The 72089-nt window shown below is 38.8% G+C and overlaps 1 pseudogene; it reads right to left on the minus strand.

Annotated features, from left to right (window-relative positions):
* Positions 1-14573: 14573 nt before the first annotated feature.
* LOC128636519 (zinc finger MYM-type protein 1-like) lies at positions 14574-36333 on the minus strand (annotated as a pseudogene).
* Between the last annotated feature and the right edge of the window lie 35756 nt (positions 36334-72089).

Here is a 72089-nt window from a genome sequence, read left to right on the forward strand (position 1 = left end):
TATTACTTACTGAGTAGCCAGTGAGAATCAATCAACAGAAAAAAACATTAAGAGACCAAACAAAAACTTTTGCTTATCTCCCAAATTGCTGCTTAAAAGAAATTAGACTAAATGCAGAAATACTCCTGTTACTGATAGATATACAGTACAAAGTACTAATAGAGTTTGTCCAAAGTCTGGTGGACAAGTCCCCAAGTCAGGAAACTTGTCCCTACCCGGCTTTGTACATAGGGCCCATAGTGTCAACATTGCCACCACACTGTTGTTCCTTACTAGTAAGCCTGTTCCTTAATTCAGCTTTATTAATCTTTAAGCACTATATTATAATATGTAACTTAGAAGGTAACAAATGCTGGAACTAGATGAACTAACTTTTTATGGCAATGTTTTCCCTATCAGCCAGGATAAAGGGCTTGATCCCAATCCTTTAGAGAAATTTCTCAGATGATTTATGGGGATTTTCTAAAAATATCCAAAGGGAGTGATGTACACACACGCACACCACACCCTTAAAGGGGGCGCTTCCTAGTGTATACAAAAAACAATATAATACAATAGAATTATACAAAAAACAGTCTAATGTAATATTGCATATATTGGGGTGTAATATGCAGCACAAGAACAAAGCATGAGAATGACAGTATAACCAGAGTCCATAAAAACCGATAGAACAAATTTCTCAAAGATGAAGCAGCACTCTGTCAAAGGACAGCCATCCTGGTAATCAGATTCTAGAAAAAGAGAGGAACAGAGGCGCCACCATGGCCTAATATCGCTAGAGTATATATATATTTATATTAGTGAGTGCAGGTGGATGTATATACTCACAAACGTGAAGCACCCAACGGTGCTAGCAGGGCAGACTGGAACTTTGCAGTGGTCCAGCTCACTGGTGATCTTCAGCAGAGATCCAATCAGGGTTCCTTGCAGAGGCCTATATTCAGGTGACTGGATGGGCAAGAGAGGCAAACCAACATGGACCAATAACGTTGGAACAAAAGGAAGATGTAACCATAAGCTTATACTTACAGACTATAAAGCACCTCCAGGTGCAATATCAGCAGGCTGGGACCTCACAGTTGCCCAGTAGACTTTTAGCAATAGGCAGACCATAGCAACCAGCAGATAAAAAGGTGCAGTATTCACACCAATTGGTAAAACGAAATACACCACGACAGCAAGTGTATAAGAAAAATTAAAATACTTTAATATCAAAGCGACGCGTTTCTCAGCCTCCTGTGGGCTGTTTCATCAGGCTATAATACACAAATAAAAATACACTTGCTATGTAACAAAAAATCCAAAACCTTTCTGATGGGGCAACCAATTAAGGCTCACACCTGTGTGTGTAAGCAATTAATTGGTTGGTATGGTAACAACAATAAGCTTAAAACAAAACAGGTGAAAACCTGCTTATAGGTAATTTACAAAAACTTTGTTGGCATAGCAGCCAGACATCAACACAAATTAATACAATTTTGTCTAGTAAAACAGTCTCAGTAAGTACAAGTCACAATAAAAACATGCAAACATAATGACAGTAGTAGTCATGCACATCACACAGTATATTGAAATGTATTATACCCATGATGTATTATTAATGATATGTGTGCATTAACATCCAAAATACTTTTCTTCATAAATAATATAAGATAAATGTCATTACCTTGTTGAGATCATCTGTATAATCTCTAGTGTGCTGTCTAGTGTCATCAGTTATATGTCTAGAACGGCCTCTTTATCTCTCTTAGCAACCCTTATGGACGCCATTGAATACCACCCAACATACATAACTTCTTACACTTGTCAGTCCGATCATTTATTACATTCACATCACTTATCACTTTTATATTCACACGATATCCCTTCTCTCACTCACTTTATGACAAGTCTCCACTATACCACATCTGCACGTCACCACATAACTGTTCACATATATGTAGCTCATCTTATCTTTATTTTATATTCTCTGCTATTCACATAGTAGTCCCTGCATGTAACATAACTTAACATTAAAGAAGGAATAGTTTCCTCAATGCGAATGATTCGTCGAATATGCATTATGCCATAGCACTTTCCACATATATTTTTAGAAATCAGTACCTTCACACTATAGATTTATACATAGATGATCCCATTACCCTTAGACATTAGTTCCATGTATACAAAATAAAGTGTAAACACATTCATTGAATCAGCCTATTTCTCTGATCACTATCGCCATTTAACTGGAGCACAGACATTCTCTACCATTGATTGGCTCACATTCACACTCCCTCCAATGTACCATGGATCATTGGAGGAGTTCTGGTCTTTACAGATTGGTGCGTTGGATACACTCCCCCCAGTGCACGGAGTAACATTGGAGGAAGTTTTCGCTCTTGTTGGTGACGTTTATTTACACAGTGGAGAGAGTTCCGTGTTTCACTTGGCGTGTTTTACAAACAATATAATGTCTACACATCTAGATTGTGCAATATTATCATAAACCAAGAACATTGGGCAATATGAGATTAGGACCAAGTTCGCCAAATAGGTTAAAGAACAAATAAGTTCCATTGCTAAGAATCGTAGTTTAATAAGTATAAGTATGTATTCAATGGCGTCCATAACAGTTGCTAAGAGAGATAAAGAGGTCGTTCTAAACATATAACTGATGACACTAGACAGCACACTAGAGATTATACCGATGATCTCAACAAGGTAATGACATTTATCTTATACTATTTATGAAAAAAAGTATATTTGGATGTTAATGCACACATATCATTAATAATACACCATGGGTATAATACATTTCAATATAGTGTGTGATGTGCATGACTACTACTGTCATTATGTTTGATGTAAGTTGCATGTTTTTATTGTGACTTGTACTTACTGAGACTGTTTTACTAGACAAAATTGTATTAATTTGTGTTGATGTCTGGCTGCTATGCCAACAAAGTTTTTGTAAATTACCTATAAGCAGGTTTTCACCTGTTTTGTTTTAAGCTTACTGTTGTTACCATACCAACCAATTAATTGCTTACACACACTGGTGTGAGCCTTAATTTGTTGCCCCATCAGAAAGGTTTTGGATTTGGATTTTTTGTTATATAGCAAGTGTATTTTTATTTGTGTATTATAGCCTGATGAAACAGCCCACTGGAGGCTGAGAAACACGTCGCTTTGATATTAAAGTATTTTAATTTTTACTTATACACTTGCTGTCATGGTGTATTTCTATTTACCAATTGGTGTGAATACTGCACCTTTTTATCTGCTGGTTGCTGTGGTCTGCCTATTGCTAATAGTCTACTGGGCGACTGTGAGGTCCCAGCCTGCTGATATTGCACCTGGAGGTGCTTTATAGTCTGTAAGTATAAGCTTATGGTTACATCTTCTTTTTGTTCCAACGTTATTGGGCCATGTTGGTTTGCCTCTCTTGCCCATCCAGGCACCTGAATATAGGCCTCTACAAGGAACCCTGATTGGATCTCTGCTTAGGATCACCAGTGAGCTGGACCACTGCGAAGTTCCAGTCTGCCCTGCTAGCACCGTTGGGTGCTTCACGTTTGTGAGTATATACATCCACCTGCACTCACTAATATATATATACTCTAGCGATATTAGGCCATGGTGGCGCCACTGTTTCTCTCTTTTTTTATGGTGATTTTCTGTTTAAAACCAATAGACTTGTTATTATAAAGTATTTCAAGATGTTTGAACATTTTTTCTACTTTCTGATACATCTTGTGCTCAGCCTTGGCACATGTGTAAAATAAACCTCAGGGAGTTAAGTGTCTCTAGGGGCTCTCAGACATACAGACTACTAATAAAACCTTTGGGAGCTCAGAATGTGTAGGGACATGCCCTTGGGCTTAACCAAAAGCTTCTTAAAACGTCTGCTATTGGAAAAGACCAAAGAAGCATTTTATGCACGTTTCCTGGAAGCAGGTAAATGTTTACAATTTTATATCAAAGATGAGTCCTTATCTAGGAATATCCCATATATTTCTATTTATTTGGGTCTCCATAATACTACTATGTCATGCAAATAATAAAATTACTATATTTTTTATTTGTTGAAAGTGACAAGCATTTCTCTCATTTCAGGCTTTATCCTAAAATAATTTTTTCCTTCAATCTGAAATATTGGTTTTACATGTTCATCTTATCTTCAAAATATCAACTAAATTTGAATGTACGGTGTCATACACCACCCATATAGATTCAGCACTTTTGCATATCAATTTTCTGCCCTCCGTCATGAATTTTCTCTGTGGTTTCTTCAGTGGCAGCTGTGATTGGATAACCCGAGCAAAATTTATCTTCACAGGATATTTTTCAGATTTTAACTCCTCACAACACATTTTAACCGTGGGTTAGGATGGAGCAGAGTATTCTAATGTATTAACAAAGGATTTCTGTTGCAGTTAAGTTTTTTCATCGATTATTTGATCACTGCACAATACTGACTTTTCATTATTTTCTACAGATTTCTCAACAGCACGCACAAACTGTCCTATAAATAAGTGATGGTATGTTAGGTATCTGTACACTTGAAACAATACTTTTACAGTTTAATGTAAATTTACAGTTTCCCTATTAGGATTAGGACTTATATCACATAAAAAAACAGGCAATCCCCTGTAAGAATAAAGGCGAACAAAGACCACAAAATATATCTGTTTCTGAAAATAATGTCAATGTTAGTCAAAAAAACGACATAAATAATTAGAACCAGCAGAACTATTGCAGATCTAACAAATGTATCTGGTTAATACTCCAGCACCACTAGTATTGTCAAATATTACTCTGAATCTGTAGAAGGGCCCTTGTGTTTCCAAGCTCCCTCTATTTAAATTAAGCTCTAAAGGTGTACACCTATAAGGGAGCTTAGGGGAAGAAATGTTATAGTGTCGCTCACCTCTGAATCCTTACTTTGTAATGTAAAAAATTGTTATAGAGCAGAATAATATTATTTCAGAAACCTGAGACCCATAATAGGTCACATTTCGGTATGTGTAACAGTATATGCAGTCAGAAAGAGAAGTGCTCTACTAGGAATGAACAGCTCTGTAGCATAATCTATGCGAGTTAACGGTACCACCTAGGAGCAGCCTCTTTTAGCCCAATTGGGCTGTTCACAGAAGAGAAGTTTCTTTAAGTATATCAGTCTGATCTCACCAAGTAAGGTCAGTCAAGCCTCAAAACACCAGGCAGTCCTCATCTGAACAAGGAGCAGGGCAACCCTAAATGATTGTTTCAACCTTCAATGGGCCTCATCAGTGAGGTGCAGCATATGTTGAAAAACACCTGCAAAAATGGCATGAAATTCAATGTAAATTACATAACAGTGTCTGTTACACATATGGATTTCTGTATTTACCTATTTGGAAGCAAAGACAAACTTTAGAAAATCTGGTGTACATGTCTCATGTAATTTTTAAGACCATATGCTAACATACTTCATGAGATAAAATACAGTGTAAATTCCATCAAGTTTTACAGTAAAATTCTAAGCACACCAACTTTATTCTCTTAGAATCTAGGTACATCAAAGAACATGAATGAAGAAAACCAGACAATGGTTACATTTTTAATACTTAAAGGGATATCAGATATTCCTGAGCTACAGACTCCAGTCTTCGTCACAATTCTTTTTATTTATCTTCTCACACTTGGTAATAACATGACTGTTCTTGTTCTCATCTGCATGGATCCTCACTTGCATAATCCCATGTATTTCTTTTTAGGGAATTTATCTCTCATGGATATGATCTCTGTCACTGTTACTCTACATAAGGTCCTTGGGAACTTCATATCTGGAGATAAGACTATGTCATTCTCTGCTTGCATGACACAAATGTATATATATTCAGCATTTACTGGTGCTGATATGTTTATGCTAACAGCAATGAGTTATGATCGATATGTGGCTATTTGTAACCCCTTACTGTATCCAGTCATTATGAGCAACATTGTTTGTGCTTTGTTGGCTGCCTTATCCTGGCTTTTGGGTTTCATAGATAATTTAATTGTTCTCTTATTTATGTTACGTGTTTCCTGTTATAGATCCAATATAATTGATCACTTTTATTGCGACCCTATGCCTCTTGTGGAACTTTCTTGCAGTGGGACTTCTTCATTACAAAGGCTGGTTATCATAGAAGGAATACCTGTGACCATCATTCCTTTTTCTCTAACCTTTACTTCATACATTTACATCATCTCCACCATCTTGAGGATCCGCTCCAGCACTGGAAAACGCAAAACCTTCTACACATGTTCGTCACATCTCACTGTTTTTACACTTTTGTACGTAACAATTATCTTTGTGTATTTGACTCCAACTTCTTCAGACAGGATGGTATTTAAAAAAATATCCGCTCTTTGTAACACAATGGCTGTACCTTTGTTAAACCCACTTATTTATAGCTTGAAAAACAAAGATATGAAGTCTGCCTTTACACGACAGCTACGCCGTTTTAACGCTGTTATACAAAGATTAGGTTTTTGAAGTTCATTTATTTAGGTACATTTTATAGGAAAGTAACCCTTCACATGTAAATATTCTTTTTAGTAGACAACCCACAGTATTGATCTGCGCCCATTTTGGTATATTTCATGCCACCGTTTCACCGCCAAATGCGATCAAATAAAAAAAAATTGTCAACCCTTTTCACAAACTTTAAGTTTCTCACTGAAATTATTTACAAACAGCTTGTGCATTTATGGCACAAATGGTTGTAAATGCTTCTCTGGGATCCCCTTTGCTCAAAAATAGCAGACATATATGGCTTTGGCATTGCTTTTTGTAAATAGGAGGCTGCTAAATGCTGCTGTGCACCACACTTGTATTATGCCCAGCAGTGAAGGGGTTAATTAGGTAGCTTGTAGTTTTAATTGTAGCTTTAGTGTAGAGATCAGCCTCCCACCTGACCCCTCTCAAATAGCTCTCTTCCCTCCCCCAACCCACAATTGTCACCCCCACATTAAGTACTGGCAGAAAGTCTGCCAGTACTAAAATAAAATTATATATATATATATATATATATATATATATATATATATATATATATAGTCTGCAGTGAAGGATCCCCCTTAGCCCCCAACCTCCCTGATCCCCCCAAACAGCTCTTTAACCCTCCCCCACTACCTATTTGCCACCATCTTGGGTACTGCCATCTGTCTGCCGGTACCCAGTTTGCTAAAAATTTTGCTTTTTTTATAAAAAAAATAATAATAAAAAAAAACATTTTTTTCTGTAGTATAGCTGCCCCCCCAATACCCTCCTCTCCCTCCCAGATCCCTATCCCAACACTTATTCCCCCTCACCCTCCTTCCCATTTACTAAATATTTGCCATAGTGTAGCGGTCCCACCCGCTCCCACCCCCTCACGCTCGCTGGCCATCTCTGCATCGGTTGCTTACCAGAGGGTTTTGCAGGATGACTCAATATCGAGGCATCACTGCAATACTCTGAAAGCAGCTGGATACGATCACAATTGCTTCCAGTGCTTAAAAGCCCTGAGGATGTGCCAGGCACATCCTCAGTCGTTAAGGGGTTAAAGAATTTTGTTCATAAAAAAAATGTTAACAATGCTTTCAAAATGGGGTCTCAAACCCCTGTCTTTGGTAGTTGATTGCAATATTTATGCCAATCACCTGCTTAATGCATTTACTGTATGGGGGACAGTGGCCACAAAGTTACCCCTTCCACTAAAGACAGTGTATAACACACAAACTCACAATACCCCTTACATGAAAGAGGAGGTTTCCCATAATCAAATGAGTGGTCTCATATCCCTTTGAAATAGTGGTCACCTCTATACTTAGTGCATTTTACAGTCCTCTGAACTATAAAAGGGACACTTGAACCCCAAAATATGCACTACCACATGAAGCGACCCCTCTTTTTAAATTGAAATTCTTTATTGTAATTATCTGTCTTAAAACACTTCTATTATTGACAAAAAGTTATCAATCAATGTAGTATATGTCTTCCAACTAACAGGGAAACTCTTATTAAGTGAAATGTATTTATCTATAAAATTATTATGAAAGTATGATGTTACAACAAATTCATTTCACATTTAGCATAAATGTTAATGGAAACGATATAATTCCTACTTCATAAATATGCTCTTTTCATAGAAATGAAAGACAATTGTGAGTTGTGGAGATAACAAAAATTAACAGCCAGACAAACCTCAGTGATAGAACTCATAAAAAGTAAGCACTCCTTCAACTGGCTTGAGCATATTTATTAGATTGGTTCTGTTTTAGCCATTCAGGAGTCAAGTTAAAGTGATGGTAAATCCAATAGTTTAAAATACGCTAGGATTTATCATCACAAAGAATAAACTGCAGTTTAATTCATCACATATTTAAAAAAGGCGTGCTAAACTCACTCTGGCTATGCTGCTGCAGCTCGTTAGAGTCGGCAGCTATGGCCATTCCAACCACGGCACAGCACTCTTTACCAATGAGGTGATCTCAACCAGATGTAAACCAATAGCCCTGTTAGGATGTCAGTTGCCACGCACGGCTATTGGTTTAGAGATGGAAACGTCATCTCATTGAAGAAAAGAGCTGTGCTGTGGGCAGCCAGATGAATGAAACTACCATTTATTTTTAGTGTTGGTAAATCCTAGCATTTTCAATGCTCGGGTTTACCATCACTTTAATGACCAACAGTGGATCACTATGGTCGATGGTATTAAGGCAAAGGACTGTAGTGTTAGGACCAGTCAATATTGGAACTTCTTATAAGTTGGTGACTGGCTAAGCAGACTATGGCCATATTGTGTGACTAAGATCCCAATTTTATTTAAAAGAATAAATGTTTTTGCAGGCAATTTTTTGCAGCATTTAAAAATGTGTTGTGTATTTGCAAATGGATGTGCGCCAATACCCCCAGTTTTGTGTAACTACTTGGTCACATTGGCAGCACTCCCAAAGATGTGTATATAAACTTTTTGTAAGGTGTGCTAAACCAAACTTTCGGCTAGATTATGAGTTTTTCGTTTTGAGCTGTGCGGTGCTAACGAGCAGTTTATGCTCACCGCTCACTTACAGACAGTGCTGGTATTACGGGTTTTTACAAACCCGACGTTAACCGCAAAAAAGTGAGCGTAGAGCAAAATTTTGCTCCACATCTCAGCTCAATACCAGCGCTGCTGACGTTAGCGGTGAGCTGGTAAAACGTGCTCATGCACGATTTCCCCATAGGAATCAATGGGGGAGAGCCGGCTGAAAAAAAACCTAACACCTGCAAAAAAGCAGTGTTTAGCTCCTAACGCAGCCCCATTGATTCCTATGGGGAAATAAAACGTATGTCTACACCTAACACCCTAACATGAACCTCGAGTCTAAACACCCCTAATATTACACTTATTAACCCCTAATCTGCCGCCCCGACATAGCCGACACCTACGTGATATTATTAACCCCTAATCTGCCGCTCCGGACACCGCCGTCACCTATATTATATGTATGAACCCTTAATCTGCTGCCCCCAACATCGCCAACACCTACATTATATTTATTAACCCCTAATCTGCCGCCCCCAATGTCGCCAAAACCTAACTAGATTTATTAACCCCTAATCGGCCGCCCCAACGTCGCCACCACTATAATAAAGTTATTAACCCCTAAACCTAAGTCTAACCCTAACCCTAACCCCCCCAACTTAAATATAATTTAAATAAATCTAAATAAAATTACTACAATTAACTAAATAATTCCTATTTAAAACTAAATACTTACCTATAAAATAAACCATAAGCTAGCTACAATATAACTAATAGTTACATTGTAGCTAGCTTAGGGTTTATTTTTATTTTACAGGCAACTTTGCATTTATTTTAACTAGTTAAAATAAATACAAAGTTGCCTGTAAAATAAAAATAAACCCTAAGCTAGCTACAATGTAACTATTAGTTATATTGTAGCTAGCTTAGGGTTTATTTTATAGGTAAGTATTTAGTTTTAAATAGGAATTATTTAGTTAATTGTAGTAATTATTTTTTTATTTATTTAAATTATATTTAAGTTAGGTGGGGTTAGGGTTAGGGTTAGACTTATGTTTAGGGGTTAATAGATTTATAATAGTGGAAGCGACGTTGGGGCCGGCAGATTAGGGGTTAATAATAATTAAATAGTGTTTGCGATGCGGGAGTGCGGCGGTTTAGGGGTTAATATATTTATTATAGTGGTGGCGATGTCCAGTTTGGCAGATTAGGGGTTAAAAAATTTTTTTTAGTGTTTTGCGATGTAGGAGGGCCTTGGTTTAGGGGTTTATAGGTAGTTTATGGGTGTTAGTGTACTTTTTAGCACTTTAGTTAAGAGTTTTATGCTACGGCGCTGTACTACTGACTTTTAAATGCGGTACCATGCTTGACAGGAAAGGGTCTACCGCTCACTTTTGGTCAGACTTGTAATACCGGTGCTATGCAAGTTCCATTGAAAATATAGGATACGCAATTGACGTAAGTGGATTTGCGGTATTTCCGAGTCTGGCCAAAAAAGTGAGCGGTACACCTGTAACTGCAAGACTCGTAATACCAGCGGGCGTTAAAAAGCAGCGTTAGGACCGGCCAACGCTGCTTTTTAAGCCTAACGCAAGACTCGTAATCTAGCCGTTTGTATTTGTATATATATATATATATATATATATATATATATATATATATATATATATATATATATATATACTTATATATAAATATATATATATACATACACATATTTAAACATATATATGTATGTATATACTGTATGTGTGTGTATATATATATATATATATATATATATACTGTATATATATATATATATGTACTGTGTGTGTATATATATATATATATATATATATATATATATATATATATCAAAATAACAAGGGTATTGCATTGAGCAATTATACTTTTTTTATTGGACTAACTTTACATTTATAAGATGACAAGCTTTCGGAAGAATGTCTTCCTTTTTCAAATCTGAAGCAATACTGACCAATTTGATGGAATTTACAGATTATATACGAAAACACAGGCTAAAAAGACAGAAAGTGTTACAGAGGTCTGAATGTAGGGGGAGGAGGGGGTGGCGTAAAATCATGATGGGGGTTTAGGAGACAGACAGCGTCCAGTGAAGGATAACAGACAGGGGAAATATATGGTTATACACAAAGCATGTACTGACATAAAGCTATATATATCAAGATATAATCATTATGAAAAAAGATGTGAAATAAGGTATACAGGGGAATATAAGATAGTCAAAAAAGGAGGAAAAAAAGGGGAATAATAATAATGACAAAAGTGTGGACATAGGCTTACCTGCGTACCTATGCATAGAAAGTGTGGAATATACAAAGTAATTGGCTACAGTATATGAAAGTACATTACAAAAAAATTTGATAATGGGTTAAGAAACCAGAGTCCACATTTAGTCCAGAATTTAGCAAGTTGAAGTGCATTATCATTTTCATTTCAAAGGTTTTTCTTTCCATCGTGTTTTTGAAGTTGCCTCTGAGAATCTTGATTTTGAGGTTTTGAATGGAGTGGTCAGGTTGGGTGAAATGGTGACCAACAGGGGTACAGTATTTTGTTTCACAGTGGTTTTTGATTGAGTGTCTATGTTCTTAACCCATTATCAAAATTTTTTGTAATGTACTTTCATATACTGTAGTCAATTACATTGTATATTCCGCACTCTCTATAGGTAAGCCTATGTCCACATTTTTGTCATTATTATTATTCCCCTTTTTTTTCTTTCTTCTTTTTTGACTATCTTATATTCCCCTGTATACCTTATTTCACATCTTTATTCATATTGATTCTATGTTTATATATAGAGCTTTATGTCAGTACATGCTTTGTGTATAACCATATATTTCCCCTGTCTGTTATCCTTCACTGGACACTGTCTGTCTCCTAAACCCCCTTTCAATTTTACGACACTCCCTCCTCCCCCTGCATTCAGACCTCTGTAACACTTTCTGTCTTTTTAGCCTGTGTTTTCATATATAATCTGTAAATTCCATCAAATAGGTCACTATTGCTTCAGACTTAAAAAAGGAAGACACTTATCCGAAAGCTTGTCATCTTATAAATGTATAGTTAGTCCAATAAAAAAGTATCATTGCTCAATGAAATACTCTTGTTATTTTGATATCTAAATCTCTGGACTTACACGACTACTCCAATCAACATATATGTATATATTTACTGTAACTAGTATTCTTACAATATTTTATTTATCCTAGTCACTACCAGTGCAGAGTCCATGGGGTAGATTTATCAAGCAGCGGATACTGCAATCTACCCCTATAGTTTCAGGCTCCTCTGAAACTGAAGTTAAGAAGCAGTGGTCTTAAGACCGCTGCTCCTTAACTTGTCCTCCACCTCTGAGGCAGCGGATAGCAATCATTCAGATCGGAATGTGCAGGGGGCTGCATTGAACAAGAATTTCATAAGAAATGCTTGTGCAATGATAAATGCCGACAGTGTATGCTGTCGGCATTCATTGATGTGCGGCAGACATGATGGGCTACAACGGAACATGTATGCCCACACAATGATAAATCAGCCCCCATGTCTGATTCTTCATGTCTAATGAGTGGAAGTGGGACAACCACTGTTGCATCTTTTTCAATGAGTCAAATATTATTTTCAAGGCCAATTTCTGTTCCTTTAGCTCAAGAATCAAGAGGAGCAGTGGCATTTGCAGCAGCAGCAGGGTCACATTCAGCATTTGCAGTAGCATGCATTCTCTTGTCCACCAGGAGTAGGAGATATGCAGGGCCCACCACTACCACGACTAGTTGCAGCAGCAGCTTCAGTAGCAGTAAGGGTCATCTAAGCCCACCCATAAAATAAAAGGAGACAGTAAAGGGAACTGAAGGTGAAGGTGCTGAAATTTACATTCTTTTGAACAAAGCCTAGTAATAGGATTGGGAGGGGGCCCGAGGTTACCAAGCAGCCTCTGTGTACATGTCAACTCTTTTAGACAGTCTATTCCCAAAACCACCTGCACCAGTGTTCACCCAAGTGCCACCATCAGTTCTACCACTGACGTTTCCACCACTCTCCTGATTCCCTCATGTAAAAAGGCTGTCTCTGAGCAACCACAGCAGCAGCAGGGCAGAAGCTGCAGGAGATGTATATGATCTCATTGTGCCAAGAAGTCAGGGAGAAGAGGAGAGTGTTGAGCAGTTTTCCCCAGTCTCTGTTTTGGACAATGAGGATATTACTGTGACTACCAGCATGTCTGCTATAGCCTGTACTCTGGATCAGAAGGAACTTAATTACGAGTCTGAGGAGATGGTGGAGGAGGAAGAGATTCCACCACAGCAACTGTGCGCGATAGGCTGCAGCACAACTTCCTCCTGATTTTAAGACCAACATTCTCCTCCTGTATTCTCCCCCTCTTCATCACCACCATACAGTGGCATCATTAGGGTTGGTGTCACCCAGTGTTGCATCTCACGATGTCACCCCCCATTATTATATTTTTATTTTATTTTTTCACTGATGTTACTCGTAAATCATAACTTCTATATAACGCTGAATGTAATGGCAATAGAAGTGACATTACCAATTACCAAAATTTAAATTACACCTTTAGGGGTCAATTTATCAAGCTCCATAACTTCCACCTGCTCTGAGGCGGCAGACAGAAATCAACCCAATCGAATATGATCGGGTTGATTGACAACCCTGCTAATCTGCAGATGGCGGTATTGCACCAGCAGTTCACAAGAACTGCTGGTGCAATGATAAATGCCAACAGCATATGCAGTCGGCATTTATCGATGTGCGGCGGACATGATAAGCTACATCGTACCATGTCCGTCCTCACTATAATAAATATACCCTTTAAAGTATATAATATGAAAACAATAGCATTAAAGTTTTTTTTTTGTTTTCAAAAATAAGTTTATTTTGACATTAAAGTTTATTGGAATAATGAAAACATTAAATAATGAAAAATTAAATAATACCATAAAAATAAACAGGAACAAATACACAAGTATTTAGTGAACATCTCGACAAATCAGAAATTTGCTTTCCTGACCTTCAAAGCCGTGAAATTGTGAATCACTTCATCAAAATCAATACCTTTCACTAACTCACTTTTGATGGATAATATTGCACAATCAGAAAGCCTTGACTGTCCCATGGTAGATCGCAGATAATTCTTTATAAGTTTTAGCTTTGAAAAAAACTCCTCTCACCTGAAGCCACAGACACACAAATCGTCAGAAATAATTTTAGGCTCAGTAAAAGGGTTGGAAGAGATTCTATGAAGTCCCATTTAGCTATGAATGTCAAAACTTCCAATGTTGCCCAATCTTTGACTTTGTCAATCCGTGCTGCTTTTAGGTGCTTTCTCGTCCTTGGTATTTCTATAAACAGCTCACTGTTGGATACCTCATCATAGATAGTGGTCAGTTTTGGAATGAACACCTTTAACTCTTCTTTAGTGGCAGATATGAGACTCTTCGCTTGAACAGCCTCAAACATGCCTGCTACTTCCATGATGACTCTTGATCTGTTTTGAAGTTCAGAAAGAAAGCAATCAATTCACTCAAGCATCACCCTCTTATATTCTTCTTGCAGACTTGTGACTCTAGTATCATTTGCCTGCTCCCCTGCCATCCTTTTCTTAAATCTAGCTCTTCTCTCTACTGCAATTCCATATTCTTCAGATTTTAAAAGAGTCTCTTCAATTGCATGTTCCCCTAGGTGACTGCGCTCCTCATACAGAAAAGTCTTAGCATATCTAGCTTTGTCACCATCTTGTTGAGAGTTAAGCCCTTAGACAGCAGGTACTGTTGTGTATCATTAACTTCCTGAAGTACAATACACCAGAAGTACAGGTAGCACAGAAAAGTGAAATTACAGAGAGCAGGCAAAAGTGCTGCTCCACTTGTGTCCAAATATTCATCTGGATTACAAAGAGCTTCAATCGCCTCCACAAACTTGCAGCATGATGAGCACTCCAGCGTGTTGTTGATAGCCTTTTCACTGAGACTCCAGTATAGTCTATTAACACATCCCATCGATGGGGTTGATTTATGAAGCAGCGGATGCTGCTTGCGACCCACTCCGCTTCAGTTCCACCTGAAACGGAAGTTAAGAAGCAGTGGTACTAAGACCGCTGCTCCTTAACTCGTCCACCACCTCTGAGGTGGTGTACAGCAATCAGCCCGATCGAATACAATCAGGTTGAATGACACCCCCTGCTAGCGGCCGATTAGCCACGAATCTGCAGGGGGCGGTATTGCACAGCAGTTCACAAGAACTGCTGGTGCAATGATAAATGCCAAAAGCGTATGCTGTCGGCATTTATCGATGTGCGGCGGACATGATACGCTGCATCGTAACATGTCCATTCGCACAATAATACATTGACCCTGATGGGTGGAAGCAGCAAAGAAAGAAAAAATTGACTGAAGAGTTCCAAAAACTATCACACATGATGCATTTTCAGCAAAAGAGTGCTGACTGCACAAGTTAAGTGAATGGTCCACACATACATTAAAAATAGCTTTCTTATTCATTCCCTTAAGAATTGATTGTAACCTCCATGTTTTCCAGCCATAGTGGCGGCATTATCATAACCCTTAGTGCTGAACATCATTATGTCCAGTCCATCACTTTCCATTTTTTTTTAAGAATGTCAGAACTGAGGTCAACAGCTTTTTTCCACTTTAAAGGGACAGTCTAGGCCAAAATAAACTTTCATGATTCAGATAGGGCATGTGATTTTAAACAATTTTCCAATTTACTTTTATCACCAATTTTGCTTTGCTCTCTTGGTATTCTTAGTTGAAAGTTTAACCTAGGAGTTTCATATGCTAATTTCTTAGACCTTGAAGGCCACCTCTTTTCAGAATGTATTTTAACAGTTTTTCACCACTAGAGGGTGTTAGTTCATGTTTTTCATATAGATAACACTGTGCTCGTGCATGTGAAGTTATCTGGGAGCCGGCACTGATTGGCTAAACTGCAAGTCTGTCAAAAGAACTGAAATAAAGGGGCAGTTTGCAGAGGCTTAGATACAAGATAATCACAGAGGCTACAAGTATATAAATATAACTGTGTTGGTTATGCAAAACTGGGGAATGGGTAATAAAGGGATTATCTATCTTTTAAAACAATAAAAATTCTGGTGTAGACTGTCCCTTTAAAAGGAAAAATCCTAGAAATACTTATTTTACTTCAACTTCCCTATTGCTAATTTGTTCATATCTGATCACTTCTGACATCTGGTTAGTATGTGATATGTCAGGTGTGCTGTCAAATATGATCACAAAGTGCTTTGCAGACTTTGGGGGGTAGTTATCAAGCCGTCTACTTATCTGGCTTCGCCGGCCCAATACGTCCGCCTAAGCTCGCCTACCTTCGCCGCCGCGGACCTTGAATACGTTCGCCTAAGTTATCAAATAAAGCTGTCAAAAAGCCGCGGGGCGATGAGCAGCGGACTGTGACAGTTATCACTCATCCGATCTCGCTGCCCTTCGGCTTTTTCCCAGCTTTATTGCTAGCCTGTCACTAAGCACTCACACTAAACTGCACTGTTCTACCCCCTATACCGGCGCCCCCGGAGCCCCCCGCAACTAAATAAAGTTACTAACCCCTAAACCGCCGCTCCTAGACCCCGCCGCTCCCGGAGCCCACCGCAACTATAATAAATGTATTAACCCCTAAACCGCCGCTCCCTGAACCCGCCGCAACCTATATTAAATGTATTAACCCCTATCCTGCCCCCCTACACCGTCACCACCTATAATAAATTTATTAACCCCTAATCTGCTGCCCTACACCGTCGCCACCTATAATAAATTTATTAACCCCTATCCTGCCCCCCACTACGCCGCCACCACTGTAATAAAATTTAAGGGACGTCATCCAAGATGGCGTCCCCTCAATTCCGATTGGCTGATAGGATTCTATCAGCCAATCGGAATTAAGGTAGGAAAATCTGATTGGCTGATGGAATCAGCCAATCAGATTCAAGTTCAATCCGATTGGCTGATGGAATCAGCCAATCAGATTGAGCTCGCATTCTATTGGCTGATCGGAACAGCCAATAGAATGCAAGCTCAATCTGATTGGCTGATTCCATCAGCCAATCGGATTGAACTTGAATCTGATTGGCTGATTCCATCAGCCAATCAGATTTTCCTACCTTAATTCCGATTGGCTGATAGAATCCTATCAGCCAATCGGAATTGAGGGGACGCCATCTTGGATGACGTCCCTTAAAGGAGCCGTCATTCGTCGTAGTCCGTCGGTGAAGAAGGTGGTTCCGCGTCGGCGGAAGGAAGATTCAAGACCCGGCTTGGAAGATGACTTCGCCCGGATAGAAGACCTCTTCAGCGCCTCTTTGAAGATGACATCGGCCGGATCAAAGACTTCTTCAGCGCCGCCTGGATGATGACTTCATCGGATGGAAGATTTCTTCAGCGCCACTTGGAGGATTAACTTCTTCCGCTCCGGATGTCCTCTTCAGTTCCATCGGTGGCTCGGCTGAGTGAAGACGACTCAAGGTAGGATGATCTTCAGGGGATTAGTGTTAGGTTTTTGTAAGGGGGGTTTGGGTTAGATTAGGGGTATGTGGGTGGTGGGTTTTAATGTTGGGGGGGGTTGTATTTTTCTTTTACAGGCAAAAGAGCTGAACTTTTTGGGGCATGCCCCCACAAATGGCCCTTTTAAGGGCTGGTAAGGTAAAAGAGCTTTGAAATGTATTTAATTTAGAATAGGGTAGGGATTTTTTTTATTTTGGGGGGGTTTGTTATTTTATTAGGGGGCTTAGATTAGGTGTAAGTAGCTTAAAATTGTTGTAATATTTTTAACATGTTTGTAACTTATTTTTTTATTTTTTGTAACTTAGCTTTTTTTATTTGTTGTACTTTAGTTAGTTTATGTAATTGTATTTAATTGTAGTTATTTGTATGTAGTTTATTTAGTTAATTTAATGATAGTGTAGTATTAGGTTTAATTGTAACTTAGGTTAGGATTTATTTTACAGGTAATTTTGTATTTCTTTTAGCTAGGTAGTTATTAAATAGTTAATAACTATTTAATAACTATTCTAACTAGCTAAAATAAATACAAAGTTACCTGTAAAATAAATATAAATCCTAAGATAGCTAGAATATAATTATTATTTATATTGTAGCTATATTAGGGTTTATTTTAAAGGTAAGTATTTAGTTTTAAATAGGATTAATTTAGTTAATAAGAGTTAATTTATTTAGATTTATTTAATTAATATTTAAGTTAGGGGGGCGTTAGGGTTAGACTTAGGTTTAGGGGTTAATAATTTTATTACAGTGGCGGCGGCGTAGTGGGGGGCAGGATAGGGGTTAATAAATTTATTATAGGTGGCGACGGTGTAGGGCAGCAGATTAGGGGTTAATAAATTTATTATAGGTGGTGACGGTGTAGGGGGGCAGGATAGGGGTTAATACATTTAATATAGGTTGCGGCGGGTTCAGGGAGCGGCGGTTTAGGGGTTAATACATTTATTATAGTTGGGGTGGGCTCCGGGAGCGGCGGTTTAGGGGTTAATATGTATAGAGTAGCTTGCGGTGGGCTCCGGGAGCGGCGGTTTAGGGGGTAATAACTTTATTTAGTTGCGGCGGTGTAGGGGGGGTCAGATTAGCGGTGTTTAGACTCGGGGTACATGTTAGGGTGTTAGGTGTAGACATCTCCCATAGGAATCAATGGGATGTCTGTCAGCAGCGAACTTGTACTTTCGCTATGGTCAGACTCCCATTGATTCCTATGGGATCCGCCGCCTCCAGGCTGGCGCTTTGAAAACCAGGTACGCTGGGCGTAAAAGTGCCGAGCGTACCTGCAAGTTTTTTGATAACTAGCAAAAGTAGTGAGATTGTGCCGCACTTGTGTGCGGAACATCTGGAGTGACGTAAGAATCGATCTGTGTCGGACTGAGTCCAGCGGATCGAAGTTTACGTCACAAAATTCTACTTTTGCCGGTCTCGAGCCTTTGATAACTAAGGCGAATCAGCCGCGCCACAAATACGCTGCGGAATTCCAGCGTATTTGAGGTTGACGGCTTGATAACTAGGCCCCTTGATCTCCATGACAAGCTTCTCTCTTTATCTCCATGACACATAAACTCATACTGAGTTTTTGGCACAAGATATGAGACCGTTACATTAAGTTTACATGTGCTCTGCTTTAATCTAATTAGGTGCTCTTTCAGTACTGAAGCATATTTTGAAAGCATCTCAACCATCTCAAGAAAGTTCCCTTTATTGAATGAAAATTCATATTCCTTGTGGCCATGGAATGCCAGATTCTGTTTGGCAAGAAACATTTTGATGTCAAGCAATCTGTGCAAGATGTCCCTCCACTTTTTCTTCTCAATTTCCATCAAGGCAGTAGTTTCAGCATCAATGGTTTTGTGAAGGCTCAGTCCTGCTGCCAAAGTTTTCCACTTTTCAAAGCAACGTAGGAGCTCTTCAGATGTCTCGTGGTTATGTACTTTTGCGCTCAGTTTCCATCACTTCTGAAACTCAGTCACACATTTGGATATGGTATCTGTAGCACTAATGGCAAACAACCAGCAGCAAAAACAGGATAACTTCTTACTGATAGGTGAGTGAACTATCCAATACTGCAGAATTTTCTTGTCATTTGGTATCACCTTGTAAAACCACTCGTTTGAAAGTTGGAGCACTTCTCCCTTCAGCTTTTGTCTCTTGCCTTTTCGCAATACTGAAAGGACTATCTTTGTTCTGAAAAGATTCACTTCCCTTTTTGAATATTTCAACATGAAAATGGTCTGCAACTGGTATCTCCCAGAAAGAAACATCACATAAAAATTTTCTCCTTAATGACACTCATCTCTTTTACAGTATCACTACTATGGCTAGAGTCACTTGCAGCACTCTCTTCTGCTTCAGATTCTGTAATTTCCGCTCCTCACTCTTCAACTTCAGATTCTACAATTTCCACTTCTTGCTCTTCTGCAGAATGCATGCTAGCAATAGCATCAGAAGAATCAGCTTTATCAATTGGAGACTAGCAGTGTCTTTTTATGAACCCTGGCCATCATCCGGTCTTTTGACATATTGAAGAATGGATCAAGCAAGTGTTTTGATTGATTTAATTCTTGCCGCTTTTGCTTTCCTATGCTGGTATCCACTCAGCCTCTTTGATTTATGCACTCCGTGTGGCATGATAGAATATTCCTGCAATAATAATCAACTATATTCTATTAAACAAACAGAATATAATTTCCCTTGCTTTTCTAAAATCTTTTTAAATGTAAATTGCTTTGTGCACTGAGGTGAATTAAGGTGGGCTCTCAAGGCTTCAGAATAGGCCTGAGAAGGCCAAGGACAATGTAAGCAAATATATACAAAGGGGCCGATTTATTAAATGTCGGGTGGACATGATTCGCTGGAGTGAATCATATCCACACGACATTGCTAAATGAGGACAGTATTTAAGCAGAAATGCTTGTGCAATGCACCCCCTGCACATTCACGGCCAATTGGCCACTAGCGGGATTGTCAATTATTCTGATCATATCTGATCACGGTGATTGCAGTCCTCCACCTAAAAGGTGGTGGACGAGCTAGGGAGCAGAGGTCTCATTTGAAGACTCATGTGGAATAAGCAGCATCTGCTTTTTGGTAAATATACCCCAAAGTATCAAGGTAGATACATGTAATGCTAAATCGCTATAGCTGTATCAAAAATGATTTCAGGTGCAGACATGAAAAACATCCAGTTCTTATTACTGAAGCTCTTAGTGCTTATGCACACTCCAAAGCAAAATATAGACGTTATTGTGGCAACATAGGACCACTGGGCACTTAGTGTACAACATGCTCCAGAGTCCTTAGATATATCTAAACAAACTTGTGGTATCTGGTGTATTCAAATCCAGTAACACAGGGCAAACAACCTTATACTGTGGCTTTCTGGAAATCCCTCTAGCTGTACATTTGCTCTCCTTGCCGCTTCCAGTTTGTACATTCAACTCCTACTGCTGTAAATAAAGGGGTACCTCCATTCCTTGTGTGCATATAGGTAATGCAAGTCCCTGCCTGATGAGCCATTCCTACATGAACTTCCAAGCCTTCGCTTATCCTTGTAGCTTACTTGCAGTCAATAATCCACACCAGGATGACGCGTTTCGCCCCTCCCACAAATGCTGTCTTAGGACTTCATCAGATACTCCTCCTTTTTGCCAGTGCTTATTTATGTGTTCCACTGTTGCTAGGTTACTTATTGTGTAAACTATACACTTGCTACTTTCATTAAAACTAAAGCTGCAGTAGTTCAGCTTTCTAATTTAATTTATACAGTGCTTGTATCTATAAATGATCATGGTCATACTTATTTACATATATTACAATCTTTTTTTACATCATCACTTTGAATACCACATTTAAGTTTTTCATTTAGGCCATTTGGAGACAAGGCTTTTAATTTATACATCCATCTGTTCTCATGTTGGAGTAGAAGCCTATCCAGCCCCCCCCCCCTCTGTTTCTCTGGTATATGTTCTATGCCTGTTACCTGTAGCTGTTCATGGTCAGAATTATGCAGTGTTAAAAAGTGTCTTGCAATTGAACTATTCATCTCTTTATTTTTGATGTCACTTCTATTTTCTTTTATTCTTTCATTTAACTCCCTTTTCATTTTCCCAACATAAAAACAAGGGCAAGAGCAGTTCAAAAGGTAAATGACTCCAATGGTTTTACACGTAATCTATTGTTTTATTTTATAAATGTTTCCTTGCCCTGTGCTTTCATCTTTCTCATGTGGCTACAATAAGTGCAGCTTCCACATGGATGGCTGCCCACTCTAGTCTGTCTTGCTTCAAGCCTATTTTTGTCAGCCCTAGGTTTTTTAAATTTACTGTGGACTAGTTTATCTTTTAAGCTCGGTGCTCTCCTGGATGTTAGTAATAGATATTCAGATACTATCCGTTGTAGAGAGTCATCTATCAAAAGAATATACCAATATTTTGTAATTTTTTTTTATTTTTTCCCCATGGCTGTTTTATTTAGTTATTAGCCTAGTCCGGCTAGCTGCTTCATCCTTTTTACTACCATATAACAGTTCCTGTCTAGAGGTTTTTCTAGCTCTAACCCAGGCTTTTTTTAGCTGCCATATTAGAATAGCCTCTCTCTTTGAACCATTGGGACATTTCTTCTGCTTGCTGCTCAAATGCTGATTCTGTGGAGCACTTCCTCTTAAGATGAAGGGACTTTCCCACAGGAATACCATCTCGGAGCGCCTTTGGATGATGACTGTCAGCATGCAGCAGACTATTTGTCGCTGTGGTTTTCCTATAGACTTCTCTTAGCAGATTGCCATTGTGTTTCCTTTTCTTATGGACTAGAAAGGATGTCTCTATGCTGTTAATTTCATAGGTTAAAAATATATTGTGTTGTTTTTTGTTTAAAAGGGTTACAAATTATTTTACTTAATTTTCAGTGCCATCCCATATGATTAGGTTGTCGTCCACAAATCGGGTCCAGAGTATCACATGTGCCTCCACCCACTTATCAAGGTAACCAAACACCTCAGTCTGTTCCCAAAAACCTAGGTGCAGACAGGCGTAGTTGGGAGCACATGTGGCACCCATTGCGGTACCTCTTAGTTGCTGATAGCATTTACCATCAAATGTAAATATATTATGTTTCAAAACAAATTCCAGCAGTTTCAGTATAAAATTATATGCTTCATCTGAACCTTGAAAAAAAAAATTGGGTTTAATGTCCTTTAAATCACTAATTCTACATTTCTCTGTCAGGGTTTGGTTAGGGCATGGTTTTCATAAGAATTCACTAAAACTTGGAGCCTAAACAAATCCAATAGTGATAGCACTACATTTATAAACATAAAACCAGGCCTCCCTATAAGGATTAACTTGGGTGAGAGCAGGTAAAAGGTTTACTAACCAGCTGATTATTTCACCTGTTCTCTAGTTTAGATACCTGCATCTTTAATTTTTTTATAAAATAAATTCACTAGGCAGTATTTTGGAGGTAAATTTGGTGGGTGTGAGTGGGGTGTTAGAAAAAAAAATGAAGCTAAAAAGTGCTTTTACATTGCGGTCTATGGGAACTGTGTGTTCCCAGTAAATATACTGTATATGTATATGCTTGTGCTCATATTGTCATATACAGGTAGCCCTCAGTTTACGCCGGGGTTAGGTTCCAGGAGGAATGGTTGTAAATCGAAACCGTTGTAAATTAAAACCCAGTTTATAATGTAAGTCAATGGGAAGTGAGGGAGTTAGATTCCAGGCTTTGAAAGCTTTGAAATGAAGACTTTAAATGCTAAACAGCATTATAAACCTGATAAAATAATCACACAACACAGAATATATAATTGAACTAAGTTAAATGAACAAAAACATTTGCTAAACAGCATTATAAACCTAATAAAATAAACACACAACACATACTTCACTTGCATTTTTCTGCAAAGAGTTCTTTCTATGCATTCCAATCTGGAATGATTTATAGACAGGAATATCTTGTTCCTTTGAAATCTGCTCGATAGCTCAGGTCTGGTTAAACTGATTACATTCAGCTTGCTTGGCTTTGCTGCAACACAAGCGGACAGATCCATCTACTGGCTATTTAATAAATGCACTGCTTCTCAATGCTTTTCGATAGCAGTCACATGACTGGAAAAAAGGTTGTTATTCTGAAACGGTGTAAATTGAACCGTTGTAAAACGAGGGCCACCTGTACATATATATTTAATATTGCTGCCATCATGGCACTACTTACCCCCTTTGCTGCGTTTCGGTGTCATCTCTGATGGCATCAGAACGAGGCTCCCATTGGAGTCTATGGAAGTGCACTCCCAGCAAAGCAAACGCAAGCTCGTGTTCGCATTGCATTCAACTTGTAATACCAGCGCAAATTAGCGTGTGCTGGTATTATTCAGTGGAGAGCAAATATAGCTTTCACAAAAGCAATATTTAGTGCTCCCCTTGTAATCTGGCCCTTAGTGCGGCTATCAATAAATACAGTAGAAGGCAGCATTCACAAAATATATACTATCATCCCATCTTTTTGTGGCCTTGTTTGCAGTTCTTCATCTTTTATAGTCAGAAAAGGAAAGAAGAATAAAATACAGGTTATTAGGTTATTAATTAGAGGACTCAATGATAAAAAAGAAAAGAAAAGAAAAGAAAGAGAAAACTGTGATGCAGGGATTAAGAAGACAAAACAATAGTTAATGGAATATCAGGAAATTTAAAAAATGGTGAACCGTTATATTGTCAAATGGGAAGAATGTTATTCTGAAATCTACATTTCAAATCTCAGTGCAATCCCTAGTAGAATACACAGAATCAAACAGAAGATCTAATGAGAAGGAACCATGCGTGGTCTAAAAGGTTAATTTGGAGACTACCTAGTTGAGTACCTTTAGTAGTTTTCTCTGCTTCCTCTGCTATGGCCCCTAGCAAAGACAAACAATAGCATAGTTACACAAATTTGCCACAGCTTGACACTGATAAATTACAGGGAGTGCAGAATTATTAGGCAAATGAGTATTTTGACCACATCATCCTCTTTATGCATGTTGTCTTACTCCAAGCTGTATAGGCTAGAAAGCCTACAACCAATTAAGCATATTAGGTGATGTGCGTCTCTGTAATGAGAAGGGGTGTGGTCTAATGACATCAACACCCTATATCACGTGTGCATAATTATTAGGCAACTTCCTTTCCTTTGGCAAAATGGGTCAAAAGAAGGACTTGACAGGCTCAGAAAAGTCAAAAATAGTGAGATATCTTGCAGAGGGATGCAGCACTCTTAAAATTGCAAAGCTTCTGAAGCGTGATCATTGAACAATCAAGCGTTTCATTCAAAATAGTCAACAGGGTCGCAAGAAGCGTGTGGAAAAACCAAGGCGCAAAATAACTGCCCATGAACTGAGAAAAGTCAAGCGTGCAGCTGCCAAGATGCCACTTGCCACCAGTTTGGCCATATTTCAGAGCTGCAACATCACTGGAGTGCCCAAAAGCACAAGGTGTGCAATACTCAGAGACATGGCCAAGGTAAGAAAGGCTGAAAGACGACCACCACTGAACAAGACACACAAGCTGAAACGTCAAGACTGGGCCAAGAAATATCTCAAGACTGATTTTTCTAAGGTTTTATGGACTGATGAAATGAGAGTGAGTCTTGATGGGCCAGATGGATGGGCCCGTGGCTGGATTGGTAAAGGGCAGAGAGCTCCAGTCCGACTCAGACGCCAGCAAGGTGGAGGTGGAGTACTGGTTTGGGCTGGTATCATCAAAGATGAGCTTGTGGGGCCTTTTCGGGTTGAGGATGGAGTCAAGCTCAACTCCCAGTCCTACTGCCAGTTTCTGGAAGACACCTTCTTCAAGCAGTGGTACAGGAAGAACTCTGCATCCTTCAAGAAAAACATGATTTTCATGCAGGACAATGCTCCATCACACGCGTCCAAGTACTCCACAGCGTGGCTGGCAAGAAAGGGTATAAAAGAAGAAAATCTAATGACATGGCCTCCTTGTTCACCTGATCTGAACCCCATTGAGAACCTGTGGTCCATCATCAAATGTGAGATTTACAAGGAGGGAAAACAGTACACCTCTCTGAACAGTGTCTGGGAGGCTGTGGTTTCTGCTGCACGCAATGTTGATGGTGAACAGATCAAAACACTGACAGAATCCATGGATAGAAGCAATTCAGAAATCCAGCACTTCAATCCTTGATAGGGTGCATACTGCAGTAGGATTACTGCAAAAATCCTCAAAGTAATATGAAACAAAAAGTAGCAGACGCACCACAAAGTCCTTATGCAGAGGTTCTCTTTATTGTCACAAACTGGGAGCCAGAAAAGCAGAACAACGTTTCGGGCTACAAACCCTTATTCATGTTCATAACTTGTACATCACACATAATCACCTTAAATACCTACAACCAGGTAAAACCACACCTTTTTAATTTAACCCTTTGTAAGGCACAAAGAAAGCCTGTCATACTGACCTCTAGTGGTTCATACCTGAAAATACATATTTTACACCACATTTATTTAAAAACATTTTTTTTAAAAAATACAAAGTTAAAAAAGCATATTAACAGATGTCATAGCAAGATGTTATACAAAGAATTCAAAAGATCAGAGAAACAAGGATTATCACATAATTCTTAGTATTATTACACCTCTTAAAGGAACACACTCAAATCCAATTCTCTATTCATTCCATTGGGAGCCAATGTGTTTAACTTATTGATCCAGAAAGCCTCACGTTTTTGTAACAATAATTCCCTATTACCACCACGCCTAGGGCTTTGTACAAAGTCTATAATTTGAAAGCGCAGTTGTGCAATTGTGTGGTTACAGCTCAAAAAATGATAGGCTACTGGTGCATTTAAATTATTGGTCCTTATGTTAGATTTGTGCTGTATAATTCTATCACTGACCCGCTGGGTCGTTTCACCTATATAAATTAACCCACACGGACACTTAATTAAGTATATTACAAAGTTTGCATTACAATTAAAGTAGCCCCTAATCCTGAATTTCTGACCCGTTTGGGGATGTATAAAAAGATCACCTTTTATCATATTGTTACAAATTGTAACAATATGATAAAAGGTGATCTTTTTATACATCCCCAAACGGGTCAGAAATTCAGGATTAGGGGCTACTTTAATTGTAATGCAAACTTTGTAATATACTTAATTAAGTGTCCGTGTGGGTTAATTTATATAGGTGAAACGACCCAGCGGGTCAGAGATAGAATTATACAGCACAAATCTAACATAAGGACCAATAATTTAAATGCACCAGTAGCCTATCATTTTTTGAGCTGTAACCACACAATTGCACAACTGCGCTTTCAAATTATAGACTTTGTACAAAGCCCTAGGCGTGGTGGTAATAGGGAATTATTGTTACAAAAACGTGAGGCTTTCTGGATCAATAAGTTAAACACATTGGCTCCCAATGGAATGAATAGAGAATTGGATTTGAGTGTGTTCCTTTAAGAGGTGTAATAATACTAAGAATTATGTGATAATCCTTGTTTCTCTGATCTTTTGAATTCTTTGTATAACATCTTGCTATGACATCTGTTAATATGCTTTTTTAACTTTGTATTTTTTTAAAAAAATGTTTTTAAATAAATGTGGTGTAAAATATGTATTTTCAGGTATGAACCACTAGAGGTCAGTATGACAGGCTTTCTTTGTGCCTTACAAAGGGTTAAATTAAAAAGGTGTGGTTTTACCTGGTTGTAGGTATTTAAGGTGATTATGTGTGATGTACAAGTTATGAACATGAATAAGGGTTTGTAGCCCGAAACGTTGTTCTGCTTTTCTGGCTCCCAGTTTGTGACAATAAAGAGAACCTCTGCATAAGGACTTTGTGGTGCGTCTGCTACTTTTTGTTTCAGAATCCATGGATGGCAGGCTTTTGAGTGTACTTGCAAAGAAAGGTGGCTATATTGGTCACTGATTTGTTTTTGTTTTGTTTTTGAATGTCAGAAATGTATATTTGTGAATGTTGAGATGTTATTATTGGTTTCACTGGTAAAAATAAATAATTGAAATGGGTATATATTTGTTTTTTGTTAAGTTGCCTAATAATTATGCACAGTAATAGTCACCTGCACACACAGATATCCCCCTAAAATAGCTAAAACTAAAAACAAACTAAAAACTACTTCCAAAAATATTCACTTTTGATATTAATGAGTTTTTTGGGTTCATTGAGAACATGGTTGTTGTTCAATAATAAAATTAATCCTCAAAAATACAACTTGCCTAATAATTCTGCACTCCCTGTAGTAACTGGTATAACCTAAGAGACATTAATGGTATTTAACAAACATTGCTGTGTAATCAGTGTGATGCAGTTGTGACTGTCAATATCTTTTTAATAATTCAAAGAATTCTATAGTGGAAAATACATTTCTCCAATTCCTACTTTATCTTAAGTTCACTGTAAACTTATATAAAACATAGATTTTGAAGGCAGATAACAGCCAGAAGGGTGTGTGCCTGTCCTTATTTCCTACTGAAGTGTAACCATAATACATTTTGATGATAGCCTTTTGTATATTCTTGGCATTCTTGTAATCGGGCCTTACAGTATTTGTCCCTAGTAAGACATACATGGCATGTGTCAGGTTACCAGGAACCAGACAGAGACATGAAATGCTGAATTAATCACACATTTATTATAAAATAAGAAAAAATTATAATGAGTCCAAAAGCCAAATGACAAGCCAGGAGTCAAAGCAAAAGCAGATAGTCAGACGAGCAATGTCAAACAAGACTGAGGCAGTTCAATGGAGAGTGATGACATCATCATTTTGGGACTGCAACCTGTCTCTCTCTGATGATGTTCTCCAGTTTGGCCATAAGACGGAGCCTGGGAGTAGTGAGCAGCCATACACCCTCTGTAACAGGTAAGGAAAAAGACAGGTGAGTCAAAATGGCAGCCAAGATAAAAAGCAGCAAATAACTATTGAAGTCAGAGTGAACCCTGACAGCACGCATGTATAGTAATATATGCTGCATATATGAGTAGTGAGTTTTATTAAACTTACTGGAAATACCGGGTTACCAAAGTCCAGATGATCTCCTATGTCCTGTTTTTATCTCCTCCATGGCTCCTGGTGTCTTAATTTGCTGCCAATGCCTGGCATCCTGCTGTTTTCCTCACTCAGTCTTGCGCAGTACTCTAGTGCTGTCTGGTCAAACAGACTTGTCATGCTGCTGCATTGCTCCTCCCCCTGGCCTGTTCATCTTCAGTCACGTTCCTCCTGGTGGAGCTTTGATGTGTCTATAATGTAGTTGATGAACATGACTGACCTAGACTAGATAACAACAGGGGTGAGGTTATAGGGGGTAGGGGTTTTACCCTTGCAGCCTGGTATCCGTGACAACCGGTCTAGAGGGGAGCGCATGATTTGATGGGATGGTGGGGTCATGGTGGGGCCATGGGGGAGCCAGCCCGTGGGTTACTGGCAGCTGGTCACATGCTGCGCACAGCAAGCTTAATTTCCCGGGCCTAAGTAACTATTTCTTCCTGCTCAAGTGCTGCCTACCACCTGATGGTTTAACTCCCCCTTTAGGGTGTCACCCAGGTTGCGCCCCCACTGCAACCATCATCCCCTGTTATAGAGCAGCCAGTTTCTACAACAGCCTCACCCACTGCCCATGCCAGTTGCCAGTTCCACTAGTAGTAGTGTTTTCATTAACTGACAATATACTGAACCCTCAGCACTCACACATGTCTCATGGAGCAAATTACATTTCTCAAATTTAACATTCCAAAGCTAGGTTACCGAGTCCTTAGCTTTTACATTGATTAATTTTGAAATGTTTTCTACTCCAGGTCCTGCCCATCCTGCTCTGTAGTGGCTGTTCATCATCCATCAATGCCAAATCCTCAGGGAACTGCTTGAAACTGTGTCCAAGGGGCTCTAGGCATGTGTTTGCCCTCCTCCTACCCTGGAGCTGTATTTTTGAAATATATGTACTGCAAGGCCTACCTAGTCCAGTAATTTCAAATCCTCAGTGAATTGCTGGCTACTATGTCCAAGGGGCTCTAAGCATGTGTTTCCTTTCCTTCTCCCCTGGTGGTGTATTTTTTAGGTTTATGTACTGTTAGGCTTACCTACCTAGCTCAGTAACTCTGCTGCTGATGCCACTCCTGCTCCTGCCCTTCCTTCTCTGTGGTGGTCATTATCCATCATTGCCAAACCATGATGGAACTGCTGGTCATTGTGTCAAAGGGACTCCAGGTATGTATTCCTCCTAACTTAGAGGTGTATTTTTTTAGATTTATGTACTGAGAGGTCTACCTAGTTCAGTATATTTGCTGCCTGCTGCTACTCTTGCCCCTGTCCTTCCTGCTGTATGGTGGTCATCATCAGTTTAAGTTAAAGATTGTGGTGAACTGTTATCCACTGTGTCCAATGGACTCTAGGCATGTTTGTCCTCCTGCCGTATAGGTGTATTTTTGAGGTTTGTGTACCAGAGGTATTCCTAGTTCAGTAAATCTGCTGTCTGCTGCTGCCACTCCTGCTCCTTCCTGCTTTGTGGTAGCCATCATCCGTCAACACCAAATTCTCAGGGAACTGCTGGTCTTTGTGTCCAAGGAACTCAAAACAAATATTTGTTCTCCTCTTTTGGAGGCGTATGTTTAAGGTTTATGTAATGTAATCAGAGACCTTCTTAGTACAGTAACTCTGCTGCAAACTCGTGCCATGTCTCTCACTCTAGTCCTTTCCTTAACTTAGTTTCCAAGTATAATTAACTACAAACATGTCATGGAATTGAAGAAATTTTGTTTCAAATGTAATTTCTATCCAAATATTCAACCCGAAATCGATTATGAATTCCAATGACCAGAGTCGATTAAAAATTCAAAACTCAATTTTTTGGCTAATTTAAAAAGCAAAAATGGGAGAATCGTTTGCTCTTGGCACCAAACTGTTTAAGCCCTGTACCACCACCAAAATTAGAAAATAAACGTTGTCCTGGGTTAAACTGTTTGGCTCATAATGCAACTTAATCTCCAGATTTTGCTTTTTAATATTGCTGTGTGCTTGCTAGAGAGTGCTAGGTTATTCTAATAATAATAACTTCAAGTCTCAAGTCACTCTTACTTTTTTAGCGCTATTTTATGTTGAACTCAAGTTGCAATAAGTCTGATGTTTGGCATGTTCACGATATTCATTGAAAGTGTACGGAATGCTAGAGGGATGCCAGTCACAGTAAAGATTTTGTGGTAATTCTTTTTGTCCAGGTACTTGTAATATCAATTTGAATGCTAATCAAACCGCAGAACAGCGACATTGATAGCGCACCCTGTTCTATCAATAGCTCTCCACTTGAATTCTAGGCTAATTTATGTCAAAGCAAACGCAAGCTCGTGTTCGCATTGCATTCAACTTGTAATACCAGCGCAAATTAGCGTGTGCTGGTATTATTCAGTGGAGAGCAAATATAGCTTTCACAAAAGCAATATTTAGTGCTCCCCTTGTAATCTGGCCCTTAGTGCGGCTATCAATAAATACAGTAGAAGGCAGCATTCACAAAATATATACTATCATCCCATCTTTTTGTGGCCTTGTGTGCAGTCAGTTCTTCATCTTTTATAGTCAGAAAAGGAAAGAAGAATAAAATACAGGTTATTAGGTTATTAATTAGAGAACTCAATGATAAAAAAGAAAAGAAAAGAAAAGAAAGAGAAAACTGTGATGCAGGGATTAAGAAGACAAAACAATAGTTAATGGAATATCAGGAAATTTAAAAAATGGTGAACGTTATATTGTCAAATGGGAAGAATGATATTCTGAAATCTACATTTCAAATCTCAGTGCAATCCCTAGTAGAATACACAGAATCAAACAGAAGATCTAATGAGAAGGAACCATGCGTGGTCTACAAGGTTAATTTGGAGACTACCTAGTTGAGTAACTTTAGTAGTTTGCTCTTGGCACCAAACTGTTTAAGCCCTGTACCACCACCAAAATTAGAAAATAAACGTTGTCCTGGGTTAAACTGTTTGGCTCATAATGCAACTTAATCTCCAGATTTTGCTTTTTAATATTGCTGTGTGCTTGCTAGAGAGTGCTAGGTTATTCTAATAATAATAACTTCAAGTCTCAAGTCACTCTTACTTTTTTAGCTCTATTTTATGTTGAACTCAAGTTGCAATAAGTCTGATGTTTGGCACGTTCACGATATTCATTGAAAGTGTAGGGAATGCTAGAGGGATGTCAGTCACAGTAAACATTTTGTGGTAATTCTTTTTGTCCAGGTACTTGTAATATCAATTTGAATGCTAATCAAACCGCGGTACAGAGACATTGATAGCGCACCCTGTTCTATCAATAGCTCTCCACTTGAATTCTAGGCTAATTTATGTCAAACTAAAAAAATTAATCTAAAGTATCTTTATGATAATTGTACTCAAATTGTTCATAATTAGAGTTTGTTTGTATTATTGTGTTCAGTACCTCTTGTGCTCAGTCTTAGCACATGTATAAAATCCTCAGTGAGTTGAGAGTCTCTAGAAACATGTTCTCAGACATACAGACTACTAGTAAAACCTTTGGGTGTTCAGTATGTGTAGGGAAGTACTCTTGGGCTTAACCAGAATCTTATTAAAACCTCTGCTCTCTGCATAGACCATTGAAACATTTGAGGCAAGTTCCTGGAAGCTGGTATGTGTCCACAATCCTTTCATACTATAGATGAATCCTAATTTATGAATATCATATATAGTTTTGTACCTTATTCCATATTGAAAATAATATTATTTAACTTACATAAAAAGTATTATCTTTTGCATATTTAGCTCATCTTAGATTTTTTTTACCAAAATGTCTCTTTCTTTCATCTCAATAAAATGTTGTGTTTCAAATCTTCTTTAAAAAAGGAAAGAATCTTAGATTGCACTAAAATATAAGCTAGATGAGCACTAAATGAACAGTATATTTAAAAATGCTTATTTAATAATTAAAATAATAAAAAAATTACACTCTATGTGTACAGAAATAAGACTCCACATAAAATAGCATCAAACATATCAATAAAACATGACAACAAACTTTAGCAAAAGGTGTAAAAAAATAGTCTTTCAGATTGTCTCAGTCAATGCGGTTCCAGTGGTGCAACCAGTAATTCTCTGCTTTTATCGATGTTGTGTAGGAAATCTCTTATCCAAACTTATTGGCTGTTTCCTCATTTCGGTAAGTAGTGATAGCATCTCGCTAACAAAGGCTTCTTAAATATTCCGTCTGCGACTCCGGTAAACCACGTGATACACCAACAGGCTAAAGGCTATGGAAGTCCTTCATGACCAATAGAGCAACGCTTTTCAACATTTCCAAGTCTTTTTCAAGCTTTGATGTCTTGAGACTTATTCACATGCTTTTGAAGGAATCTTAAATTGGACTACAAGAAATGAGTATGTATTTAATCCATACTCTTCTTGTATTTATTTATTGATCTTATCAAAAGACATTTTATAAACATATATGTTATTAATATTTATACTATTATTTTTTAATATATGTATCATAAATATTTATATATATATGATATAATCTTTATATAAGTGCTCTCTATATAAGCATAGAATTGCTCAAAAAGTTACAATAAACATATCTTCAAGTATAAAACATATAAACATTATAAGTCTAAATGGATTTTATTATTTATAAGTAAAAAATGAATTAATAAAATATGAATTAATTACTTTATAAAAAGTAAACTAAAATGTATAATTATAGGAGATTTTCTTTGCTATAATACATTTTTTGTTAGGTCTTAATATTTTTGTTGTTGTTTTAGTCTTAATATAATAATTTAAAGGTTAAGTTTGATATCCTTTTTAATTTTTTTGTGCTACTTGAGCATTCTATTTCTTACCTCTCTATACTATAGTTTGTTTTGTATGTTGATTTTAAATTTGTAGCCTTTCTATAGACTATTTGTTGTTTTGTTGGTAATATTGTGTTCAATTTCTCATCAGTATTCAAATATACCAATATCCTTTAATAACTCTTTCTATTAGATGCTTTTTGACTGTACTGGATAATAAATAGAACAAATAATTTTTGATACTTCTAATAATTACATTTTCTCTTTTCATATTTTTTATTTCTTCTCTAGCTATTTCAATTCTTTCTTGTATATCCATACATTTTTCTTTTAATATAATTGACACAATTAATTGGAGAAGTGAAAATAAACATAATGAATTGTTAAAGTTAGAGGGTAAATTGATCTATGAACTCAGTACTTTAAAACCAAATGGATTGAATTAGGAGCTTGAGATAAATTGCTTTTTATAACAGAAATAATTTTATAATATATTTTTAAAGCAAATCTACTATATTTATTATTTTTTAATTTATTTTTTTATAAAGTAATTAATTAATTTGTATTAATATTTTTTTTTACTGATAAATACTATAATAGATTTTGACTTTGAATGTTTATATGTTTTATATTTGAAGATATGTTTACTGTAACTGATGTTTTAAGCAATTCTATGCTTATATAGAGAGCACTTATATAGAGATTATATCATCATATATATGTATGATACATGTATTACAAAAATAATAAGATAAATATGAATAACATATATGTTTATAAAATGTCTTGATAAAAATAAATAAATACAAGAAGTATCTAGTATGGATTAAATACACATGCATTTCTTATAGTCCACCTTAAAAATCTAAAGTTAAACATAGTTTCTATAAAATCCACCTTAAGATTCTTACATAAGCATGTAAATTAGTCTCAAGACATCAGAGCTTGAGAAAGACGTAGAAAAATAGCCAATAAGTTTGGGTAAGAGGTTTCCCACACGACATTGCTAAAAGCGGAGAATTACTGGTTGCACCATTGGAACTTCATTGACTGAGACAATCTGACTATTGTTTTACACCGATAGCCTACCGCTCGCGCCAGCCTTACTGACCCCTTCCGACCGCAATAAAGCCAACCAATCTAACACCAGTACTCTAGAAGCCCTTTGTACCTGCACACCTCTGCGTTGACAGAATGCCTCCCAGCAGTCCCAGTGACTCTTATAAGCTGACCATGTCCTTGGCGCCAAAGATGCCTTAACCAAGGCCAGTATGCTCATCCAACCTTCACCAGCTGACAAAGAGAAGAAGGGCATGTTAACCCCTCCTCTGCCGCCATGGGTGCCGCTGCTCTAAACTGCTCTCATTTAAATTGAGAGAGTGCATCCGCAATAATGTTCTGCACTCCCGGGACGTGTTTGGCGGTAAATTGTATATTGCACTGCAAGCATCGTAACACCAGATGCCGCAGGCAGAACACACCACCTTCAAACTTCATGCCCATGAGTCTGAATGCCGAGGGATGCAGCAGCAGTAGGCGGAAGGCCGACTCAATGTCTAGTTTCGCCAACAACGCTCCCGGCCCGCACGCTCTGACCACGTTCAGCGCACGATCAAACGATTGATAGTGCACAGAACTCAATACTGGGTCAATTGCGTCGTTATCCGACTCCCCTTTTGGGAAAGAAAGGTGATGTATTAACCTGAACTTCCCTTCCTCTTTCTTGGGCACAACTCCCAATGGGGAGATCACCAGATCTTCCATCGGGCAGGTGGAAAATGGCCCTGACACCCTGCCCAGCGCCACCTCCTTTGCCAACTTTTCCCGGACTACGTGTGGGAATTTGTAGGCCATTTTCGAATTTCTGTGCACTGGGGAACCCACCACCCGTCCCATGACTGGTACCCGAAAACCCCATTCCAACCCCGACCTTAGCAGCTCAGCTGCTTCTATGTCGGGGTAGTTCGCCAGCCATATCAACATGGCCTTCAACCTAAGCAGGGTTGGTGCCCTTGACTGTAACTCCTGACTTAGGCAGGAGTTTGGGCTGTCCCTGGTCCTTTTGTTTCCCGCAATCAGCTCCTGGGTGAGGCCCTGCACAGAACTTGCAGATGTGACGAAAGGAGCAACTGCTCCCCCTATCACACTGCCTATCCTGGAATTTCCAGCATTCCCTCCCCTTCCTGCCCAGCCGCAGCCCTTGGCGCGGCGGAGCTTGACGTGACGCCACGGGGGAGGGGGAACCGCCCTCCACTCCCAGTTTGGACCACAAATGCATATCCTGCGTCCCAAAATGCAGTAAGGGGTTCCCTACCATCTTTCTCCTGAAGGCCATGTCGTATTCACGCCATGCACCTTCCTTAAATCTCGTACGGATATCCTCTATGGTATCCTGGTACTTAAACAGGTTGTGCCCTGCAATGGCCATCTGTCAACATAGCCGAGCCGTCCGCCGCTCTTTCTTTGGCCCTAAACGTGTCTAGAGAGAGCTCAAATACATTAACGTATTTTCCCTCCTGTATCTTTTTAACGACCTTCGCTTTCAAATGGCCGTAAAGCGAGTGGACCAAACAGGGGTATGTATCCCCTTGTGCCGCCACTTTACGTGGCACTGATCCCACTTGCGTTATAGCGCCCCCTAAAGATTGCGACCCCTGCAGCTCAAGTGCCTGATCTATAGCGCCTGCCTTGTCTTTGGCTTGCGCCGACGCCATCTTCTTTATCCACCTAAACATCCTGCGCTGACCCTTGCCCACTAATCCGAGATCCTCCCCGCTATCTGATCCTGACTCGCTAGAGGATGACCCCGTGTCAGTGTGCATGATGTCTGGTGCATTGCACTCACCCTCGCCTTGAGTCCCAGCTCCAGAATGGGTTGCTTGACTTGCAGCATTCTGTATTCCGCTGGGCCCTGCCACTGCCAGGGCGCTGCTTGGGCTTGATGCCATCTCTGCTGTGCTTGACTGGACCTGTTGAGACAAAACAACTTGGGGGGTACTCTGGTCTGCGAGAGGGACAACAGGGGAAACTCCCTCTCTCTCCTCCCCCGGCCTCCCCCCAACTGACATACCCAGCACATTAGCCACAGCATTCCTAATAATTGCCTCCTGTGCAGCCCCATCCCGGGCGAAACCACTAAACCCAGGCTGGGGCCTCACAGTATCCCTTGCATGTAGCGCTGCCTCAACAGCTCTCCTGATCATATCCTCATCCACCCCACTATGTGTCTGACCCCCTCTAGGGATCTGCCCCCTGTCATACTGCGTTTCATTCAGCACATCACTCGGTCTCACATTTCCCCCAGCCCTAAACTGAGAAGTTCCCTCATATCCATGAGTTATCCCCGCATGGCCCCAACCCCTATGAGGTTCATAACTCATTCAAGTCTCCAATCGACCATATGCCCCCATAGGCCCACCGGCCTCTGGCACTGCATCTGCGCCTGCATACCTCAGGTTCATACCCCCCCTCATGCAAGCTTGTCCCGATGCGACCCCTCTACCAGCGCTCCATAATGTGCCTCCACTCTCTCTCACAACAATCGCGGGCCTTTGCCCTTCATTGCCTCTATCTGTAACCACCACCTGTGCACTCGTGCTAGGCCACTCTGAAGGCCTTACCCCTAAACACACTGATCTGCCTGACACACCTGATGGGCCCGCATGAGGACCGCGATCTACCACCCTGTGCGCATGCGCACTATCAACATGCATAGCCACGTGGGAGCCAACTGTGCCACTCGTTCTCCTCCCGGCACCCGGACCATCAGCAATACTCCTACCCGGTAAGTGACCCCCACTGCTACCTGCCTGCCCCCTTGGTGACCCGCTCATGACCCGGAGTCCCCCCAAGTTACCTTCGGGGCTCCGGTCACGCGAGCCGGACCGTTCACCTCCATGTCCTCCCTCAGAATGGCTGCCGCGATCTCCCTCCTCCTCAGAACTCTCGGAGGAGATCTCGCGGGAACCGCCATCCGAAGGGCCAGACTCCGCTGCGCACTCTGCAATGTGGCTGCGCTCTGGGCCTGGTCCCATATCACCGCCGGCCCCGCGCCAGCCACGCCAAGGCCCTGATCCCCCACAGGAGAGCCCCCAGTAAAAGACTGGGCCAAGGCTAGGACCGACACCAAGGCCGCCGGTGGCAAGGCCGCAATCTGCCCTGCTAGGCTGGCCCCTGCATCCGCTGGGGCCACCGGATTTGACCCCCTCTCAGTTCCCACCATAGCCCCCTCACAGTAGCGATAACCCTGCCTGGCTGCGGTCCAGGGCTGGATGCTACCTCCTTAACCCCACTAGTCTGGGCCTTCCCCTTAGGGCCTGTACCCCCTACGGTTCCCCCAGCTTTCCCCTTTCCTTTATTAAAACTCCTAGCTGGTGGGGATTTTTGGGGAGTGGGAGGTACCACATCTTCTGACTCAGGCTCCTGTCTTTGCTTTGCAGGTCCTTTTTTCCTCGCAGCCATCTCCACAACCTCCCTGTAACGCTAGGGAGGAACAGATCTTCTCTTGGATCTCTCCATGCTTCACTTCAAGAACCTTCAGCCAACTTCAGAAACCTTCTCCTTGAAGTCTGGAAACCAAAAGAGGCTGATCTCATTGTTGCAGGACCCTATAAAGGTAAGAAACAGACACCTCCTCTCCACATTGCAACATTGTAACAACACCATTTAGCATTACTCCAGACTTCAAGTTGGTAAACCCTTAATTTTGTTCCAGGCCCACTAGAGGGCCCTCCACTACCATTTTTCTTTGTTTCATGATTCAGATAAAACATACAATTTGAAAAAAGTTTGAAATTTACTTCTTCTCTTGACCTCTTTTATTGAAGAGAATATCTGGGTATGCAGAGGGCACATGCATGAACTGCTGTATCCACACAATTTTAAGAGCATTCTTGCAAAAATGCTGCTGTTTAGTTCTCCAGACAAGTGCATACTCCTGAGCCAACCTACCTGTTTTCTAACAAAGGATACCACAAAAACATATGTGATAATAGAAGTAAATTGGAAAGTTTAATCTGATCCATAAAAAAAATTGGAAGAATACTATTAAAAACCTGCCTGATGATGCAACAGTATTACATTATTTAAGCATTGCACAGCATGACTATTATTAGAACCTATTACAGCCGCTATGGACATAGAACAAGAGTTTAGAAAATGATTACACTTCAGGGGTTTCATTACCTCCAGTGACCTGTGCTGTGTCTTAGGAAAACACAAATCCTCAGGGTATTGAGTGTTGCTAGAACATGATCTCAGATTGACAAGAGAGCCGTAAACCCTATTAAAGACCCTGCTCTGGCCACAGACTAGAGAAGCGCTGGGTGCATATTCCTGCTAGCAGGTAAGGGCTGTTTCTAACATTGTTGCAAATATATATATATATATTTATTTTTTAATTTATTTTTTTAGTCATATGATGGTGGGTTATCTTAAACCTTAGAAATGAAACTGGCAGTCTGATCTCCTCTTTTCATACATCATTTATTTATTTTCAAATTCACAGATAAGTCATTTTTTTTGTAACATCTCTTTTTAATATGTTTTATTTTTATTTTTATTTTTTTTTAACCAGCTTCAGTAATAATGTGTGCTATCACTAAATGTACTTTCAGAGTAGGGTGACCAGATCTGAAGAAAAGAAAAAATAAGGACACTTCATCTACGACACTCAACATACTCAAAATGAAAAAGGATTCATTAAAGGTTGTAGCATGAATGAAGATTATAGATGCCACTATTATTAATAGCAACTTTACATGCAAGATGCCTGAAAACATATAACAAAATATATCAGGCATAAATAACTGTAATTTCTACCCCAGTTTTAATTGGTGATTTTTAAAAGTTGATTAGGCAGAAGCCTCCCTCTAATTATAGCACTCTTTGTTTTTTATTTTGAAAGGTGTTTCTTCTTTCTCTCACATATTCTAACATATCTGGTAATATATATATATTATTTAAAGTTATCTCTTGGGACAAAAGGATAAGTGGATGTGTGAAAGCTATTCTAAACTGTCAGAAACAAGCTAAAGCCAAAAAATCACTCTAATCTCTCAAAAATGTGTGATAGAAAGCAAATGTAAGAAAAAAGGGGGGATGGGTTAGCGCTCCAAAAACAGGAGCAGTCTGACTAGAATTTGTAATTTAAAAAAGTGATTAAATATCACATCTCTAAGAAATAATATCAAAATATTACTAAAAATATATACAATTTATTTGTAGATTTCTAAAAACAAACAGAGATGTGCCGGCACAGATGACTTAAATAATCAATGAAAAAACAATCATAAAATGTCTTAAATGCAACAAACTGATAATAAATAATGCTAACATATGTTGCTAGAATAAAAAAATGAATGTTAACATATGCCCCAAAACATTGGGTAAATAAAGAGGTATGTCAATGGACGATATGAGGGAAATAAGTTTATAAATGTCCCTTAAGGAGTGTGTTCCGTGAGCCAACTCTTAGGTCCAGACTATTAATTCTAACTTATTTTTGGATTGATTAAAAGTCCCCAACAAATAAGTAAAAGGTGATTAACTATAACACTATAATACTGATGAAAATACTGATACGTTTGTTTCGCAACTTGTAGTATATTTTTAAGCTCAACATATGTATGTAAATAAATCTGGTATTCAGATAACCACCTAAGGGTTAAATCACAAAGAGAAGCTGGAATACAAATTTAAGGATTTCCAGCTTGTAAAACTATGCAATGAACTTCACGGACGCCCTTTGGTCACATTGGTTTTCTATCAAACACCAATTAAGCATGTAAGGCTTTAAAATAGGATACTTTTGTACAGGTGAGCATCTTGATAAAAGCTGATAGACAGCCAAACACATGGAAGCTTTCTCTCTATCACCTGCAGAACTTACACTAGTGGATTAGTGCATTAGGCTGAACGGGTGTCAAAGTATCCCTTAGTGCAAAAAATTGAGGGACAGGTACACATTTTACCGTTGGAGCGCCTATATGATACAGACCCTAACACCCACTCGAAGTTCCTTCACTCTGCTCAAACTGGAAACCACAGTTCGTGCTGGAGTATACCCTGTAAACTTTCACAAGTGTCAGGAGGCTTCTAACTTAAGGCTTAGAGACGTTATAAACTAAACACAGATCGTCATGAAAAGCCCAGCATCTAGAAAACCAGTAAAGAAAAGACTTTGCCTCACACCCATTCGGAGGACATTCAAGAGGAGTATTGTTTAAACATCCGGTTGACGAAACCGCAACTGTATCCTGAAAACAGAAACACTCTTCTCAAGGTAACGCCGCTATTTGCAGCTGACTCTGAACTTTCTCTTACTCATTATCAGAGGATTATTTCTGAATTATATAATTTCATTATCTCACTGTTCACGGAACACACTCCTTAAAGGGACAGTCTAGGCCAAAATAAACTTTTATGATTCAGATAAAGCAGGTAATTTTAAACAATTTTCCAATTTACTTTTATCACCAATTTTGCTTTGTTCTCTTGGTATTCTTAGTTGAAAGCTTAACCTAGGAGGTTCATATGCTAATTTCTTAGACCTTGAAGGCCACCTCTTTTCAGAATGCATTTTAACAGTTTTTCACCACTAGAGGGTGTTAGTTCACGTATTTCATATAGATAACACTGTGCTGGTGCACGTGAAGTTATCTGGGAGCAGGCACTGATTGGCTAAACTGCAAGTCTGTCAAAAGAACTGAAATAAAGGGGCAGTCTGCAGAGGCTTAGATACAAGATAATCACAGAGGTTAAAATTATATTAATATAACTGTGTTGGTTATGCAAAACTGGGGAATGGGTAATAAAGGGATTATCTATCTTTTAAAACAATAAAAATTCTGGTGTAGACTGTCCCTTTAAGGGATATTTATAAACTTATTTCCCTCATATCGTCCATTGACATACCTCTTTATTTACCCAATGTTTTGCGGCATATGTTAACATTTATTTCATTTAACTGTTTTATACTAGCAATATATGTTAGAATTTTTTTTTTATCATTTTATGATTGTTTTATCATTTATTATTTGAGACACCTGTGCCGGCACATCTCTGTTTGTTTTTAGAAATCTACAAATAAATTGTATATATTTTTAGCAATATTTTGATATTATTTCTTAGAGATGTGGGGCGCGATCCGATATAGATCGTAGTTTGCGTCGCCCGCAGTTTCAGCTCACAACTCGAGCTATCCCATATATGGCGCCGTCAGATGCTAACGTGCCGTAAGTCTGACAAACCAGCGATGTCCTGAAATCTGCGCAAGTACAAATTTCTGGCGTCGCCAGTGACTTGCTGCACGTTAGAAACTGCCGGCGCCTACAAAACCTGACTAAAGTCTAAATCACCCGCACTGTCTAACACGCCTCCCTTACATAGCCCGCACTGTCTAACACGCCTCCCTAACATAGCCCGACACGTCTAACCCTCTATCCGCTATCCCCCCTCACTAGCCTAACAATAAAATATGTATTAACCCCTTAACCGTCGCTACCTAATAAAGTTATTAACCCCTAAACCGGCACCAGCTATATTAAATCTATAACCCCCTAAAGTGAGCCCCTAACACCGCCGCCATCTACCTTACCTACCCCCTAAAGTGAGCCCCTACCCCGCCGCTATCTATTTTAAAATTATTAACCCCTAATCTAATCCCCCTACCCCGCCGCCATCTATATTAAATTATTCAACCCCTAAAATACTAAACTATCCCTACCACTAAACCTAAGTCTAACCCTACAAATAGCCCTGAAAAGGGCTTTTTGCGTGGCATTGCCCCAAAGTAACAGCTCTTTTGCCAGACCTTAAAAGGGCTTTTGGCGGGGCTTTGTCACAAAGTAAACTGCTCTTTTGACTACAATCTACATCCCCCTACACCGCGGCCACCTATAATAAATGTATTAACCCCTAATCTAATCTCCCTACACCGCCGCCAACTATATTAACTATATTAACCCTAATTATATAGTATCTAAAAATACAATTAAATAAACTAAACTAAATTACAAAAAAACAAACACTAAATTACAAAAAATAAAAAAAAGATTACAAGATTTTTAAGCTAATTACACCTATTCTAAGCCCCCTAATAAAATAATAAAGTCCCCCAAAATAAAAAAAATCCCTACCCTATTCTAAATTAAAAATAGTTCAAAGCTCTTTTACCTTACCAGCCCTTAAAAGGGCCTTTTGTGGGGGCATGCCCCAAAGAAAACTGCTCTTTTGCCTGCAAAAAAAAGCACAATACCACCCCCCAACATTACAACCCACCACCCACATACCCCTAATCTAACCCAAACCCCCCTTAAATAAACATAACACTACCCCCCTGAAGATCTCCCTACCTTGTATTCACCCAGCCGGGCCGAACCGATCCAGGTGATGTGTTCCAGCAAGCGGCAGTGAAGTCTTCCTCCATCCGGGCGATGTCTTGAAGCAAGCGGCAGAGAGTCTTCTTCCATCGGCGACGTCTTCAAGCAAATCGGCATCTTCAATCTTCTTACTTCGCTCCTCCGCCGCGGAGCATCCTTCCGGCACGACGACTTCCCGACGAATGAGGTTCCTTTAAATGACGTCATCCAAGATGGCGTCCGCCGAATAGGATTCTATCAGCCAATCGGAATTAAGGTAGAAAAATCTGATTGGCTGATTCAATCAGCCAATCAGATTCAAGTTCAATCCGATTGGCTGAACCAATCAGCCAATCGGATTGAACTTGAATCTGATTGGCTGATTCAATCAGCCAATCAGATTTTTCTAACTTAATTCCGATTGGCTGATAGAATCCTATCAGCCAATCGGAATTCGGCGGACGCCATCTTGGATGACGTCACTTAAAGGTACCTCATTCGCCGTTCAGTCGTCGGCCGGGATGGATGCTCCGCGGTGGCGGAGCGAAGAAAGAAGATTGAAGATGCCGCTTCATGGAAGATGCTGCCGGAAGGAAGAAGACTTTGCTGCCGCTTGGAGCAAGACATCGCCGGAGGAAGAATTCTTCTTTGCCGCTTGGAGCAAGACATCGCCTGGATCGGATGAGGAGTTTGGCCCGGTGTGGTGAAGACAAGGTAGGGAGATCTTCACGGGGGTAGTGTTAGGCTTTTTTAAGGGGGGTTTGGGTGGGTTTAGAATAGGGGTATGTGGGTGGTGGGTTGTAATGGGGGGGTATTGTATATGTTTTTAAATGCAAAAGAGCTGAATTCTTTGGGGCATGCCCCACAAAAGGCCCTTTTAAGGGCTGGATTAGGTAAAGAGCTTTGAACTTTTTTTTAATTTAGAATAGGGCAGGGAATTTTTTTTTATTTTGGGGGGCTTTATTATTTTATTAGGGGGCTTAGAATAGGTGTAATTAGCTTAAAAATCTTGTAATCTTTTTTTTATTTTTTGTAATTTAGTGTTTGTTTTTTTTGTAATTTAGTTTAGTTAATTTAATTGTATTTTTAGATAGATATTTGTAGTTTATTTAATTGATTGATAGTGTAGGTGTATTTGTAACTTAGGTTAGGATTTATTTTACAGGTAATTGGGTAATTATTTTAACTAGGTAGCTCTTAAATAGGTAATAACTATTTAATAGCTATTATACCTAGTTAAAATAGTTAACAATTTACCTGTAAAATAAATATTAACCCTAACATAGCTACAATGTAATTATTAATTATATTGTAGCTATCTTAGGGTTTATTTTATAGGTAAGTATTTAGATTTAAATAGGAATATTTTAGTTTATAAATTAATTAGATTAATTTAATATACATTTAGTTAGGGGTGTTAGGGTTAGATAGAGTTAATATAGTTAATATAAATACTATAGTAACTATATTAACTATATTATCCCTAATATAATTAGGGTTAATATAGTTAATATATATAATGTAATACCTATATTAGCTATAATATACTTAGGGTTAATATAGATAACATAGCTGGCGGTGGGGTAGGTAGATTAAATTAGGGGTTAATCATTTTAATAGAGATGGCGGCGGTGTAAGGGGCTTACATTACGGGTTAATAATATTAATATAGCTGGCGGCGGTATAGGGGGATTAGATTAGGGGTTAATATTTTTTATATAGGTGGCGGCGGTGTAAGGGGTCAGATCAGGGGATAGATAAGGTAGATGACAGCGGTGTAAGGGGTTCACATTAGGGGATAGATAAGGTAGATGACAGCGGTGTAAGGGGTTCACATTAGGCGATAGATAAGGTAGATGGCGGTGGTTTTAGGGGCTCACAGTAGGGGGTTAGTTCATGTAGATGGCGGGGGGGTCCGGGAGCGGCGGTTTAGGGGTTAATAACTTTATTAGGGATTTCGGGGGGGGGGGATCGCGGTTGACAGGTAGATAGACATTGCGCATGCGTTAGGTGTTAGGTTTTATTTAGCAGATCGCGGGTGACAGGTAGATAGACATTGCGCATGCGTTAGGTGTTAGGTTTATTTTCTAGTTAGTTTAGGGAGTTACGGGGCTCCAATAGTCAGCATAAGGCTTCTTACGGCTGCTTTTTGTGGCGAGGTGAAAATGGAGTAAGATTTCTCCATTTTCGCCACGTAAGTCCTTACGCTGCATATTGGATACCAAACTGCGCTGGTTTGGTATACCTGCCTATAGCCCAAAAAACTACGGGCAACGGCAGAAATATACGGGCGTAACTTCTAGGTTACGCCGTATATAGGATACCAAACCAGCGCAAATATTGGCGTCGCCGGCTTTTGCGGGCGACGATTTTTATCGGATCGACCCCGTGATATTTAATCACTTTTTCAAATTACAAACTCTAGTCAGACTGCTCCTGTTTTTGGAGCGCTAACCAATCCCCCTTTTTTTCCTACTTAAAGATATCTCTTCACAATAAAATACATTTAGCTCTATTACGAGTTTTCCGTTATGAGTGAAAAAGCATAGTTATGCTTCATAACGCTCCTTTTTCTTTAACGCCGCTATTACAAGTCTTGTAGGTATAGGTGTAACGCACACCTTTTTGGCCATCACGCAACGTCAGTACCGCACTTTTAGAAAAGTCCTTTTTCTTTATTTATAATCTTCAAGCGATCTAACAAAATTTAGTATAGATACAAAGCTTCAAACTTCAATAATATCATCATTGATTAACAATAGCTAAGTCAGGTTGTGTACGTCTTCATCAACATTGTATAGTACTGATAAGTAAGTATAACATATAAGTACAACGATTAAACATATTCTCTTCATATGACACTTGTGTTATATAGAAATATATTTTGCATTGACCTTAAAAAAAAGATTATTATTTTTTTTTCCGGTAGAAAATGAAAAAACCTCTGGAGTCAAAATATTAATTTCTTAGTGGAGGCCGAAGGGCGCAACAGGTTGGGGGGAGAGAAGCAGAAGAAAAAGAGAGAGAGAGAGGGAAAAAAAAGGGAGGGGAGGGAAAAGATAATAGAAAACCTGTTCATTTTATCAACTACTCATATGTATCTATTTTTTATAGAGGAGACATAAGCTGCGTTTGTGTATTATTTTTATATAATTTACTAAAGTCTAACCATTTGAGGGCAAATCTATGTTGCTAATTTTCTGCGTTATTAGCACTATCAAGCTGTTCTATTATATACTGTGATTGTAATAGAAAAGTTAGATTATTAATCGTTGGTTCTCTCTTTGACTTCCAATTTTTCAAAATAAGGTATCTTCCTCCTAAAATTGTTGTATTAATAAAGTCAGCATTACAGACACTATCTCTTGTATCCAATAAGAAGATAATATGCTGTAATTAAAAAACTATATGCGAAGTGAGCACCCTATTCAGCCAAAATTGTGTATGTTTCCAAAATTGTTGTATTTTCGGACAACCCCAAAACATGTGAACCAGGTCGGCGTCAGGAAAATTACATCGGGGACAGAGATTTAAAGAATTATGAAACCATGTATTTATTCTAGCAGGGGATATATATACTCTATGTAAAATTTTGAAATGAGATTCCCCCCATGATGCAGATAGAGTAGCATTTTCGACAGCTATTATACTATGTTTCACTTTATACATATCAAGCGTTGGAATGACTTTGGACCATTTTGTACAGATATCCAGCATATTAAGCTCACCATATTCTGATAGAACCATCTTATACCAGTAGCTAATAGAATGCGTGCCTAATTTATAAAGGGATAGTCCCATTTTTATACCTGGATGAATCCATTCCATAACGGAATCTTTAATTATTTCGCTATACCAGTGCCGTACTTGTAAATATGCATACAAGTCTGTCACCTAGATTTAGAGTTTTGCGTTAGCCGTCAAAAGTAGCGTTAAGGGGTACTAACGCTGCTTTTGGCCACCCGCTGGTATTTAGAGTCAGCCAGGAAAGGGTCTGACGCTCACTTTCCTACCGTGATTCCAGGCTACCGCAGATCCCCTTACGCCAATTGCGTATCCTATCTTTTCAATGGGATCTGCCTAACGCCGGTATTTGGAGTCTTGGGAGAAGTGAGCGGTAGACCCTCTACCGACAAGACTCCTACCGCAAAAAAAAGTCAGTAGTTAAGAGCTTTATGGGCTAACGCCGGAATATAAAGCTTTTAACTACTGTGCTCTAAAGTACACTAACACCCATAAACTACCTATGTACCCCTAAACCGAGGCCCCCCCACAATCCCGCCACTATAATAAAATATTTTAACCCCTAATCTGACGACCGGCCACCGTGGCCACCTACATTATACCTATAAACCGCTAATCTGCTGCCCCTAACATCGCCGACCCCTATATTATATTTTTTAACCCCTAATCTGCCCCCAACGTCGCTGCCACCTAACTACACTTATTAACCCCTAATCTGCCGACTGGACCTCGTTGCCACTATAATAAATGTATTAACCCTTAAACTGCCGCACTCCCGCCTCACAAACACTAGAATAAATTGTATTAACCCCTAATCTGCCCTCCCTAACATCGCCGCCACCTACCTACAATTATTAACCCCTAATCTCCCGTCCTCAACGTCGCCGCAACTATAATAAAGTTATTAACCCCTAAACTTAACTCTAACCCTAACACCCCCCTAACATAAATATAATTTAAATTAATCCTATTTAAAACTAAATACTTACCTATAAAATAAACCCTAATATAGCCACAATATAAATAATAATTACATTGTAGCTATTTTAGGATTTATATTTATTTTACAGGCAACTTTGTATTTATTTTAACTAGATACAATAGCTATTAAATAGGTAATAACTATTTAATAGCTACCTAGTTAAAATAAATACAAAAGTACATGTAAAATAAATCCTAACCTAAGTTACAAATACACCTAACACTACACTATCATTAAATTAATTAAATAAATTACATACAATTAGCTAAAATAAAATACAATAAAATAAACTATACTATAATACAAAAAAAAAAAACACTAAATTACAAAAAATAAAAAAGAAATACGGAGACCAAGTAATCTACCACATTTAGATACCCCTACTATACTCTCTGCTATAGCCGCTACTTCTCTTCTATGAATCTCACCTCTACGACTTGCCTATGGAGAGACAAATCATCTCTGCACTAAATGAACTCATGCTTTCAGACAGTATTCATTACTGAGGTTGCAGATGGCTCTACACATGAATCACCACATTGGAGAGCAGATCCGCCTCGAGATCTGGTGGAGACAAGAACCGCGACAAAAGATCGTCCCACTCTGAAGCTTGAAGCACAGACCGCCATGGATGGCCAAAACAACCTCCCACAGCCCTCCTCCAGCCACACTGAGTCAGCGCAACATGCCGTAGCTCAGTTAGAGCTCCCACAGACCGGACCCAACATCATATATTCCCCAAGGGTTATCACCACCTTACAGACGGCAGTAACAGACAACCCTACCAAGGGAACTGCAGCTCACACGCCTATTCTGCATTCCAAGAGTCACCGCGACCCATACCATGAGCTCACTACAGCTACCACTCGACACTCTGAACTCTCTTGGCTATACACCGGTCGCTCCTCCATTGTCTATGTGCTCCTCATCAAAAAGATAATCGTCTGGACTTCTCCCTGCCTGCTTGTTCCGGTGAGACCGACATGGGATCCAGGGAGGTTTCTTGAAACAGCGGAGAACTCTGCAGTTAGTAGGAGATTAAGCCTAAATGTCTCTGAGATTTCCCCCTACTATGCCTCCAACTTTTTGTATCCCTCTAATATATGCTCCTAATGTTAAGACGACTTAAATATGTTTGCGTCTGATTTATCCACAGGCTGACTGTTTTCCCTTGTCCTGCCTCAGTTTGCTCAACGCACCAAAAACTTACTTTATTCTGCATTAAGTAAGGTCACAGTTTAACTTTACCTAGCCATAATGTTACTGTCCTACAGCAGCCCTCAGATGTTTCTACAGGCTGTATTCATTCATATACCAATGCTAATTCCCCAGCCTGGAAAGGCTCCGTGATGAGGAGATCATACTGACAACCAGCCCAATCTACAGGACTATCCTTCTCCACCTTTTTATGTTATCTGGCCCTTCTATACATCAGGATTACAATCCTGGGACTTGCTCTGTTCGTGCTCAGTTAGGCTTGTCCTCTAGTTACAATATAGAGAGGTGATGCATGGCGTTTTAGCGTAGTTATATGTAATTTGAGCATGCAGGTTTTGCCATTCACCATTGCAATTTATCTCATGTTTTGCGCTAATGTGTTTTCAGCATTCCTATATATCTCTCATGGGACTCACAATGCATACGTTAGGTTTGTCATTTCTTTTGATGTTATATTAGCTTTTAGTCCTATTGTGTGTTAATGTCAAACTTACTACAATCCACCCTAATTACTGTTAGATATTTTGTGTCTTCACTTATAGCGTGTACGCTTTCATTTATGTGACATTACATTATATGTCTCTTTACACTTCCCAGTTTGATGCTACATTTGCAAAGTGCAACATAAAATGCTTAACTATGCTATCACCATCTTTTGGCAGATATGGCTTACTGTGACAAAGTTCGTATCTTACATATTGTTTGCTATACCCCTTGTGTAAAGGACTCATGTTTAATAATATGTTAGCCGCTGCAATAGCTTAAGTCTGATCTTTCCTCAATGTCATATTTGTTAGTCCCACTAACACTCCAATTCCCACCCAGGTGAATACGTTGGTCAACTGCGTTACTTTTAGAGGCCTACATTATATTACTAGCTTATTAAGTACAGTATTGGCCTACATTATAGTTACAGGTTTAATACAGTGTCTCTAGTTAATAAGCTTGGTCTCTATATGGAGTAGTAGCTAGTGCAACATAATGCCATTAATATATAGGGTTAACTTGTGTACAGCATCAAGTACCATTCAGGGACTCCAGTATAAATATGCAGTTTATGTATAGCGCCAAGACCACTACAATGCCCTTAGTTTGTAGACACAGCTTATGTATGATGATAAACCTAATACAGTGTCCTCTAGCGATAAGTGGACCTTTAATTAATCACACTCCCTGCGTGGAAGTTTATATTTTGACGAAATACTGTTTCTTGCTGAGCTCCTCTTCTCCCTTTCCCGCCGGTACTGGTTGCCTGCGGGTCATATCCATGTCCCTTTTACCCACATCGCCTAGAGCTGGCACTTCCCCAGGAGAGGAGCTCATGCAGTAGCCCCTTATACTCTGTATACTAATAGTCTCCTCTATACATGTCACCTGTAGATTTGTAACTGCATAATAAGCCTTCTAAGAGCCCCTTTCACATTATTGACTTGGCACCCTAGATGGCTCCGCCCCTCATTCATTCCCTTCTTTCCCCCTCCTTTTCTAATACGAGCGGCTCTTGCCCGCTGAATTCTCTTTTCCCTTCTTTAGGCCACCCTGGTCTTAGAGCATCCAAAAAAATACTGCCCCACGCTTGCCTCCACCCCATTAGAATAAACAAACCTAAAAATTCCCCTCACAGTAAGGCTTGGGCCACATCTATTATATATAAAATATAAAAATGAGGTTCCATTATTTTATGTAAAAACATAGATTCCGCTACTGACATCCCTGTATTACATGGTTAACCCTAGCAGTCTTATTTGTCTCTTGTCCATTTTTTTCTTTGGCTTATGACTATGTTTATGTTATAAGGATGTATCTTTCAGAATTATACTATCATTGTTACTGGATGAATATGTTGTGAAACTTTTATTATAACCTCAATAAAAAATTTAATAAAAAAAAAAAAAAAAAAGAATTGCAAGCAGTTTAAACTAATTACACCTAATCTAAGCCCCCTAATAAAATAAAAAAGCCCCCCAAAATAAAAAATTCCCTACCCTATTCTAAAATACAAAAGTAATCAGCTCTTTTACCAGCCCTTAAAAGGGCTTTTTGCGGAGCATTGCCCCAAAGTAATCAGCTCTTTTACCTGAAAAGAAAAATACAATACCCCCTCCCCAACATTACAACCCACCACCCACACACCCCCTTCTCCTTCCCACCCAAACCCCCCTTAAATAAACCTATCGCTAACCCCCTGAAGATCATCCTACCTTGAGTCGTCTTCACCCAGCCGAGCCAAATTCTTCATCCAAGGTGCGCAGAGGAGGTCCTTTATCCGGTAGAAGTCTTCATCCAAGTGGCAAAGAAGAGGTCCTCCATCCGGTAGAAGTGTTCATCCAGGCGGCGTCTTCAATCTTCATCCATCCGGAGCGGAGCCATCTTCAATGGAGCCAGACGCGGAGCCATCCTCTTCAACCGACGGACTAACGACGAATGAAGGTTCCTTTAAGGGATGTCATCCAAGATGGTGTCCCTTCAATTACGATTGGCTGATAGAATTCTATCAGCCAATCGGAATTAAGGTAGAAAAAATCTGATTGGCTGCTGCAATCAGCCAATCGTATTGAACTTGCATTCTATTGGCTGTTCCGATCAGCCAATAGAATGCGAGTTCAATACGATTGGCTGATTCGATCAGCCAATCGGATTGAACTTCAATCTGATTGGCTGATTGCATCAGCCAATCAGATTTTTTCTACGTTAATTCCGATTGGCTGATAGAATTTTTTAGTTCAGCACCTTGGTAGAGCTGCTGATTGGTTTGCTACATTTAGCCACAAATCAGCAAGTGCTACCCATGTGCTGAACAAAAAATGGTCTGGCTCTAAAGCTTACAGTACTGCTTTTTCAAATCAAGATAGCATGAGAACAAAGAAAAATTGATAATAGGAGTAAATTAGAAAGGTGCTTAAAATCTCATGCTCTATCTGAATCATGAAATAAAAAAATTGGGTTTAGTATCCCTTTAAAGGAACCTTCATTCGTCGTTAGTCCGTCGGTGGAAGAGGATGGCTCCGCATCCGCTCCGTTGAAGATGGCTCCGCTCCACTGCGGATGGATGAAGATTGAAGACGCCGCCTGGATGAAGACTTCTACCGGATGGAGGACCTCTTCTTTGCCGCTTGGATGAAGACTTCTACCGGATCAAGGACCTCCTCTGCGCACCTTGGATGAAGAATTTGGCTTGGCTGGGTGAAGACGACTCAAGGTAGGATGATCTTCAGGGGGTTAGCGATAGGTTTATTTAAGGGGGGTTTGGGTGGGTTAGAGTAGGGGTGTGTGGGTGGTGGGTTATAATGTTGGGGGGGTATTGTATTTTTCTTTACAGGTAAAAGAGCTGATTACTTTGGAACAATGCCCCACAAAAAGCCATTTTAAGGGCTGGTAAAAGAGCTGATTACTTTTGTATTTTAGAATAGGGTAGGGAATTTTTTATTTTGGGGGGCTTTTTATTTTATTAGGGGGCTTAGATTAGGTGTAATTAGTTTAAACTGCTTGTAATTCTTTTTTATTTTTTGTAATTTAGTGTTTTTTTTTTTGTATTATAGTATAGTTTATTTTATTGTATTTTATTTTAGCTAATTGTATGTAATTTATTTAATTAATTTAATGATAGTGTAGTGTTAGGTGTATTTGTAACTTAGAATTTATTTTACATGTACTTGTGTATTTATTTTAACTAGGTAGCTATTAAATAGTTATTAACTATTTAATAGCTATTGTATCTAGTTAAAATAAATACAAAGTTGCCTGTAAAATAGATATAAATCCTAAAATAGCTACAATGTAATTATTAGTTATATTGTAGCTATATTAGGGTTTATTTTCTAGGTAAGTATTTAGTTTTAAATAGGATTATTTTATTTAATTTTAGGAATATTATTTTGTTTAATTTAAATTATATTTATGTTAGGGGGTGTTAGGGTAAGGGTTAGTTAGGTTTAGGGGTTAATAAATTTATTATAGTAGCGGCGACGGTGCGGGCGGGAGATTAGGGATTAATAATTGTAGGTAGGTGGCGGCAATGTTAGAAAGGGCAGATTAGGGGTTAATACTATTTATTATAGTGTTTTTGAGGTGGGAGTGCGGCGGTTTAGGGGTTAATACATTTATTATAGTGGCGGTGATGTCCGGTCGGCTGATTAGGGGTTAATAAGTGAAGGTAAGATGGCGGCGATGTTGGGGGGGCAGATTAGGGGTTAATAATTATAATATAGGGGTCGGCAGTGTTAGGGGCAGCAGATTAGGGGTTCATAGGGATTATGTAGGTTGCGGCGGTGTCTGGAGCGGCAGATTAGGGGTTAATAGTATAATGCAGGTGTCAGCGATAGCGGGGGCGGCAGATTAGGGGTTAATAAGTGTAAGGTTAGGGGTGTTTAGACTCGTGGTTCATGTTAGGGTGTTAGGTGTAGACTTAGAGAGTGTTTCCCCATAGGAAACAATTGGGCTGTGTTAGGAGCTGAACGCTGCTTTTTTGCAGGTGTTAGGTTTTTTTTCAGCCGAAACTGCCCCATTGTTTCCTATGGGGATATCGTGCACAAGCATGTTTTTGCTGCTTACCGCTACCATAAGCAACGCTGGTATTGAGGGTTGAAGTGGAGCTAAGTTAGGCTCAACGCACCCTTTTTTGAGCCTAACCCAGCCCCTCAGACAACTCTAAATACCAGCATTGTCTTAAGGGTGTGTTGGGAAAAAAAACAGCGTTAGCTATGCGGGTCTTTACTGACAAAACTCTAAATCTAGCCGTGTGTTTTTAAGCTGGAAACGATTTCTAAGGCATTCAAATGTATGCACAGTTAGGTTTTCAGGCTCCTTAAATTGAAATAAATAGGAGAGACCCAAAGAGACCCATCTATTGAATAGTTTATTGTTAATACCGGGAATAAAACATGGATTCCCAGTAAAAGGTAGTAGATCAGAGATAGAGGGATTACCTTTTAAGGTGGACCGAATAGACTGCCAAGCTTTAATAATGTGGAGTATAGGATATTTTCTCTCAAGCTTACTCGGGATAGATTTAATGGGACAATGTAGTAAAGCTATTAAGGAAAAAGGATATACTAATTTATGTTCCACTTCTAAAAAGGCCACGTGATTCCCACAAGTAAGCCAGTCCATAGCTACCTTTGCAAGACAGATTCTATTGTAAATAGAGAATATAGGAAGTGCTAAACCTCCAAATTGTCTTAATTGGGCTAATTTATGTAAAGCTATATGCTTTCTACCCGCACCCCAAATAAATGTCCTAGTGCAATTATCCAAAAACTTAAGATCTGCTTTTATTAAAAGGATAGGGATATTTTGCATTACATACAACAATTTAGGTAACACAATCCTCTTAATTAAATTAATTCTTGCCGTAATCGATAAGGGTAAATTAGCACAATTTCTCAGATCTGTTTTGATTTTCAATAGAAGAGGTGGATAGTTCAAATTGTACCATTCCAAAGGATTTGTACTAATTTTGATTCCAAGATATGTTATAAAATGCTCTGCAACTTTAAAAGGAGGAACGAAATCTGACTGTAGCGGCGGACTTAGCCATAATAGCTCTGACTTGGTAACATTAATTTTGTATCCCGAGAATGACCCGAATTTGGAAATTATATCTAAGATATTAGGTATCTCGGTTTGAGAGTTGTTAAGAAATAGTAATAAATCCTCCACATATAATAATAGTTTGAGATAGTTATCTCCTAGAAGGATCCCCTTTAATTTTCTTTTCAGCATTGTTGCCAAAGGTTCGATTGCAAGGTTTAAGAGAAGAGGAGAGATTGGACAACCTTGCCGTGTTCCAGTGGTAATGGGAAAGGGCTTTGTTGGTTAGCCATTAACCAATAACGATGAGGATGTGTTTGCGTATATGGCCCGAATACAATTAAGATAATGTCCACTGAAGCTGAACATATTCATAGTATAAAATAAATGGTCCCAAGTAATAGAGTCAAACACCATTTGGGCGTTGACTAATAGGATAGCTGGATCAGAGTTACGACTGGACTTATCAATACGAAAAAAATCTAAAAGACGGAAAAAAAATTCGGATATTAGCAGAGGGGTTCCTATGTGACATGAAACCGACCTGGTCCTCATGGATCAGAGATCCGAGAATTGATTTAAGTCTGTGTGCCAGAATGGATGTAAATATTTTATAGTCTGAATTTAATAATGATATTGGGCGATAAGAATCTATTACTTCAGGGTCTTTACCCTTTTTAAGAATCAAAATAATATTTGACGCTGAGAAATAAACTGAAGGAATTGTACCATTACTTAAATAATCGTTAAATAAGTTCACAAGAGGGATATTTATCTAATTTCTAAGAATTGTATATAATTCGTCAGGTAAAAGGTCTGGACCCGCAGCTTTATCTACTTAAAGATTATCAAGGTATGAAGAGGTTGTGGATTAGAGCAGCTCTCAAGATTATAGAGATAAAGCCAGATCTTAAATATTGTTTAGTGACCTAAAACTGCTGTTTTTCGAAGGATTCAGCCAGAGAGAGGTATACAGAGAGTAAAATTACTCACTCCTATCCTAGCTGACAAGTTTTCCACAAACTCTGAACCCCGATGTCTTAGTTGCCGCTGTGAGTATCGGGCAGGCATATTGATAGAGATACCACCTAACGCTTCCTGCTCTGTTACCTCTGGAGGGTCGGGGCTCCGCTCCGGAGGATATTTGAATGTACCGAATCTACTGCGTGAAGTGGATATCAGGACAATAAGTACCGGTTGGTTCCTGAGACAGTATTAGCAGAGCCGTTGCCGAGATATATGCACAGAGCTCAGAGGGATTGTGACCCGCTTAGAACCTAATGGTAATGCACTACGCTTGATCGGACTCAGGTGGGTCGGAACGGAGGACCTAGAGTACCCGATGACCATGCTCCAGGGGTAAAGTAAAAACACATAAAAATTTATAGAGCTATTACAAGCAGTGTATATCACATTGAGAACTGTCAATCAAGTTGGGCCACGCACCTCGTAGTTAACGGGTATCAGACAGGAACACCCCAGATATTGACAATAACTGCCATAGTTCAGTGAGATAACACGGACTCAACTTTGTGTTAAGCTGATCTATCTCATCTAACACAGGATAGTGTGGGATCAATAAACTATTACGCTCTGGATTTGGCTCTAAAAAACGCCATCTTAAATGACATGTTGCGCAGTTCTTTTTCATCACACACCGGAGGGAAGAGATAAAGTAGCAGATGTTGGAGGCTCTTTAATTACCCTCAATCCCTCATAACTGCCCATTTTATCCTGCAGTAACCGTGTTTATACATATCTATAGTAATTTCCATGAACCTTTGGAGATCATAGTTTATATAATTTCACTGCTCAACACGCAGTTACATTTCCCCCTGGAATAGAGGGCACAGAATAGAAGTGTGTTGCCTTTAAGAAAGTACTGTGTGAACATAATCTTTACATTATTAGAGCTGCTGTACTATTTCAACATACTTTCTACAAATCATATGGTCATTTCATAGTGGATATATGTTTATGCAGCTCATGTAGTTTGTATGAAGAGGGATCGTGCTACAGTATTTTCTCTCTACTTGAAATGAAACTCCCAGAGAGCTAAGCTATATATAAGAATTTCCAAAGCTGTATAAGTCTTGCACTGATTGAAAATCTCATAACTGTCATATGTATATTGGGATAACAATTTGACCGATTGCATTGCTCAGAGAAAAACTATATTCCATTATTGGTTTAAAGACACAGTGGTGAAACATTTGTTTTGTATGGACCTTATGATACTGGAACTGTTGTGCTAGTTTTACTCTAGGCTCCAACTCTAGAGTGATTAGGCACACACCTCTTCCTTTCCTGCTGTGTGGTGTCACAGCAGGTCATACCCTACTCCCTTTTTCCGTCCTGGTCAAGTGAAGACACTATCCCTGAGGTGTTGTGCCAAACAAGAACTTTGTGCTGTAGGTATATCATTATTCCATGTGGGTCTATTTCCTGCAAAATTAGTGAGGACAAAATAGAAGATTTCCTAAAAGGATCAACTCAAAATATGCCCTCACACTAGAAGTCTAGATGGGGGAGAGGTGGAGAAACTAAGCAACTGACACATCACTAGGAGCCAGCCCAAAGTTCCAAAACAGGAGACAAGGTCTAAGTTGGAGATCAATTTATTTACATCAGCCTGTAAAAGCAACATACCTACAGCTGCATCTTTGGCACGCTGCCATCCTTTCGGAAGTGAAACCCCCAGCTCACATTTTAAAATGGCACACTCCAACAAGAAAAAACATCAACAAAGATTAGGTGACGGCCCCAAACATACAGTAGCAGATCACTTCTCCAATAGATTGCTCTCAGACAGAGAGGGTTCGGACGACGAATCAAGAGACTCACTCTCTTCATACAAGGGGATGATCCCTGACTCAGACTCTATCTCAAAGGGAAAAACAGCACATTCTGACTCCAAGGTGCTGGACTCGATAAATGCGTTGTCCTCTAAAATCGACACTCACTATACCTCCCTGAGGTCTGAAATCCGGAATTCTGTGGCAGAATTACGAAGAGATTTAAACTCTCAAAATGAAAGATCTGAGGCTCTGGAGAGGAAGCAAGAGGATATGGCGGTGGATCAGGCTAATCTGCTCTCCTATGCCTAATCCTTGGCTGAAATGATTAGTGACCTTGAATCTAAGATGGCAGATATTGAAGATAGGTCTCGAAGGAATAATATTAGGATAAGAGGCATCAAGGAAGATGTGAGTCCTTCTGAATTACCTGATTATTTGTTTTCCCTCTTTCAAGTCCTTCTGGGTCCGCTTAAAGACACAGATGTTCTGATCGATAGAGCACATAGAGCTATTAAACCAAGGACAATGGCATCAGAGTTACCAAGAGACGTCATTGTACGACTCCCCTATTTCACCTTTAAAGAAAGACTGATGAGAGCTTCTTTCTCCAACAAAACGTTCACTGAAAAATATCCAGATGTACACATATTCCCAGACCTTTCATCCTTCACACTGGCAAAAAGAAGATCATTTGCGCCTATAACCTTAGGTCTGAGGAAAGCTGGGATCAAGTATAGATGGGGTTTCCCAGTGAGACTTTTCTTTCAACATGAAAATAAGAGCTATGTTGTTTCTTCGCTTGAACAAGGTCTGAGGTTACTAACGACTCTGGGTCTGGGGCAACAGGCAGCAATTCCAGATCCTACTCCAGCTCTTCAGAGGGATTTAAGACCATCAGCGGCAGAATGGCAACCTTTGCCTAAAAGGCCAAACAAGCAACAAGATAGAACATCAACATCCTCAACAGGAGACCCAAGTCTCACGTAGAGTGTTTCTAAAGTCTGAGAAGAATCTTTCTATGTCTGAACGCTGTGTTGTCATTTCAAGTTCAGTTTGGACTTTTGCAAATACCTAAAAAACTGTAGAAATGATGCAGTATTTTACTGCATATGGCTCATCTCTGTAATAAAATCTAGAGATAGACCAACTAAAATGGGTAATAATGTTCATAATGTTTTCTATCTCATATCTTTTTTGTCTTACAGGTTCTAGTTCTTCAAGGTTGGAATAAGTTAGTTAACATGTTTAAATTTAAAGACTTTATGTACCAAAAGATCATTGGGACTCAAAGTGAATAATACAATTGTGGACAATACACTATTGCTCCTTATGTTTTACCATATGGAAGATGAGATTATGGTCATACTCAAGTGACGGTACAATGTTTTTGTCTAAATGTGCACCATTAATCATATCCATTTGTTTTTCTCATTTTTCTGTGGTACTGTCTTACTACTATTCTTTCTCTAGCTCAGTTGCAGAGGATTCCTCCATACAGCCTCTCCCCCTCACGCATTTCACATTCCTTCTTCATTCCTTACGTTAGACCCAACCCAACAGGGCCACACAGATACTGAAAGGGGAAGAAAAAAAAAACCCATACTCTCTAAACATTCTGCTTCAACTATACTGGCTAACACAAGTTGCTACAATTTCATATATCTATAGGGATTACATTTGAAGCTGAGGCACTCTTTTCCTAAACATTTTATGTGGTCTTCGCCCCCCCCCTTCTCCACTTATTTCTTTCTCTTTATACTTTTACTAAGAAGTTGTTTATTGATATATTCCAAACAGGTTGAACTTATAATATAGTGTTCACCCCCCTTATAGGTGGACAAATAAGCGGTGTTTATCCGCTCCTAATAGAGTTTTGTTATAAGTCTATTCCCATATTCATTCTTATAAAGGGACAGAGGACGGAGCAATTGGTTACTAGAGCACCCGTGGACAGAGTTCCCCCTCCCCTTTTTTTTTTTTTTTTCTCCCTCACCCTTTCCTTTCTCTTTTCCTCTTTTCTTCCCCACTTACTTACTTTCTTGTTTCCTGAGCTTATCTGTATTGGAAAATGACTGGTTTAAGGTTTATTTCCCATAATACGCAGGGTTTCAACTCCCAGACTAAAAGAAGTCTGCTTCTCAATCAACTTAGACAAAACAAAACCGATGTAGCATTTATTCAGGAAACGCATTGGCTACAACAGAGAGGTGAGGCATTTAAATTCCGCAATTATTCACATATTTACAGGGCTTCCCACCACACTAAATCTAGGGGGGTCGCTATCCTGATTAGGGACTCAGTAAGTTTTGAAGAAATTTATAGTGAAATAGACCCACAGGCGAGATATATCTTCCTGGTATGCAAGCTTAATAATACACTCTTTACTCTTGTAAATTTATACGCCCCAAATATTAAACAAACGCAATTCCTTAAAAAAATGTTCAAGAAGGTAACTTCCATTAGGCAAGGTGAGCTATGTGTAGGAGGGGATTTTAATCTTACGTGGGACACTGACATAGATAAATTGGTTCCTCCTACACTTAAAAAGGATAGGTCTGCACAATCCAAGGCAGATGCGTTTAGGAAGGTGATGTTCTATTTCCAGTTATATGACGCTTGGCGGGCACATAATCCATCTGTACGGGATTACACTTTTTATTCAAATCCTCATGGGTCGTTTTCCAGGATAGACACGTTCTTTGTTACGGCTAAACTAGTAAATAAGATGGAGGATTCCAAGATTCTCCCGATTACGTGGTCAGACCATAACTCGGTGTCCTTTGAGTTGGGCCCGATCATTCCTAGTGAGGGATATACGTGGAGATTAGCGGATTGGTTAATCAAGTCTCCGGCAGACATACAAAACACTAATGAGATCATAATAGAATTCTTAAAACTAAATGATGATGGCCAAACAAACTCTCAAAACCTTTGGGCTACCCTCAAAGCATATTTGAGAGGTCATTATATTAAGTCAGCGGCAAAAGCTAAAAAGGAAAGAGGGGGTACATTAGCCGAATTAACATGTAAACTTAGAGACTGTCAGCTTCAAATCTCTAGAACTTATTCCATCGAAGTCAACAGACAAATACAAACTATTAAAAAACAGATAAGACATCTAGAACTACTGAGGGTTCAGAGAACTTTAGATAAGTTCAAGCAGAGATTTTATTATTGTAACAATAAGCCCACCACATTCTTAGCTAATAAATTACGCAATCGAGCTGCTCAGAAACGTATAGTAGCTATCAATAGAGGTGATGTTAGGGTTTCCTCCCCAAAAGACATTGGACTAGCCTTTGGTGAATTTTATAGATCCCTTTATAACATTCAGTCTACCCACAGTAACCAGCTACCAATGAAAGATGCATTTAGCTCTTTTATGAAGTCTTTGGAACTCCCTACTTTATCAGAAGATCAAATAAAAGCTTTAAGAGGTCAAATCTCGATTGATGAAATAAGATCAGCTATTAAACAACTTAAGATGGGAAAAGCCCCTGGCCCAGACGGCTATTCGGGGAAGTTTTATAAGACATTCTCCCATCTTGTTAATCCTGTTCTACATAGATTCTTTAATGAGATCATGCAACAGGGGACGGTAGCCCCAGAGTTCCTAGAAGCAAACATAGTCACACTGTTAAAACCCGATAAAGACCCAGCAGAATGTGGAAGTTATAGACCCATATCATTGATAAATGTTGACACTAAGCTATATTCTAAAATTTTGGCTAATCGTCTAGCTAAAGTAGTGCCAAGTTTGATTCATGGGGATCAGCTGGGGTTCATCCCAGGTCGAGAAGGTCTGGATAATACTAGGAGATTGGTTCATATACTGTCGGAAGCTAAGAGAAGAAAGGTTACCCTCCTCGCCCTGTCCCTAGACGCAGAAAAAGCGTTTGACAGGGTGAGGTGGGATTACCTATGGGAGACCTTGGGGAGCTTCGGTATCCCACTACAATTTATTAGAGCAGTAAGGACCTTATATTCTTGCCCTACGGCGATTGTTAGGGGGGTAGGTTTTCAATCCGAAAAATTCATAGTATCTAATGGAACAAGACAGGGATGCCCCCTATCACCTCTGTTGTTCGCACTCGCAATAGAGCCCCTTGCCCAAGCTATAAGAAGAGACGCTAAAATAGAAGGTGTTATATTTAGAGATTCTACTCATAAAATTGCACTTTTCGCAGATGATGTTACCCTCATGCTGACCTCTCCCAAAACTTCTTTGCCTGCTCTCATGGATATTATCCATCGATTTGGAGAGCTCAGTTTTTATAAGTTAAATTTAGCTAAAACTGAAGTACTGGCGATCGGGATCCCAGATGAGGTAGTCTCGGACATTAAAAGTAGATATACTTTCAAGTGGGCTGAGAGTAGTATAAAGCATTTAGGAGTACATCTTAGCCCTGATATGACTACTATGATAGATAGAAATTTTACTGACAGAATGCAAGAATTTAAAAAGATTTTAGAGTCATGGGAATACTCAGAAATTTCATGGACAGGTAGGATAGCCTCTATTAAAATGTAATTTCTTCCAAAAATTACATACCTCTTTCGTTGCATCCCCATTCAAATACCAAGATCAATACTCAATAGACTACAAAGCATGATCTCTGTGTACATATGGAGGGGTGGGAAGCCGAGGATTTCTAGTTGTAGTTTACAAAGAACTATTAGACAAGGGGGTCTGTCATTACCAAGTATTCTAGCGTATCACGATGCAGCTAGGTTGTCTCATATTATGGGATGGAGTACTGCAGACTCTAATCTCAGATGGCAAGAAGTAGAGAGTGACATGCTACCTTTGAATATGAAGTTGACAGATCTAGTTTGGATCCCCACACATTGCAGAGATAGACTAGGAATCACCCAACCAATCATACTTGATGCTCTAAGATTTTGGGATAAAAACAGACACAGAGGTCATCTAGCTCCACACCCATCCCCTATTCACCCGGTAGTGAGTGTTGCGTGGTGCTTACAGGAATTGCATATGAATATATGGCTTGAATACAGGGACGTGTTGGCAGTAGACATACATGAGGGAATAGATCACTTTACACTTAACTCCTTTATGACTAAATATCATATCCCAGGAAAATTCAGTTTTGAGGCAATTAGGCTACTTAGTTTCTTGAGAAGCTGGGGGTTACAAAATAATGAGTGGAGGGAAAAAACCAAGTGGGAAACATGTTGGTTATCAGACCATAAACCCAGGGGCATGATGTCCTTTCTTTACTCTTTGTTGATTGAGGAGCAGACTTTAAATAAAACCTCAACACATTTGGCTTGGGAGAAAGATTTACATGAGACCTTTGATTTAGGCAATTGGCATAAAGCCATAGTGTTTGCCAAGAGGTATTTACATTGTTCAACCCTCTGGGAAACTCATTATAAAATAGTTTGGAGATGGCATTTAGTACCTACACGCTTGCACCAATACTATCCTACTTCCTCCCCAGTTTGCTGGAGAAATTGTGGCCAGAAAGGCACCTGGATGCATATCTGGTGGGAGTGTACACAGATTAGGCCTTTTTGGCGTATATGCATGAAACTATTGGGAGATCTGCACTACAACCTCCCTTTTTCTGCCTCACTCAGTCTATTACATTTAAATTTTCCTAGATTGCCTTTGCCGAGAAAGATTTTTCTAATTTATTTCTTCACGGCTGTTAAATTAATAATTGCCAGAAAATGGAAACAGGTCTTACCCCCCTCCATCCAAAATGTTGTAGAACATCTTACATATATGAAACAAATGGAAAAATATGTATATACCCAGATAGGGAAGTCTGACCTACATACTAAGATATGGGAGAGCTGGACTGCAGTATATGGGGAAATACAGTAAGACAATAAAGTGAAATAGAACACGGAGGCATATATAATGCTCTCACTAGTAAGAGTTGTTCACCTCTTCTATCCTCTCCCATACCCATATCTACTTTATCCCCCCTTTTTTTTTTTTTTTTTCTTCTGTCCATGGGTGTTGAAAGATCGTAACACCCCTTGATTGGTCCTCATTCTATATTTATTCAAAGGGAATTACTTGTTTTGACTTCCTATGTTATGTAAAGACTTCGATAATGAATACATTCTTATTGCATTTAATGTTTCTTACTATAAGATGTATAAGTTTCATGGATGTGTATTTAATCTAAAGGTTATTATGTTACACCATAGGAAATAAAACGAAAAAAGAGGTGAATATGGTTCACAAATCATACATCTTGTACCTATGTAAAATGTTGTTAGCTCCTTATATATATGTTATATCGAGGGTACATTCTTTTTACAATGTCATTAGTATTTCATGTTGTTTGAAGATATGTTATATGTGAATGTTTGATATGATGCCGTAACACTTATACCATATTAATGTATTTCGCTCTGTTGTAACACCTCAATAAAAAAATTTATGATTTAAAAAAAAAAGATCATCAATAGCCTGCAGTACTTCTTCGATCTTAATAGGTACATTCAGTTTGTCAGCCTCATGTGTGGGCAATTTTGGTAGCAGAATTTTTTCCCAAAACGCCTCTTTATTTTGCTCATCTATCTGCGGGGCAGAATATAGTTTTTTAAAGAATTCATGAAATCCTATTTTAATTGCCTCAACATCAGTTACTCTTTTCCCATCTATAATAATAGCTTTTATAGCTTTACGAGATTTATACGTATTCGCACAGTTAGATAGTAACTTTCCTAGCTTATTACCATATCTATAAAACTTGGTTCTGTATCGTAATTCCTGAATAGACGCTTTCTGTAAGCTGATGATTTCCCATTCCTGTTTTGCCTTGATATATTTCTGCCAGTTAATCTGGTTAGGTACCGTTATATATGTATTATAGGTGTTTCTGAGATAGTTAGATAGTTCAGCTTCCCTAAAGCGAATTTTTGTTTTAAGTCTGCAGGTGTATTTTTTAATTTCTCCTCTAATCACAGCTTTAGCCGACTCCCAGAAAATCTCTTTTTTATGTACATAAGAGATATTTTGAGTAGCATATTCATGCCAAATAGCGATAATACGTTTTCTAAATTCTATATTATTAAATAAATATTGTTTGGATTCATATGAGAATGCACAAGTATTAGGGTATATGAGCCGCCATATATCCCTACTCTTAAGATTTAAGGATTCTTGACAACTTTTGAGGGACCTTAATACTTTTTTGATTACTAGTCTGTAGTCTGTCAATATTGTTAAAGACCATATTGAAATCACCAGCCACTATCAGGTTGGAGTTCACATGTTCAAACAATTTAACCTTCAGTTTTTCCCAAAAGTTCTCATCAGTATTATTTGGACCGTATACATTACAAACAGTAAAAATGTAGGAACCCAGCTTTAATTTTAAGATAATATATTGTTCTCCAGGATCTAGGTCCTGTAGGATAATTTGATATTCTAACCCTTTTCTAAATAGCATAGCAACACCCTGTTTACGCGCAGAGCAGGGGGTAAAAACAACTTCTCCCACCCAATTAACTTTCAGTTTTTTATGTTCTACTTCTGAATGGTGTGTCTCTTGCAAAAGAACTAAGTCAGCCTTACTTTTGTTAAGTTGTATTAAAATTTGTTTTCTTTTGATCAGGCTGATGATCCCTCCCACATTCCAGGATATAATCTTTAACCTTGACATTTTATTCTAAGAAAAAAAAAGGGCAGGGGAAACAGCTTGTTGTTACTTTTCAGACATAACAACTTCCACATTATACCATTTATATATATATATATATATATATATATATATATATATATATATATATATATATATATATATACAATAGACCTTATTCTCATGAGAAAAAAGAAGTAAAAACAAAACACAATACCCATCATTCTGTATGATATCTAATGTCTATCTTTATACTTGTCTGTAAAGGCCTTGGCCTCTTGAGGCGTACCTAGCGTAATTATTTCCTCATCAATAAAGAGCTTGATCTTAGCTGGATAAATTAGTCTAGTGGAGAGGCCTAAGTTAATAAGTGTAGTACAAAATGGTGCCATTACCTTCCGTTTATTAGCTGTCTGGAAGGAAAAATCCTGGAACAATAGAATTTTGTTATGATCTACGTCCAGGTTTTGAATTTTCCTATATGCTCTTAAAATATTAATTTTATCCTGGAAGTTCAAATATTTAACCATAATAGGGCGTTTCTGTAAAGTATTTTCTGGTAAATTTCTAATAATACAAATCCGGTGGGCTCTTTCTACTTGTATATTCTGTTCTTGTAGATTAATACCAAGTAGTTGAGGAAGAGTTATGGCCACAAAATATATTAGATCTTGATATCTGGTGCTCTCTGGTAGGCCAACTATTTTTAAATTGTTCCGGCGAGACCTATCCTCTAATTCCTCGATTTTATCATTAAGTTCACAGATTTTAATGGTATGCTGCTGAGTAATTTGATCTAATTTAATCGAGGAGTCCTCAATATCAGATATTCTGGTCTCAGATTCTGAAAATCTAGAGGTGAAGTTTTTCATCTCTGAAGAGAGTGAGATCATCTCATTTTTAATTAAATCAAATTGAGGTAATAGTAATTGTGCTACTTGTTTTGATATCTCGTCGATATCAGATTTATTTATATTTAGACTATTCATCTCTACTCTGAGGTCTGAGTTAGCTTAAAAACTATTTCTCGGTCTGTCTTTAGCTTTTGCTGGCATTGCGTGAGTTTTGGTTGAAAAATATTTATCCATATATAATAGTCAAACGCATGTGATATGAAGTGAAAAAAAAAGGGGGGTGAGGGTGAAAAATTAGTATATATTTAATAATATAAGGGCAGGGGAAGTGAATTGGTGAGTGCTAAGTCAAATTCTATAGGGGGAAGTTCCCCGTGTAGGAATGCAAATACCAACAAAAATAAATTTGCAGGCCTAGCTTCAAAACAGGATACACTCAATTTATACTGCTAATTTGATTTTGAAAAAATATATATTTTATGCAAAAGAAAGTGTATTTGTAGTAAATAACATGAGGGCGAACTTTGCAGTTAGTTCTGCAGCTTTTTTGTAAGCTTATTTAGAGAGAAACCTATACAAAGCTAAAGTTACCAACTCAGCACCCTATGAATCCGTATAAATCTAGCAGGATGCCAAATTCTAAATAGGTTAGCAAAGTCTCCTAATATAGCCTATACTCTTACGTATATAAGTACATTTCAAATATAAAAAATGGTATCCAAAAATGACCATATAGTTCTATCTCCTAACTTGACCAATCAATTATCCTCAAAATAGTCAAAGTAAATTATTCTATATATATTAACAAGTGCCTTACTATGGCTTGATATCTCCAATGTTACATATATTGAAACCATTCACGTATAAGAGTTAGCTCTGTAAAAACATGTAACTTCTAATTTACAGATTTGTAAGTAGATAGGACCTTATAACAGCTTTTACCCTATTGAGCCTCTATAATCAGGCTGGAAGATCTGATATTCCAAGTTTATAGCTAATATATTAAAGCAGTTTAATTACATCCACATATTATACCCAGCCTGAAAAAAACACCTTGCTTGTAAAAAAAAATAAAAAAAAAAAATAATAATAATAATAATAACACTCTATTTCAAACTCATAAATTATTATAGGACCACATTCACCTAACCTTTATCTAGCTACATGTGTCCTGTGAGGGTTTTTTTAATATTTAAAACAGAGAAACACAGCTAGGATAATACTCTAAGGGTCTGATCGGCGAGATATAAACTTATTGATAGCTTTCTTCCTTTGCTTCCCTGTTCCTTATCTATCCCCTTTCCTCCTGCCCTTTACCTCTGTCTCTCACCTTCCCACTTCCCCCCTCTCTCAAGTCCTTCTCTCTCCTACCTTTCCTTTCCCCTCCTTTTTCCCCTACCTTCCTTTCTTTTTCTTTCCTTTTTTCCTTGTTCCCTTTCTTGTTCTTTCCCTGGAAATTTAGTTACTCACATATTTTATATATATATAGGTTTGCTGATCTCCATAACACAACAGACCTAAGAAAGTCAGAGCTAATTAAATAATAGCAAACAAAGACTATACAAAATAATCCAATCATAAAGGTAGGCAGTAATAATAATGGTAGGCAGTCACTGGGATAATACTACCAAGAGCTGAGGGGTTATAATACATACAACTGTACAGACAAAAGAAGGTGAAAGCAAAAAGTCAATAAGAGACAGATTCTCAAAGAACAAAATATCTAGTCTGTCTGCTAACCATTAGCAGAGGCAAGTCGTAATCCCATTCAATAGGGCTGATATCCACAGCTTTTCAATAGTGTCCGCTTTCTTTTAGATAACAGCTGTAAATTATGCATAAACTTAACCCAGTTTAGTGATATTGTTTTGTTTGATTTTTCTTTTTTTTTTCTTTTTTCCCTAGCCAAAAGATATTAATTGAGTCACTGATGTAACAGACACATTATCCTGTGACAACGCTGGCATGCCTTTGTCTTAAAAAGCCCAAGCAATCTTATAGTAAAACAGGTATACACAAGTCACAGGCCAGCGTCGATAAGTAATGTGTCCTGCAGCATATAACAGTGAGTCACCACAAAGTATGTCTAAAAAGATTTGGCCCAACCTCCTCTTCTTACCTTCACCCTGGATTGCCTCAGGGACTTACGTACATAATGATAGGGGTTGCTCGTTCCTTCCGAAAAATGTGTTGAATAGACCACACAACAGAGCTATTATAGACTCTTGGAAACAGCTTCATGCAGCTTGTCAGCCGTAAGTGCGGGCCGGAATACAGAATCCTAGATTGGGTCTTCCCCGGTAACGCTCCACCTCTCCTGTAGTAGATGCGTCCCGGGCCGTACAATCTAAAAATTATTAACCCCTAATCTGCCACTCCGGACATCGCCACCACTAAAAAATTTTATTAACCACTATTCCGCCGCTCCTCGACATCGTCGCCACTATAATAAAACTATTAACCCCTAAACTGCCACCCTCCTGCATCGCAAACACTAAAATAAAATTATTAACCCCTATTCTGCTGTCCGCCCACACCGCCACTATAATAAACCTATTAACCCCTAAACCGCAAGCCCTCCACATGAAATATACGGAAACAAATTGTTAACCCCTAAACCTCTGACCTCCCACATCACTAACTCTACATAAATATATTAAATCACAAGAAATCCCCCTTTAGACAGCTCCAGACTTGTATAGTGCATATACCCAACAGCATTAATCCTTAGAATATACAGAGCGGTATTGTGAAAACTCACCAGCACCAGTTGATTCAAACGGATGTTTAAGCAGCCTAATCAGCCTCCGGATCGTTCACCACTCTGTGGGTCCCCGGGCCGGTACTATGCACCTTCGACTGCCGTTGTTGAATTGGTAAGTCCCCAACTCTGTGAGCACACCGCCTCTGTAAAATGCCTTCAATGAAATGCCAAACAACACACTCCGGCGGCTTGCGATGACGTCATCAGCCGGTATCGAAACCGGGTATTCCAAGCCTCTGTCCTGGAAGACGCCGAGGTTTGAGCTGGTTGTTAGACAGCAAGCAATAGCACAAAAGAAATCCAGCAAACCTCCCAGGCGTATAATCAATCAAAATTTATTAAAGGAAAACCGTGCAAAAAAACTTATAAAAAAAGGTAAAACACACAGAAAAAATGTCCCAACACCTGGAACAGATACAGGAATCGTCCTACGCGTTTCAGCAGATATTCGCCTTATTCATGGACATAATTTGCTCCACACTAACATTGTCTATTTAAACACACCCTTGTCATCAGGTGTAAGGGCTCCAGGTGCTAATTGTTAAAGGGACAGACCTATGTCAACACTATGTGGGAATAAAGACAGACTATAAGTGGCTAGTCATTGGGGGAAATTACAAAGTACAAGTATCAACAATTTATTGTCCACTCAGGCTAAACATATATATATATCTCTGATAGCATATTCAACCTTAACCATCAAATAAAAGATATCTTATAAAGAAAATGGGAACAGCCTATGATTATTTTAAAGCCTATATATGAGCGGATTAAATAACACCATAATGATAACCATGTAATTTTGTAAATCCATAGAGGGGTAAGGGGTGTTAGTTACCTCATATTATTAATTACCACTATGACAATTTTAATTATATACATATTTGGTTATAATAATGTACCTAAAGGTTCAAATATTTATTATCTAAGTTTATCCTGTATATTCATAGGGATAAAATATGAGCTAACTAGTATAAGAAATAGTCCTTTGTATTAAATATTAGTGCATAATGAAATTCCTATTTAACAAGGAAATAATTTCATACTACTTCAAATACTCCCTTTAATCCTAATTATAATTCTTATTTATTAGTTCCTCCATACATTAATGACATCGCCCACTATATTGAAGCCGTCTGGAATCCTAGTTTTCATTTTGAAAATCCAGAAGGCCTCTTTATATGAGAGTTTAGTTACTCTATCTCCACCACGTATGGCGGGTTTAATATGGTCAATAATTTGCCATTTTAGACTGCTTACCACTTTATTGTGGATATGTATGAAATGTCTGGCAAGGTCAGAACATTCAATACCATGTTCAATATTTTTGAGATGCTCCCTAATCCTAGTTCTGCACTCTCTGGAGGTGCATCCAATGTATTGTTTTTTACATTCTACGCAATCTATGAGATAGATAACGAAGATAGAGCGACAGTTTGTATACGCATCCAACTCATAGACCCTATGTGTGGTGTATGATTGGAAGCTCTTAGAAACCTTTGTGAAACCACAGGCAATGCAATTGCTGTAATGACACTTATAGTGGCCTTTTACATTCAGCCAACTATTGCTTCTAGCTTGTGTATTTCTAAGAAGGCTAGGAGAAACCGCATTGCCTATCGTGTAGCCTCTACGCGAGACAAAATTGCATCCCTTCTGTACAAGGTCTTTGAGGCTGTCCTCAGCAGTCAGAATAGGTAGATGCTTTTCCACAATTCCACATATATCATTAAATTGCGCACTATATGTGGTAACAAATGTAGGTCTTGAGCTATCGAAACATTGTTTGTTTACTGGGGCTTTTTTATCTAGAAGGAGAGTCTCTCTATCCAACCTAGTTACTTCTAGGAGAGCTCTATCTATTGTTTTTATGTGATAGCCTCTCTCTAGGAGATTCTTTCTCATTTTCAAACTCTCTGCATTAAAAACTTCATTATCTGTGCAATTACGTTTCAACCTTATGAATTGCCCTTTCGCTATTCCAAAACCCATATGTTTTGGATGATTGCTTCGGCCATGTAATATGGCATTTGCTGCAATTGGTTTACGATATAAGGTTGTCTTTATTTGCTGAGTATCAGTTTCTCCTATTAATAAGAGGTCTAGATAGGGTATAGATTCTTTGTTACTCTCATAGGTGAATTGCAAATTGGCATCATTGCAATTGAGGAATTTAACAAACTCCTTTAGTCTAGATGGACCCCCTGTCCAAATGAACAGGAGGTCATCGATATATCTTTTATACATGGTGATGTAACCCCTGAAGGGGTTTGTATCTCCAAAGACGTGGCAGGCCTCCCACCAACCCATATATAGGTTGGCGTATGCCGGGGCAAACTTTGCCCCCATGGCAGTGCCACGTCTCTGGAGATAAAAAGTCCCCTCGAATTGGAAAAAGTTATGAGTTAGTAAAAAATCCAACGTTTGGATTAGAAAAGTCTTAAGACACTCATCATAGTTGCTGAATCTATCCAACATATATGAGATGGCTTCTAAACCTTTCTTATGAGGGATAGCAGAATATAGACTGACTACATCTATAGTCAGCCATTCCGCAGTATCTGTCCAGGATACCTCTTTCAGACAACCCAAGAGGTGTTTCGTATCTTTGAGGTATGAAGGAAGACCATAGACTACTGGTTGTAATAAAGATTCAATCCATGTAGAAATATTTTCAAAAAGAGATCCTATACCCGCCACAATAGGCCTTCCTTTCACCCCCTCCAAGGATTTATGAACCTTGGGGAGGTGATGGAATATGGGGGTAACAGGATTTTGAACAAAAAGGTAATCTACAGTGCCTTGGTCTAAAACACCCATCTCCAAGCCATCATCTAGCAGTGATTTAAGTTGCTGCCTGTATTTTTCCGTTGGATTGTGTCTAAGAGTTTCATAGACTTCTATATCATTGAGTTGCCTAAAAGCTTCCTCAAGATATAGCTGCTTGTCTTGTACTACCACGCAGCCACCCTTGTCCGCCCTCTTTATTACAATGTCCTCTCTAGATTTTAAGTCATTGAGGGCCTTAGATTGTTCATTATTTAAGTTTGGATAAGGATGCTTAGTGTTATTGAAAAGTGCAATGAGGTCCTCTTCAATTCTATGGTGAAAAGCCTCTAAGAATGGCCCTCTTTCCCTTGTTGGATAAAAAATTGATTTTGGTGTATATCCACCATGAGCAAACTTAAGGGGAATTTCATCAACTATTGATTCTTTGGCTAGATCATGTGCCTTTAGTAGATCACATGCCTCTGTAAAATCAACTATGTCATATATTTTGGGTAGAGTGTCACTAGAGTGTATAAAATCTACATCTCCATTGACATCTATTTCATCTTTTTTCCAAAAGAATTTTCTTAGTGTAAGATCCCGAACCATTTTATTCACGTCCACAATAGTGTTGAACAAATTAAATTTATTAGTCGGCACATAACCTAAACATATTAACCCCTAACCCTAACGTAACCCTAAGCCTAAGTCTAACCCTAACCCTAACATAACCCTAAGCCTAACACCCCCTAGTAGCGGTGAGGTCCGGTCGGCAGATTAGGGGTTAATAAGTGTAGGTAGGTGGAGGTGACGTTGGGGGTGGCAGATTAGGGGTTAATAAATATAATATAGGGGTCGGCGGTGTTAGGGACAGCAGATTAGGAGTTCATAGGGATAACGTAGGTTGCGGCGGTGTACGGAGCGGCAGATTAGGGGTTAAAAAAGATATGCAGGGGTCAGCGATAGCGGGGGCGGCAGATTAGGGGTTAATAAGTGTAAGGTTAGGGGTGTTTAGACTCGGGGTACATGTTAGGGTGTTAGGTGCAGACTTAGGAAGTGTTT

This window comes from Bombina bombina, chromosome 7 (assembly GCF_027579735.1).
Source record: "Bombina bombina isolate aBomBom1 chromosome 7, aBomBom1.pri, whole genome shotgun sequence".
Lineage (NCBI taxonomy): Eukaryota > Metazoa > Chordata > Amphibia > Anura > Bombinatoridae > Bombina > Bombina bombina.